The sequence below is a fragment of the Prionailurus viverrinus genome, chromosome B3, assembly GCF_022837055.1.
Source record: "Prionailurus viverrinus isolate Anna chromosome B3, UM_Priviv_1.0, whole genome shotgun sequence".
NCBI lineage: Eukaryota > Metazoa > Chordata > Mammalia > Carnivora > Felidae > Prionailurus > Prionailurus viverrinus.
The window spans coordinates 125,949,656-126,021,744 of record NC_062566.1 but is presented as its reverse complement, the minus strand read 5'-3'; the positions used below and the strand labels follow the sequence as shown (position 1 = coordinate 126,021,744).

Genomic DNA, 72,089 nt, shown 5'->3' with positions numbered 1-72,089 from the left:
CCTTATTTATTGGTCCCTTAATTCTTTAGAAAAATGTACATTGAATATGTGTATGTTAGCCAAAAAAACAAAAAAATGAAAATAAAAGACAGAACCAGAAAAATTAAATAGTTTTTGATTAGTAATTAAAACCCTTGCTTTAGGTGATTTTTTATAATATAATAACAAAATATTCAAATATGGTAGAGGTTTTAAAAATCCTCCTCCTCTTTATAGATGACTTAATTATAGTTCCAGGATTGTGAATCTTATTCAAGATTATACATCTACGTAGCATTAGATATGGGTCAACATTCCAATTATATGACTTGCAAGTCAGTATGTCACTATATTACTTTCCATTTAATTTAACAAGAACCACCAACAGACAAATGATTTCCCCTGCTTATACATGTAATGCTTACTAAAACATTTACTGAAGATTATGCACATTAGTAGCAAATAGATAGTTATAGGCACGTAAGGAAAAATGGCTTATCCATTAAGAAACAGTCCTGGCAAACTTAAAACATTTATAAAACTCCCATGTTGTCTAACCAAAACTTTTTTTCATATATACCATCCTTCACATCTTGATTTCTATCTGCTTATTTTTTAGTTCAATGCATTTTTTCTCATCTCTCACATTACCTCCATGAAGTCAATTTTATTCAACAATAACTGGAGAATATATTATAATCATGGACGACAAATAGCACCATAATGTTTTTAACAAAACCTTTTTGGAAGCACAGTATACACACAAAAATGTGCAGAAATCATAAGCATGTAGCCTGATTAACTTTCACAAAGCAAACACAGTCATGTAAATAGCACCCTGATCCAGACATTGTCATATTTTTACACCTGTAAACATATCCTATTTATATTTAACTTTGTACATTGAATTGCATTTCATGATCACAGCAGAGTGTTCTTGAAAAGGATTGACAAAGCCCTAAATTGTCTGAATAATCAAGCCTGCATTCAGATTTTGATTACTAACTATATTATTCAAGAGCTTTCAGTTGAGCCTGAACAAAGGAAAATGGATTAAACCCAGTTACGAACCTGCTTTTTCCACATTTCCACTTCCTCATTTAATAAACCATATTAGGCAGACAAAATCCTATCAAGTTCCTATCTAGAAACATTTATTTAGTGTCCGAGTATGTGAGGTGCTGTGCTAATCACTATAATTTTCTGGTACACCGTGTACTTCTTGACCTCCTTATTAAGATGTCTTAACTCTGCAGACCTAAGGTAATCAAAATATTGGATATTATCTGAAAGTTATTAGATACTGATTACCTTTTCAGAAGAATCATCACCAAAATTTTTACTATGTCTACCATTTAATTACATTTATTTCAGTAAGTTCACTTTTCTCTGCCTTCTGAACTACCTTAAATTTGCTATTAATCAGTTGATTAATTCCCAACAATGCCAGAGAAAAGATCTTCCGTTGTACCACTCATCACTTGTGTCTATCAAGTAGAAGTTTTGCAAGATTAAGACCACCTTCATGATTCAGAAAGTAGTCGTGGGTAATGGCAATTAATGTCACATGGGACATATGTGGAAGAACTACAGAGGAGCTACACACATACATCTCTAGAACGTCCTGTTTACATACCAAGTGTTACTTTGAGATACAGCAAGTTGATTCGCTTCACAAAGAGGAATTATCACTTTGTTGCAGTGTATTTGTTTATTTATTCATTTGTCACATATGTGTCTGGATTATAGTAGGGGGTTAATTAAGGCTTATTGAATAAAGGCTATGGCAAAAAAAAAAATCAATCTTGCTACCATGCTGCTTTACAGAGAAAGTGAGTCTTGCTTACTTACTCTTACTTGGTAATAGCTCCATATAAAAGTACCAAACGCCCCACGCCCTTCTTGATTGGCATGTTGAACAACAGTGTTCAAACATAACAGAACTGTATTTCTCACAGGCTTTTATTCTATTCTATGCATTATCATGCTGATTATTTTATTTTTCCATGATAAAACCTCAAAGATGAAGGCTAAGGTGGACTTGAAGTACCCAGTGTAAACTTCACTCTGAGTGTGCCAATTCAGATGCTTCCCAGTCCTAGGACGTGGTAGCTATGGGAACATTTCCCTTGAGAATCCATTGTTCCCTTTAACTGAAAAGCCTAAATGCTTTTCTCATACTATTCTTACACCTGTGAAGCCTTGTGAATATCTACATCAATTTTAATTGTTATTTCAATTAAGAAAAAAAATAGAAATATTTAGATACAACCACAGCATATGCTTTTTGAAGGCAGGGATGATATCTTGTTTATGTTCAAGTCTGTGTATAACGTGGTGTCTTCTTTTCTTAATAGGCTTGCTCAGCTCTCAAAGTATCCAAAAGGGCTCCCTTATATCAGTCAATCTCTCTTTCCACAGACCTGATCTCAGTACCTGTCTACTTTATGCTAGCATCCCTATGTGTGTCTATTCCCCTTTACTAGATTTATTCATTTATTTATTTTTTATTTTTTTAACGTTTATTTATTATTAAGAGACAGAGAGAGACAGAGCCTGAGCGCGGGAGGGGCAGAGAGAGGAGGAGACACAGAATCTGAAGGAGGCTCCAGGCTCTGAGCTGTCAGGACAGAGCCCGATGCAGGGCTCGAACTCACAGACCCAGCGAGATCATGACCTGAGCCAAAGTCAGACGCTCAACTGACTGAGCCACCCAGGCACCCCAATCCCCTTTACTAGATTTAAAGCTGTCCGCTGGTAGAGATTTCAGCTGATTCATGATTCTCTGTGATGCACATCTATAATCAACTGGTGTTCTCTCAATCAATGTTGAACTGCATCCACATTTTCACCCTCATACTTTCATTCAAGTCAGGTGGGCAGGTACATATCCTTCACTGAAAACTGTGAATTTACATTAAGAATGGCTCCAGATGAAATGAGAATTGTATAAAACACTATTTTATTTCCAGAACTATATGGATGATGAGGAATAATATTTTAAATTATCAAATGGATCTAAATTTTGACACTGAAATGTAAGACATTATTAATATTCGTGTTTTAATTTATCATGTTAAATAATTGAAAAGAATTTTTTTTTTAATTTTAGAGACAGATCACAGGGAAGGGGCAGAGGGATCGAGAGAGAGACAGAGAGGGAGAATCCTTAAAGTGTCATGCTCAGCATGGAGCCCAAGGCAGGGCTTGATCCCATGATGCTGGGATCATGACCTGAACTGAAATCAAGAGTCTGAGCCACCCAGGTGCCCCAGAAGAAAATTTTAAATGCTCAAGACTGAAAGCCAGTGTATATTGGCCTCAGTATTGATTGAATTAGGGAACAGTTAAAAGGAGAATAGGATTAGAAGATCATCATACCTGATCTACAATATTCAAACCTTACCTCACAATGGTAAGCAAGGTTAGGAGTCAATGCCAGGGATTAAACAGCATGTTTGTTAGGGCATGTAGCACCCATGCCACATTTAAATTCTTCCAAGGAAGACAAATGAATGACAGAGAGTAAAAACCAGCAACAAGTTATTGCCAAAATAGCCTACTATCAAGATAAGGTCAAGTTACTATCTAAAACAACATGTCAGTTTAAAAATTAAAATTGGCATTATTTTGTATGGAATGCCCAGCAAACGAATAAATATAAGGTCAGGAAGCCCTAAGACATTGGAACTGGATCTCCGGCACCATAATTTTAAAGACTTTTTCTTCTTGACTCTTTCCAAAGTGACTTTAAAGTTTTATATTTTATTGCCAAAAGGTATGTTTCTGTCTGTTAGGGGAAAAAAAAAAAAATATATATATATATATATATATATATATGTGTGTGTGTGTGTGTGTGTGTGTGTATATATATTAAGCCCATTTGTTAAATGATATTCATTTTAAAACTAATGATATGCCACTTTGGGAAAAATCATAATAACACATCATCATATCATTAGAGGTCGGATGGCATCAAATCAGATACTAATTCTGTTGCTTTCTTGATAAAATAATCCTGCATAGTCTGTAAAAAAAACAAATCAGGGGCGCCTGGGTGGCGCAGTCCGTTAAGCGTCCGACTTCAGCCAGGTCACGATCTCGCGGTCCGTGAGTTCGAGCCCCACGTCGGGCTCTGGGCTGATGGCTCAGAGCCTGGAGCCTGTTTCCGATTCTGTGTCTCCCTCTCTCTCTGCCCCTCCCCCGTTCATGCTCTGTCTCTCTCTATCCCAAAAATAAATAAACGTTGAAAAAAAATTAAAAAAAGATCAATGTTACAAAATATTTACAGTACATAAAATGTTTTATAAATGAAGTATAAAACAGCACAGTGCACTGAAAAACATCACAATTTCTTTCAAGATCCCTTTCCAGTTGTGAATATTATGTGGATCCCCATTGCCTTCTCCACATTCTGCTGCTGAATATTTCATAAAGGGATATATTTAAAGAAAGAAATGTAGAACTTTAAGTGAGAGTGTGAACTACAACTTTTTCCATATATCATAAAAGTTGTAATTGAAAAAGAATACATTGATTTACCATTGTATCATTTTGGAGGACCTGTTTGCCTGAAGAGTTCCTTTGAGAGGGGTAAAACAAATGTTTTCAGGTCATTTCCCCCTTGTCCCCAGACCTATGAAGTTATATTCCAGTTTGGGATACAAAGCAGGATCTCAAAGTCTGACTTGAGAGGAGAAAGCTTAACAACTAAACAAGGGCAAAGTTTTGCTAATTTATATTGGCAAAAATATGGAGAAAATATATGGGAATATCTTCTGAGGATGCCAGATCAGAAGTAAAGAATCATCTCCAATCAGACGGAACATATCAACAACAATGTGTTTACTAGAGATGGGTCTATGTTCTAGCTCAAACAACTGGTATCGGTTCTTCTTCTTTTTTTTTTTATGTTTATTTTCTAGAGACAGAGACACACACAGAATCCGAAGCAGGCTCCAGGCTCTGAACTGTCAGCACAGAGCCCAATGCAGGGCTCGGACTCACAAATCATGAGATCATGACCTGAGCCAGAGTCAGACGCTCACCTGACTGAGTCACGCAGGCGCCCAACTGGAATTGGTTCTAATTGGTTCCTTGCTCAATTACTGACTTGTGACCTCAAAGGTGTCCTTTGCTTAAACATAAATGAGCAAGAAGTAGTTTTAAGATATTAGAGAAACATGGTGGTTGGAGAGTATTTAACATTGTTATTCACTGAACTATCACAAACAAACCCTTACAGGTCTACTGACATTATCCGACTTGAGCAACATCCATTTTGACCTTTATGTTTAATTGAGGCTTTGATATTTCTGAGTAGTTTTTTTTAAAACATTTTCACTGTATTTTCTAGGGTGGAATGGGTTGGGCAATATATATAAGAGGTAAAGATAACAAGTAAAGATAATTTTCAAAAAGTTTGGCTGTGAACGAGGTTGTGAACAATGACGAGCAGGGAGCTATATGTTTGTGTTCCATACAAACCTTCAAATTCTATACCGTGAAAATATAGATCAGAAATCACATTTGACATTTAGGAAATGCTCAAAGATTTTAGATTAAATAAATGAATGAATTTAACAGAAGTGCCTCTCTTCCTGGTCATAAAGAACCATAATTGCTAAACACAATCTGACTCCTTCATATTAGGCTTAGATGTTTGATTTGGAAAAAAAAAAAGAAAGAAAGAATAACATACTATTCTCCAACCACCTAGATTCCCCTCCAATCCTGGGGTTTTGTTAATTTTATACAAGGCACTCATTTATATTAGTATACCAAACTATATGGAGAGGTCATCTCTCCAAAAAAAAAAAAAAAAAGAGAAAAGAAGAAGAAGAAGAAGAAGAAGAAGAAGAAGAAGGAAAGATTCCTATTCCCTTAAACAAACAAATAACAACAAAAGGGTAACTTCACTTTAACAATGCAAAAAGTCATGAAGTCTTTTCCAACTCAAGGTGAAATATGAGAATGTATGAAATATAATTCCTTCTTCATCCACGAGTTACATTTATTTGAATTCATTATGAATTTCTTGATATGGGTATCATTTAAAAACCTAAGGCTAAACTCCACAGAGCAGTGACTTGACAACAATACTCTTTGTCAGGATTTTAAATTTATACCATCTTGGGTTGGGATTAGTTGCAATGGTTAAAATTCAATTTGTAATACTTAGGCATCAATTTGTTTTCAAAAGCTAAGATGCAAAGTCAAGAGGCTTGGCAGTGGGAATGAATTCATAATGAGTAGTTATAGTCCCATCTGGAAATGGCATAAATAAAAATGAATAAATCAAATGGCCTTTCTTATTTGCATATTTAAAGACTAACAAGAAACAGACTGTTTGAAATTACTTCCATTTTAATAAATTGTATAACCTGAGAAGTTTGCATTTCAGAGCCCTCCATTTTATAAGATCACACCATGAGACTTATTTTATTCAGGCATTGTGTTACTTACTTTTGAGTGAAGCCACAATGTGGGAACTTAGTTATAGGTCAAATGAGCATTAATAGTACCTTTAAGTATATACTTGTAAATTGCCATGTTCATATTTCCTTCAAATAACCACATGCCTGTTATTTGAGAGGTGCACATGAAAAATGTTACCAATAATTATTTTCATATGCAATTGTTTTTTAAGCCAAAACTCCTGAGAAAGGGGAATATGACATTGATACTGTTGTCACTTTATTAGATTGAGCAGAAGTAACCATTTTTTAATGTGGATACGACACAAAAACAACAGTGGATAAAAACTAAACCAGTTCAGTCTTTGAAAATAGGAGGGCAAAATAATGCATTTTACCAAATTTATCAGTGATAATTCTTGGAAGCTGACCTAAGTAGTGAGTCAACACAGTCAATATAGTCATTCTAATAGTCCTACATACAAACGAACAGTATATGCTGGGGCGCCTGGGTGGTTCAGTTCGTTAAGCCTCCAAGTCTTGGTTTAGGCTCATGTCATGATCTCATGGTTCCTGGATTCCAGCCCCGCGCCATTGGGCTCTGGGCTGAGGGTGGAGTCTGCTTGGGATTCTCCTTCTCCCTTTCTCTATGTTCCTCCCCACTCTCTGTTCCTCCCTCCTCGCACATGTGCACGAGTCTCTCTCTCTCTCAAAATAAATAAACTGAAAAGAAAAAAAAACAGTATATGCCACAATTTAAAACAATATAAAACGCAAATGTAAAGATTATCGAGATGTTGCAAAACACACAAAAAAATCTACCGTTAAATCAGCTTATATTAACCAAATAAAACCTGTGAAATTTCTCACAAGCCTCAAAGTTTAGATGCATATTGAACATATTTTATGGAAAATGTCAGGAATTACAAGTTCAACACTCTGACAAAGGACATTTCTGCTTTCTCAAATTGCATTGGAATTACTTCTAAGGCAGAAGTGCGGAGAGAGGATACAGCAGAGGAGAATGAAACCTATAAATGCCACGGAAAAATAGGTGGAGCATGAATTGTGAGTCATTTCTCTAAGAAAGAATGCCCATAGGATTCGTTTAGGGAGAACTCATAGCAAAAAAACCATTACGAAGCAGATACACCAGTGGGTTTCTTCAGAGGTGAGAGTTTTTCTGTCCATTGAGACAACTTTCCAACTCAGCGAGAAGAGGCACAGGAAGCATGATGGGACCACAGGGAATCAACAAAACAATTACAGGCTTTCTATGAAAGGGTGGGTGGTTGTCCCTGATGAAGCTTCAGAGATCTATAAAACACAGGAAGTAAAACAAACAAAACATACAAGCTAACTAACTAGCATGTTAGCCTGGAGTCCAAGAGAGGATAATTGGATCGCTTGCCTGCTCCTATCCCAGAAACTTAAAGCACATTCTGACTCTTCCTGCACTACGATGCTTGCCTACAATGTAATTAATAAGCATATCTTAGAGGGAGATGAATACTCAGTTCCAAATCCACCATCGCTCGTTAGTATAAGTATACTAAGTTTAGTACACTTAATTTATTTTTTTTTAAATTTTTTTTCAACGTTTTTATTTATTTTTGGGACAGAGAGAGACAGAGCATGAACGGGGGAGGGGCAGAGAGAGAGGGAGACACAGAATCAGAAACAGGCTCCAGGCTCCGAGCCATCAGCCCAGAGCCTGACGCAGGGCTCGAACTCACGGACCGGGAGATCGTGACCTGGCTGAAGTCGGACGCTTAACCGACTGCGCCACCCAGGCGCCCCTGTACACTTAATTTAAAAAAACTCCAGCCATAGGTAAATTCAAAGGTGCTTCGGACAACCACAATATTGTTTAAAAAACTGGTAAAGTTTTCACACAGGTAGCCCTAAAAGGATCTTGAAGATATAAGTATCTCCTCTTACATCTTAAATACATACCGGAAATACGGAGTGCCTGGGTGGCTCAGGAGGCTGAGTGCCCCACTTTGGATCATGACCGTGAGGTCATGCTCTCACGGTTTATGGCATCAGGCCCTGCATTAGGCTCCATGTTGACAACACAGAGCCTGCTTGGGATTTTTCTCTCTCCTCCTCTCTCTGCCCCTCTCCAGTTCATTTTCTCTCTCTCTCTCTCTCTCTCTCTCACTTTATCTCTCAAACTTTTGAAAATAAATAAATACCTAAAATAGTTGCATAAATTATAAAGATAATAATTTCAGATATAAATTTGATATTTTTAAATAAAATAGCTATATCATTATCTTATTGGTTGAATATATATATATATAAATCATGTATCAACTATTTAAAAATATGTTAAGTTTTGCTTTTATTATTACAATGTTACAGTTTATCTTCTTGAAAATATTTTTCCATTCCACGTTCCCTGAATAATTTTATAAAGCATAATATATTATATATATTATCCTTAGTGTTTATTTTTTCTAGGAGAGAAAGACTGAGAGTTTGCGTGCGCATGAAAGTAGGGGAGGGGCAAAGGTGGAGTGAGAGAGAGAATCTCAAACAGGTTACACACCCAGCCCAGAGCCTGACATAGAGCTGGATCTTACAACCTTGAGATCATGACCTGAGCCCAAATCAAGAATCAGAGCCACCCAGGCGCCCCTTAGTCTTTTGAGAAATCTGTCATATCTCTGTATACTGAACTTTGTTCATTTTAATTTCCCCTAACAATAACACTATTTATTTAATCTTTAGGGTTGAATTACCTTTTAATATATGTGCACTTAATTAAAAAAAAAACTAAGTGTATTACAACTTATGATAAAATAATTTGAAATATAACAAGCAAATTTAAAATCCTCCTTCTGTTTCACATGGAGGCTTTCATATCCTCGGACAATTTACTATAGTAAACTTCAGGATGATGGTGTGGTAGGGTCCCCTCCCTACGGAGAGAAAACAACAACAATAACAACAACAAAAAAACAACCCTCAGGTCAACTTGTAACATGAGACCACTTAATCAGACCTCATGTTTGTGTGTTACCATATATGGAAGACAAAGAAACAGAAAATGTATAAAAAAACTAAGCCACATGGTGTTCGGGGCTCAGTTCTTCAGGCACAAACCCAACTGAGCAGTGCCAGCAGGAATAAAGTTGCTTCCTGGAAAGTAAAACCTCAGTGTCAGGACCCTCTGTGCGAGAATCCTGCTACAGTGGTAGATGTGACTTTCTTCCTTAAAAGGCAGAAAAAAGGCTTTTAAAGGAAAGGGGTAAAAGGGGGCCTGGGTGGCTCAGTCCATTAAGCATCCAACTTCAGCTCAGGTCATGATCTTATGGTTCCTGGGTTCGTGATTTCGAGCCCTGCATCAGGCTCTCTGCTGTCAGTGTAGACCCTGTTTTGGATCCTCTGTCTCCCCTCTCACACTTGCCCTTTTCCAGCTCTCGATCTCTCTCTGTCTGTCAAAAATAAATACAAATTTAAAAAATGTCTGTCAAAAATAAATATAAATTAAAAAAAAAAGAAAGGAGGCACAGGAGCATGTCATCATTCAGTGCAGGCCCATTCTCCATCAGATCCATTTTGGAAAAGCATGTGTCAGTTAACTAGAATATGCTTCCCACCATTGTATATACCTCATGGGATGTCCTCATGCACTCACAGTGCAGAAACACTGAAGTTTGAAGTCCACTAGTTTAATCACAATTAGAGGCATTCTTTTATTACCAATGTGATGTGTATACACACACACACACACACACACATATATATATATATATATATAATCACACACAGAGTTGGTTATATGTATATAGATGATACAGATATAGATAGATATAGATATAGATATAGATATAGATATAGGCTTATATACCCAACAATTTTAATATTATGTATCAACTTAGGAGATTCTTAAAAATTCATGGCAAGAATTCTAGCAACATTGTGTTCAAGAATGAAAGCTCATACGGGCAAGTGACTTACATTTATATAGAATACTCTGCACTTGTTACAAACTGAGGAAAAGCTACATGGTTAATTGAATAATTATAAAGTTAACCTTAATGGAGAAATTATAGTTACACAAAGTTCTGACATTTATCCTCACAGCAGCTGAATGAGAAATTTGCTAATATTTACAGGTATTTCAATGTTAAGTAACTTTCTCTAGTTCACATAGTCGGTTAAGTAAAAAAGGTCAGGATTTGAAACCAGCATTCTGACTCTGGAGCCAGACACAGAGCCATTCAATAGACTCCAATGACATAGAAAGATATAACTGATACACTATTAAAGAGGAAAATAAATAATTTTACAAAACAATTAAAATAGTATGAATTCACTCTCACAAAACAGAATTAAGAAGAGTAGTTAGGTATATGCATACCTGTGTGGTTAAGGTGAATGATGAAAGAACTAAATGTTAAATTTCATTTACTTTTAATTACATTAAATTTAAATTGCTACATGTGACTACTGGCTACCACAGGGCAGAATACAGATCTCGAGAGTAACAACAAGACAATTTTATGTCATGAATCAATTAAAGTTGTGTTCAGAAAAAAAAAAAAATCATGACCTGAAATGCATATATTACTAAGTAAGAAAAAGTGAAAGTAAATGAATGAAGTACTATATTTAACTCAGTGCTAGGGACAAAAAAATAAAATGAAAACAATACATTAATTTATGGAAAATATTTGCTAAAAAAACAACAGTTATTACAATGGAAAATCCAATAATACTAGAATGAAGAAATAATGCTAAGTATTATTTACCTGATTTAAGAGAAAAGTAGAAAAAAAATATAGGAACTCAAAAATCTATCCATGAAAAACAGAAAAACCATAAAAAATTGCTAATAAGAATAAAAATATATTAATGCAAGGTATTACCAAAGAAATAAAAGAGTATTTTATCCAGCTTTGGGCAGATTTATTAGGAATGCTAGATGAAATAGCTGACTTACAAAGAAAATACAAATTATTATTTTTGACACAGAGACATTTAACAGATCTAAATATATAATAGACCTTAGAAGACTCTAAGAAAGTGTCAAACCCTCCCCCTTCCCTTCTTCTCTCCCATTTATATGAAAGAATAGGTTCAGATTTCACAGATAAATGAAGCTATCAATGAAATAGAAGTTCAGTTAAACTAAGAAAATAACAAAAGCTTCTAAATACACTTTATAAGAATACCATATATAACAATTGATTTGGAAGTAAATTGATTTATTCAAATAAAATCATCCTAAGTCTCTACACGCATCAATATCGTGTCTTATCAATATGACAGGTTAATATTCACGTTGTTTATATTAGACATAGTGGTTTGACCACTGCATATTTCTCTACTGTAAAGATACTTATAGTTGATTTAGTTTTTGCCCTAAATGATATAATTTTTAAAAATAGTTATTCCTCTTGGAAACTGTGGTGAAAGTTGTCAAAACTGGAGAAGAAATAAGATTATATCATATTTCTGTGGAAGAGGAAATGACCAGTTCACACTGGAAAGTAGTTTGTAAGCAAAATCTCCATGCTTTGACACCACAGGAGAGTCTGTATATCACATTAAGCCTCAGCCCTGAGCAGGGTCTGAGTTTATGGAGCTTTCCTTTTATATAATTGAAGAAGCAACGTAGTGTATCACGTGAGTCATTGAAGTGTTACAAGTAGCAATAGAAAGTATTTCTTGGTTAGATTAAGAGAAGAGAATATAGTTGGCTGTGTAGCTTCCTGGAAAATTTTGTGGTTAGCAGACCAGTTTTTCAATCAGCTTGGTTAGCAAGTTTGAAATACTTGTATTTTTTTTTTACTATAATAACAGGGAAATATAATATTTGAAATGTATTACAAATAGTAATGTCAGCTAAAATGACATTTCCCAACAGGAATGGTGATAAGATCCTGTTCTTTTTGAATTATTTTGTAAAGAATATCTTGCATTTCTCCATGAAGTAAATAGGAACTACAGAAATAAAAGACATATTTTTATTCTATTGGAGAATATTTGTATTCCTATTTTAAATATGTTATTGAGAAAAACGTATGGATTTTATAAAATGCACTTCTAACATATGCGATTATTTCATTCACATTAACTGTAATTTTATTTTTCTTTTCCTTTTTTTTAACTCATGGAAAAGTTTATGGTATCAATAGACTTGTTTAAATTTTTTTTTTACATTTATGCATTTTTTTTGAGAGACAGAGAGGGACAGAGCACAGGTCGGGGAGGGGCAGAGAAAGAAGGAGACACAGAATCGGAAGCAGGCTCCAGGCTCCGAGCTGTCAGCACAGAGCCCGACACGGGGCTCGAACCCAAAAACTGTGAGATCATGACCTAGGCTGAAGTCCAACACTTAACTGATTGAGCCAACTAGGCACTCAAATAGACTATTACATTGAATTAATTCTTGAATACCCAGGTTATTATAATGAACCTCCAAGACTGATAGACCAATCATTTAGACCATCCTTAAACAGACACCCCATTGGTTAAGAGTGGTTTCTGGCTTTGTATTTCTTAGGCTGTTATTCTTCCCTTACTTGCCATATAAATTTAATCAAGTTGCTTGTCCTTATAACGTCACAATTTATCTATTAAATTGGATACAATAATAGGATCCGACATGTTTGTTGTAAAGATTTCAAATGAAGTCTATATACACTTAAAGAGATGCTTGAAATAGAGTAAGTTCTCAAAATTAATCCATTAGCTTTACATCTATTTTCATAAATTACAGGTGGGCTCTTAAACTATTCAAGGTAGGTAGACAGGATTATGTTTTTCATTTTCAACAGCTTGAGCCTGATTTCTGTCGAATATTATTGGCATATAAAATAAATTCTAAACCAGATTTGTAGAACTTAATTTTCATGAGAGGTCAAGGCATATACCTTCGGTTCAAAGACGGTGAGCTAAGCAAGGTGGAACAGGTGGGAGTGATGATGCCTTACACAGTCTTCTTGCTCAGCCCTTAAGAATCCCAAGGTAATGGAGATACAGCAATTCATTAAGTGATAATAAAAAGGACTTCACAGTAAGGGAGCCAATGATGCAGTAGGTCCCCCTTTGAGTAAAGGTAGTGTCTTCAAAATCCACATGTGCACACCCATACAGGTATGCAAGCACACAATGGTGCCCTCAGGCACACATGCAAAGACGGTGTTGCAAACATTCGCTTTCACAAGCAATGACGCACATATGGAAACCCTAGGCTCCAATAAGATGGTTTTAGGGTGTGGGGTCTTCGGGAGAAAATTAAATTCATTGAAAGTGGAGCCCCCAGGGTGGAATTAGTATCTTCAGGAGAGGAAAACACATAGGCCTTTCCCGCTTCACCATACAAGAGGGCAGCTGTCTATATTGGCCCCCTGATCTTAAGCTTCCAGCCTTCACAAATGTGAGAAAATAAATGTTTGTTGTTGAAACCACCCAGCCTATGATAATTTCTTATACCACATCAAACTTTCTAAGGTAGACTGGCAGAGTTTGTTTTCTGATTTGAGCAAGAATCAACAGAAGAAAAAATAAGCAAGGGGGTATGGGTAAAGGCAGAAGCATAGGTGAACCTAAACATTTAGTCAGATAATTAGAGAATTCTTGGAAAGGACTGACAGCAGAGGGGAATTTTCACAATCAAAACCATAGTTGCGCTTTCATTGTCATAGTGATTTTTAGCTGACTTTTATTCATGAAATTTCAGTTGACTGAGGAAAAAATGAATTCTATTCACACTTATAAGATGTACATATGTGTGTAAAAGTACTCGTATGCTTATCCTGAACTGAACTAATTGTTCACTGGCATGGTGCCCCTGACAGCAAATACAGGCCAGCTTCAGAGCTAATGGTGTAATTGACAATTAAGCTGTGCTTGGTCTATCATTCAGGGTTCAAGGACTACCTGTATTTTTGCCTACTGACTTTGATTTGGTTTGTCCCAAAGCAAAGACTTACTGCAACATGGATTAATGTCTCTAGAGCCTTTCATTCGAAAAGGGTAGAGGCGCAGATGAAACCCATCATTCGCTACCACCGTGATGGATCGGAAAACTCAAGGAGTCTTCTGTAACTTTATTTTAAAAAAGTTGTACAGATGCTCACTGTGACCTACTGTTTTAATCACAGGCACTATCAGAAAACATCGTATTGATTGTCTCCTGAATTTCTAGGTAAGGAGAAAAATGCACATATACCTGCACACATACCTACATACACACAAACATATACGTATCATATTGGAATTAAACTTACTCTTTGCTAGTACTTTCTGATAGTACCTAGCAAAGACACTGGACTATTGCAGGCATTTGGTAGACAACTATAAAGTGTTTAACATGCAAAACACCAGGGAAGGCACACACCAGGACCCAACAAAACCCACCACCCACCCTACATTCTCGAATGATTATAACTCTGTAAAAACACCAGTGCCATTTTTTATTTTCCAAAATAGAGAACATGAGAAAGAAATCTTCCACTTTCAGCACAGTGGCAATAAAATATAAAATAATCAATGGATTTGCCACAGGGCCTAGAATATGAATCAACTGGACCACTATCATTTTTTCCATTACAGAACACAAAATAATTTTCTTGGTTAAAGGCAGTTGTTACCCTATCGCCTGCTCAAATCAATATCAGCTGTATGGTTGAGAATCCTCTGGCTAAAATTATATATCAAAGATGCTTAAAGCAAGGGAGAATCATTTTTATTGTGTTTCCTTGACTTCTCTACTCTCTTTTACTTTATAAATAACAGCCAAGACACTGGGATTTTCCTCAAAGCTTCATCCCTGAGACAATTGTTAAGTGTGGTTCATGATCTCATATTATTGTTAAAAAATATTGGCCTTTAAAAAAAGATCATCATTTCTGTACAACTCAGTCACCTATTCTGAGACGAAAATACAAAAGAGAAATATACAATTTAAGTGAATTTTTCTTGGTTAGTGAAATAAAATTTCATGAAAGTTATTAAGTTACTCCAGGTTTACTTACTTGAAAATTATTTGATCAATAGTAAATATGATATCTATGGAGTTACATTTATATTTCTGATTTATAAATATTTTAAAAATACAAAGGAGATCACTACTTCTCAAAAATAAGTAATTCTAATTTAAAAGAAAATTAAGTTGATAGAGCTGGAGTGACACCAAATATTGTTAGGTCATTCCCTCAGGATGAAAGAACAAAAAGCTAAAAGACATATGCAGATTTATTTCTACTACTCATCAGTAGGGATCATTAAGAACATGTGTAGATGACATTAATTACCTCAAATAAATAGGAGAAAGAAGAAATCTTACCGACTAGTTTACAAAACTCTTTTTCCAGAACTTTCAAATGTGGAGAACATCATCAGAGACATGAACATATCAATTCTTTTATTGCATTTTATTTCCACAACAAAGGAAGTGGTTTTACCAGTGCTAAACATTAGTCAGGAATTTTTCATTTGCTTATAAATAGCTCTAAATCATAATGTGCTAATGCGTATATTGTTTTTACAAGTGTTTGTTAGCCAGATACACGTCACACACCAGTATCTATGATATCTACAGGTTACATTAGACAGCCAAGAGCCAATACAAACCTTTCCAGGATGAACATACTCCTGATTTATATGTCTTTATTTCTCTCACTAAATTTTGGTGACTTTGATTGTATATATGAACAACTGAGAGAGAGAGAGAGAGAGAGAAACAGGGAGCAAGAGAGACAGAGGGAGAGATAATAAGGGAGGTAGGGTTGATAGAGAAAGAATGTATATGGTTTGAGTCTATGGGAGGTAGAAAATTTCTTCTCACCAATTCTTAACCCAACTTAAGTGGTGGAATAATTAATAAATTAAAAAATAAAAAGTAAATAAAATTCTAATATTAGCTCAGGCAAATATTATGTCTTCAATAATGTAATCAAATAATATTTATGTGAGGTTTACCAGGTAACATGATGGAATGAGTTGGCATGCTCTGACTAACTCTATCCCAACTCTACCACAAACACTTACTAGCACAGATAAAATAAAATAAACCAATAATAATTGAGATAAAATAGAAGAAAAAAGAGGAGTTGGAAGAGAAGTAGAAAGAGAAGAACAAAAAGGAAGAGATAGAGAATATCTAATGCTTAAAATGAAAAAAAATAAATAAATGAAACCTGGATTCATCAGTAAATACTTCTGTTTTGGTCTTACTAAAGGCACTAGCCGGGGCTGGATTTTAGCACCCTTAGTGACATAAAAATGAAGAGATTGAGCTCTCAGGGAGTTAGGAAGTTGGAATTCAACTTATATCATACATCCAGATTATGCATGTAGTTCCAATAAGATGCAAGAACGTACATCTAAAAATACCACTAGAGGATCAGAGAGTTTGCCAACTAACTGAATATCTGTGTGAAATTGTGTACCAGGTTGAGGGAGGAGGGTATGTGTTAGTTGTTTCATGAGATTGAAAAACTAAGCACACATGCCTGTCAATGGTGTCTGAATTTATATAGTCTGTGTGGGCAGGACTTAAACAAAAATGAATGGGGCACCTGGGTGGCTCAGTCAGTTAAGTGTCTGATTCTTGGTTTTGGTTGAGGTCATGGTTTCATGGTTTGGGAGTTGAAGCCCTGCATCAGGCTCTGCACTGATAGGGTGTAGCCTGCTTGGGATTCTCTCTCTCCCTGTCTCTCTCTATGGCCCTACTCTGCTTGTGCTTTCTCTCTCTCTCTCTCAAAATAAATAAATAAACTTTAATAAATAAATAAATAAATTAATTAATTAATTAAAGAGAAAGAAATAAAGCCAGAACAAAACTTTTGATATTCTTTTGATCTAGGAAGAAGCAATATACATTGTCTAAGATCATGGAAGGTAGATGACAAGATGACATTACACGGGTAGATGTAACCACCATGAAAGAAAGCAAACTGGGCAGAAGATGAGCCTACAATTAAAGAAAGACAGACAGAAAGGCAGAGAGAAAGGCAGAAAGAAAGAAAGAAAGAAAGAAAGAAAGAAAGAAAGAAGAAAGAAAGAAAAGAAAGAAAGAAAAGAAAGAAAGAAAGGAATGAAGGAAGGAAGAAGAAAGGAAGGAAGGAAGGAAGGTAAGAAGAAAGAAGGAAAGGAAGGAAGGAAGGAAGAGAGAGAAAAAGGAAGAAAGAGAGAAAGAAAAATTTTAAATGAGGATCATCAGAAGATTAAATAGAAAAATCTGTTCCCCAAGGACTATAAATAAAAGTCATAAAATTTGAAATATATGTTACAGTAGTATGTTTTAAATTATTATGAACAAATAGTATACGTATGAAAAGAAATGAAATGTAATTTCTATAAAGTCTTTATTATTAAAAATTCAATGAATGGTTAAAATACCATATCACGTACAAATCTGAAGACAAAATTAGTTAACTAGAGCTATATTTGTGTAAATATTTGTATGGACAGCACAGTTAAAAACAGATGTACTATATGAGAAAATGTTTCAAAAATAGACTTGAAAGATACATTGCATGATGCAAAATATGTCTTATAGGAATATCAAAATGATAAAGAAAATGGCAATGAATCAGTAGTCAAAGCAATGTACAAAGATGATATTTTAAGAGATGATGAATCTCACAACCTGAGATTAAATCAAAATACCAATTCAAGGACTACCTCAAAAGCAAATCTACGTCTGAACACTTTGGAATAGAATTAAAAAATACAACTAAAAAGAAAATCATAAATCACACCAAAGAGAAAAGTAGATGATAACTAAACTACACCAGTTGTTTTTCAGAAAAAAAAAAATTGAGTTCAAGAGTTTAGTTATTTTAAACCTAACTAAAATTTAGTTTTGCTATTATAATTCATAGTTAAAAAGTGTCCTAAACTCTCGACCTCAGAAAGAGGGAAATAAATCCAGAAGGAAGGAAAGAATCTGAAAAGCAGTTAAAATTAGTAAACAGTAATAAACATAAGTAACTATCGACAGTGATGTGCATAATAAAAATGATGATTAATTTTGGGCGGATAAATACTAAAAAGCAACTAAAATACTAAACAATGATGAAATGGATGATGTTAAGGAGTGATAATATTTAAAATATTCTTTAAAAAATAAAATATTCTTAAAAACTCCTTTCTAGATAAACTTAATCATGAAATTGTTTTTATCTTTTTTCAAGTGATTTTGTTAAAGATTTAATTGTAACCAATAGAATAAAAATAGCATATGTAACACATAACTCTTTAGATATAAAATTTTAATAAAGAAAATGTGAAAAATGTGAGTAGTCAATTGACTTAAAGAAATGTCAGTAATAAAAAAAAAAAAAAGAAAATTGAAAATACTTGGTCCAAAAATCAAAAAAACAAAAATATATAGGTAGAACGACATTGAATGATTAAAATAATTTTTAATGGCATAAGACTCCAATTTTATTACTTTTTTAAACTTTTAAGAAATAATTTTCTTGGTATTTACCAAGTAAGTACCTCACACAGGTAAAAAGAATGAAGACTTTCAGCTCATTTTAACCCCACTTTTGGTATTACTGGATTCAATTTGCTAATATTTTAATTAGATTTGTGAAATAATACCTATTAGAGAAATTGATCTATAGTTTTTTCTTTTAATATCCTTGATAGGGTTTGATATAAAGATTATCCTCACTTCAAAAAAAAGGATCTAAGAATGATTTTATCTTTATTAAATAGAAGATTTTGTATTTTTCCCTTTCTTAAATATTTTGAAAGATTTGCTAGTGGAATCATCTAAATCGGGAGATTATTGTGAGATTATTAAAATAATGAATGTAATGTTCTGAAAAGAAAAAAAATGCTATTGAGATTTGTCTATTTCTCCTTTTAGTACTGTTAAGTTATATTTTCCTGAAATTGCATCATCTAAATTGTCAGATTAATATACAGTTTCAATTTTATTTATTTATTTATTTATTTATTTGTTTGTTTGTTTATTTATTTTCACCAATAGGATTTTTTATCTGTCACCATTAAATGTCTGAATTTCCCACAGATTCTTGGGCTTGTGGCTCAGACCCATCAGCTTGTTCAGTTTTAGCACTGGTCTCATCTCTAGTCGCTTTTCCAGAACTACTACCTCTACCAGAAAGGTCCATAAGCTTTCCCAGTTCAAACCTGGGCTTCTTCAGCATTTTTACTTTTCTAGCAAAGATATCATGGAGTGGATAAGTAGATTTATAAGCTTTTCCTATGTCTCTTTTTGATGCTGTCGGATGCTGATTGACTTTTTTTTAAGTCATTTGAACCTCTCAGGTCATGATATGCATTATCTTTTTTTCGAAATTTGGTGGACCAGTTGGAACTGAGCATAAGAAGTCTTCCAAATCTGATTGTTGCATTTTTTTAGTAAAATCAACACAAAATACACAAGGCAAATAACCATCGGTAGTCTTAACATCAACATGAGCTTTAATCATGGTCTACCATTTTTGACCATGGAACACATTTTGTCAGGGTTAAAACGCATGCCATGAAAATTAGTCAGACAGTTTTTGCTCTGTTCATCCTCAGCAATTTGCTTGATTTTTCTAAGTGTAACTTCAGCATTCTGCAGATCAGCAAGGCTCACCTCCAAAACATTACCATTGAGGCCATCAGATGCCATTTTGCTTCCTTGAGCTCTCACGACTTGTGTTTTTCCAATATTTCTTACATTGAACATAGCTGGTGCTTTCACATCATGCCAATCTTTCTTAGAAAATGGGTCAACTACTCTCTTCTGGGCTCCCTTTTGCCACCTTTCATTAGGCCCTTGCTCTGGTGGAACATATATTCTTTACATTTCTAATGTCTTTAACATCTGAATATCTTTAAGCTCTATCTTTAATATCTAATATATTTTTAAAGTTTATTTATTTATTTTGACAGAGATAAAGAGACAAAGAGCACATGCACAAGCAGGGGAGAGGCAGAGAGAGGAGAGAGAGAATCCCAAGCAGGCTCCACACTGTCAGTGCAGAGCCAGACATGGGGCTTGATTCCATGACCTGAGTCGCAATGAAGAATCATATGCTTAACCAACTATGCCAGCCAAGCATAATATCTTTCTCATATCTTTCTGATAGTATAGATTTATCACTTTTCCCCCTTAATTAGTCTTACTAAATTATTATTTATTTTGTTATGTTTTCCAAAAATTAAATCTTACTTTATTGGTTTCCTTTACAAATAGAGGGAAAGATGCTTACTTTATAATTTAATACATTTTCTTTTATATTTACTTTTTCTTTCTATTTTCTTTGACCATCTTAACTTCAAGCTGGTGCAGTCTGCCTTTCACCCTCTCTTCCAAATACTTCACAAAAATAAGTGTTGTCAAATTTAGCAAGACCACCACATTCCTATCTCCATATGAATTTTTTTTAAGAATGTTGGAAATAGGTTGTTGATCATCATGTTGCAATTAAATATATAATATAGTGACTTAGAATATAGCCTCTGGAGGCAAAATTTCTGGGGTTGAATTCTTGCTCTGCTGTATGACCTTACGTAAATTGCTTTACCTCTCTGTGTATAGTTTTCTTTATCATTAAAATAAATATTCCAAACGTAATATGGGATTGAGTTGATACATGTAAAATTCTTAAAACAAGCCTGGCACATATTTAAATTCTTAATGTATGTTTGCTATCATTATTATATCCTCATGTTTGTTTTCATCTAAGCAGTTGTGAAAATTACAGTGCATATCCATTTCCAAAACTTGGTCACTCTCAATAGGTGGTTTTCAAACTTTCATTTATGTCTGAATCATCTGGGTTTATTTCTAATATGTTTTGGGTCCTAAACAAAATATTTTAATTTAATAACTCTGGGTAAGATTCAAAAATCATTTTTCCAATAATTACTCCAAAGTTCTCGTGTAGGTGGTTTACAGAGTACATTTTAAAATCCTTGCTGATGATGATTATCTCCTTGACCAAAACGTAGTCAGATTTTTTTCAACTATGCCTCCATCTTGGCCTATAAAGACGTGAACAAACATTACTATAGTTTGTAACAGCTCAAGTCAGTACCCTTAGGATGTCTCTAGACCCTCTTCAAGTACCTGCTTGAGCAAACTCAAGGCTGCCAAAAGAATTTACTCTGTTGCTGCCAATGTCTGAGGATAGGGCCCCTGTTTCCCAGTCTCTGCAAAGGGAGAGGCTTACATTTGGTAAGTGCCAGTTAGAAAACCCAGATGGGTTTCACTTGGACCACCTCCCTCTGCTTTTTGTGAGTTTTCACTTCCCTGACTGCTGGAGCCCCTGAAATTTCCACTCCCTCCTCTCTATTCTCTTTTCAAACATCCCATCACCTCTGAACAAAGAATGGAGCTCAGCACTTGCCCCTACAATCCGTAGTTATTGAATAAAATCTGTTCTCCTTGAAATTAACATATGGTGGTGTTTATCTTTGACACTGTCCTACAATTAGCACTACTTTAATGTAATTTTGAAATAAATCGAATGATGTAAGACTCTCAAATTTTATGCTTTTCTTTTTGTTTGGTCCTGCTACTAGGTAACTATGTGCTTTATAAACCTCCCTGGTGGGGCGCCTGGGTGGCTCAGTAGGTTTAACGTGGGACTCTTGATTTTGGCTCAGATCATGATCTCGGTTTTGTGAGTTGAAGCCATGCGTTAGGCTCTACATTGACAGCATGGAGCCTGCTTGGGATTCTCTCCCTCTCTCCCTCTATGGCTACCCCTCCCCCCACTCACTCTCTGTCTCTCTTAAAATAAATAAATAAACCTAAAGAATAAAATAAACCAACCAGGTGATTGTTACTGGACAAAAATTTTAAACCCATAAAATCTAACTGTGGCCTTGTTCTTTTTTACCATTAATGTGAAGAGTTTAATTTTGAACTCATTTTTGTTCAATTTATCTATAAGCCCATCCTTATACCAGGACCATGCTGCCTTGCTTCGTGTAGATTTATAGCAAGTTTTGAAATTGGAAAATGTTAAGTGTTTGACATTATTCTCCCGTCAAGTAGTTTTGGCTACTCTCGGTCCCTTGCATTTCCCTATAAACATTAAAATATTTTTTAAAGTTTTTATTTATTTTTGAGACAGAGAGAGACAGAGCATGAGCAGGGGAGGGGCAGAGAGAGAGGGAGACACAGAATCTGAAGCAGGCTCCAGGCTCTGAGCTGTCAGCACAGAGCCTGACTCAGGGCTCGAACTCACACTGTGAGATCATGACCTGAGCCAAAGGCAGACACTCAACCGACTGAGCCACCCAGGCACCCCTCCCTATAAACTTTAAAAACAACTTGGCAATTTCCACCAACAAAAAGGCCTGCTGGGGTTTTGAAAGTGACTTAATTATATCTATAGATCAATTCGTGACAAATTGCCATCTTAAGACATTTAGTCTTCTGATTCATGGACATGGAATGCCTCTCCATTTATTTAAATCTTCCTTCTCGCAGAGGCATTTTGTAATTTTCAGAACACAAGTCTTGTACTGCTTTTGTTAACGTTACTTCTAAATATTTTATTCATTTTTCATGCAATTGTGAATGGAATTGTTTGTCTTATTTCATTTGCAAATGTTCACTGCTAGTACAGAAATTTAATTAATGTTTCTATATTGGTGTTAAATCCTGTGATCCTGATACTGACATTATTTTAAAGCTTTAGTCGTTTTTTGTGATTTATTTGGATTTTCTACATACAGAATCAGGTCATCTGCAAATAAAAAAATCTTATCTCTTTCTTTCCAATTTAGATACCATTTATTTATTTATCATTTTCTTCTGTTTTTCTGTTTTATTTCACTACCTATACACCTTCAACACATGCAGTGTTGAATAAAAGTGTTGAGAGCAGGCATCCTTGCTTTTTTTCCTGATCTTAAGAGGGAAGCATTTGGTATTTTACCATTTTAAACTAAAATTTTCACTGTAGCAGTGAAACACCAAATGCTTCCCTCTAAAATCAGGAAAAAGCTATAGCTTTTTTAGCTATAAGACTTTTATAGATATTCTTTATCAGTTTTAGGAAGTTCTCTTCTATTCCTAACTTGTTGAAAATCACCATCCATGGATAAAAGATTTTTCAAAATGTATTTGTGCATTTATCAATATGATCATGAGGTTTGGTACTTTAGTTTATTAATATGGTGCATTACATTAGTTGATTTTGGGATATTTATACCAACCTTCCATTCCTGAGATAAACCTCATGTGGGCATGGCGTGCATACCATCATTTTTGTGTGTGTGGCTGGATTTATTTGCTAATGTGTTCCTGAGGATTTTTACATCCATATTCATGAGATCTATTGGCTAGTACTTTTTTCCCCTATTGATGTCTTTTGATTTTCCTCTCTGGTAGGATTACGTATGCAGTTGCCTCACAAAATGAATTAGGAAAGTATTCCCTCCCTCCTGCTCTGCTTTTTCTAAAGAAAATTTTCCATTTCTGTTACTTCTTTTTCTGGATGAGTTCAGGAGGCATGGTTATTACTTGCTTCATATAATGATTGATTAAATCACCAGTGTAGACATGGGAGCCTGGTCTTTGTGAGAAGATTTTTACTCACTAATTTAATTTCTTCATTTGTTACACATCTATTCACATATTCTTTTCTTATTGTTTTTCTTGTTGTTGTTCAGATTTATCCACATTGTCCAATTTGTTGGCAAAATGTTATTCATAATATTCCCTCTGATCTTTTTAATTTCTGTAAAATCAGTAGTGATAGCCACCCTTTTATTCCTAGTTTTGTTAATTTGTCTATTGTCTTATTTTCTTGCCAACTCTAAAAACTGTTTGACAAGTTTGTTGATTTCTTTCAATAAAATTTTGGGGATTCACTTTTATGTTATTTTTTTGTATTTGGTATCATTTATTTCTTTTCTAATCTTATTTCCTTCTTTTTGTTTGTGTTGGGCTTAATTTGTTCTTTTATTTTCTAGCTTTGTAAAATGAACTCACAGGTTATTGCTCTGAAATATTCCTTTTCTAATGTAGGCATCTCTGTTATAAACTTTTATGTAAGCCCTGTTTTAGATACATGCCGTTAATGTTTATATGTTGTGTTTTCATTTTGTTCAACTCAAAATATCTTCTGATTTCCTTTGTGATTTATTCTTGAATTCATTGTTTGTTTAGAAGTATGCTAGTTAAATTCCAAATATTTTTAAATTTCTCAAGTTCTCCTTTTTTTGATTTCTAATGTAATTCCATGGGGATCAAAGAACATATGTTGTAGGAATCCAATTATTCTAAATTTATTGAGAATTCCTATGACCCAGAACTTAGCCTTTCCTGGAGAATGTTCCATGTACTTTTTTTTCTGCTGCTATTGGATAGTGTGTTCTATAAATGTCCATTTGCTCATCTTCATCAGTAATGTCTTTTATGGTCTTATGTCTCGAGTCCTTAAGAGTCTTGCTGATTTTCACTCTAGCTGAGCAGGCTATTGTTGGGAGTAGGGCATTGAATTCTCCAAATAATTTTGTTAAATTTCTTATTTCTCCTATACATTGTGTAAATCTGCTTCATGTATTTTTTAATCTTTTGCCAGGTGCGTGTGTGTTTGTAATTAACATACCTCCCAAGTGAATTGATGTTTTATAATTAGAAAGTGTCCATATTATATCTAAAAACAAATTTTTCCTAATGTCTTTTTTTTTAATATTTATTCATGTTTGAGAGGCAGAGAGAGGCAGAGTGTGAGTGGAGGAGGGGCAAAGAGAAAGAGAGACAGAATCTGAAGCAAGCTCTGGGCTCTGAGCTGTCAGCACAGAGCTCGATGTGGGGATCCAACTCACCGATGGTAAGATTATGACCTGAGCTGAAGTCCGACAGTTAACTGACTGAGCCTCCCAGATGCCCCTGATTAGTTTTTAATCCATACATGCTTGCTACCATTATTGACATGGCCGGATTTATATTTACTATTTTGCTATTTGTTTCCTGTATGCTTCATCTTCTCTCCATCTCTCTCTCTCTCTCTCTCTCTCTTTCTCCCTCTCTCTTTCTGTCTCTTTTACTTCCTTTCTTGGTGTTATGTAGATAATTAATGTTCCATTTAAATTCTTTTCTCAAATTATTTTCTGTATTTTTTTTTCTTAGCTGTTGCTCTAGGAGTTACAGTATACTTCTTAATGGGTCAAAAATTCTAGTTTCTTTACATATCTCATCCTGTGTTGTTAGCAGCTGGACTTAAAAAAAAATTTTTTTAGTGTTTATTTATTTTTGAGGGGGGGGGAGGGGCAGAGAGAGAGGGAGATACAGAATCTGAAACAGGTTCCAGGCTCTGAGCTGTCAGCACAGAGCCCAACCAGGGCTCGAACTCATGGACCATGAGATGATGACCTGATCCAAATTCAGACGCTCAACCGACTGAGCCACCCAGGAACCCCAAAAGCTGGACTTGTAGAATTACACTGCAGTAATATTGCAATAACTCTAGACTCTGAGTCCCATGTTTGTTTATTTGGACTAATTTGTGGCCATGTCTCTGCTCAGTTACTTGTTTCTGTTTTTGTCTTCTTTAATTCTTGTTTTTATTTTTAAGGTCAGCTTCTTTGATGTAGCTTTTGGGTCAACATAGCTTAGTTTTCATCCAGTGGTTGTTCAGAGTTTATGCTCACACACTTTGAAAGAGTAGAACTCTCACATTTTGCCCATAGATCTCTTAAAATTCAGTAGCTCATTAGGGCTCCTCTGCTCTTTTCTAAGTTTGCACACAGTGTTGTGCATGCAGCCTTTCTGGCAGTGAGCCTCCTAGTCCTGAGGCCATGGCTTGCACTCCTAGGTAGAATGTCTGGATGACAGAGCTGGGATGGGTAAGAAAAACGCCGCCCCGGACTAAACTCCCACAATCCCTCAAGGTGTTTATGGATGTTCAGTTGAGATCCTTAAAGTCATGTTTCTCATTTGTTGTATGCTTTTGGTCAATTTCCAGAGCCCTTAAATGGTTATTTTTGACAATTTGTCCAGTTTTTATCATTGCTTTTTGGAGAGATATTTTGTCATTTTCTTCAATTTGCTGTTCCAGAAGCCTCACGTTGTTCTTTTAAAGCTACTTTAGATTAAGTTTGGGATTATTTTTCCTCCGATTTTTTTCTTGGAATGAAATACAAGTATTTAAACTTTCTCAATTATATTTGAATCCCAATTGTTATCTACATTGAGGATGACAACGGTGTTTTTTCTTATAATAAAATATATTTAATTTAATCGAATAAAAATATATTTATGGTTTTTTTCTCCTCAAGTACCTTATGTATAGAAACATATCTAAACCCCTTTGACCTAATTTCAAGATGTCTTTACAAATTTATATTTTTCTGTAAAGGTTCATTTTCCTCTGATAAAAAATGTACAGAGGTGTTTTATATAAACAATATATACAAGAAAATGTCATACTATTTGAAATATTCTCAAAATTGGAATATTAAGACAGATCGCACAATTCTTAGATGAAAACTGGAAAACATTCACCAGGCTTTTTAATTTTCTGGTGAAATTTCTATCTTAGAAAAATGCCATATGGAGCTGGGGAAAAGTGTGCCTTTAATAATCAAATGCATTAATCAAACATTAATTTTTGCTAACGTGGGTAGAGAGATCGTATTATGATTCTATGTCATATGTTTGATTATACAAACAGGAGTGCAGCACAGTTCTGTCTGAAACTCTATGATTTGTTGACTAAAAGAGAAATTCTCATCATAAAAATCTCAGGAAGTCTTGTAGCTACTTAATAAAGATTGATGTCACCTTGATGTGGGTGGTGTCACTAAAGCTGATTTATACTATCAATTCTTTCTCAACTTTATTTTTTCTTAAGTAGATTCCTGTACTGTTGTTAGCATATGTAACATTCAGTCTTGTAAGAATTAGAAGCTGGAATGGTTTCAATAAATGGCTAAGAATTTTACAACTAATAATACTGTTCAAGTTCACTTTTCAAGTTCAATTATGAAGTTATTCAGTCACCCAGTTATTCAGCCATCCAGTTCTTCATGCCATTATTTGATTATGTATAACTTTAAAAAGGATAAATTGAATAAAATTTTATATTTAAATTTAAATATTGAAATACCTGGTACATTTCAAGGCACATAAAATAGGCTGAATCATTCTGGAAGACATTTTGTCCCTAAATCTCTGTAAGCCTTTTGAGCTTTTCAGAGACCAGCTTCTTCCTCACCTCCTTTAGCCATGCTTATCCTAAGACTGTCTTTCCGTATTGAAACATGCCAGCTTTTATATCATCTCCAGCAGACTTCCTTTTATTTATTAATGTATTTATGTATATCTTTATTTATGCATTTATTTATTTAAAGTTCATTTATTTCGAGAGAGAGAGAGACAGAGAGAGAGAGACAGAGAGAATCCCAAGCAGGCTCAGTGCTTTCAGCTCAGTGCCTGACACAGGCTCAATCTCAGAAATGGTAAGATCATGACCTGAGCCTAAATCAAGTGTCAGACGCTTAGCTGACTAAGCCACCTAGCCACTCTTCCAGTAGATATCTTTTTTTTTTTAATTTTTAATGTTTGTTTATTTTTAAGAGAGAGACAGAGTGCGAGCAGGGGAGGGGCAGAGAGAGAGGGAGACACAGAATCCGAAGCAGACTCCAGGCTTTGAGCTGTCAGCACAGAGCCCAATGCGGGGCTCAAATTCAGGAACCACGAGACCATGACCTGAGCCAAAGTCGGATGCTTAACCAAATGAGCCACCCACGTGCCCCCCTTCCAGTAGACTTCTTAACTAACCTGTCAGTATTGTGAATAACAGTTCACAGTTGTTTTAGAAATGAGAATTTCAGCCTCAAAATTTATTTATTCAAGGATGAAACTGGTTAATGGGACTTCTTATGTAAAGTATAATTTTAGATTCTTTCACATATTAGGTTCATTTTTTCTCATCTCCTTCCCTGAAACAGATTCTCTACTCTTAGTGCAGAAACTGAGAGACAAGAAGTAAGCTATCCGAGGTCTGATAAATTTTCTAATTCATGCTTATCTGATTGCCAAACTCACATTCTCCCTAAGTTCATGTTGCATAATAAGTATTAGCTGAGTACTTATTACGCCCAAGTTTGTATACCAGGTTTTTTAGGTTTCTTTGTAGAGATTTCTTACTCAAATCTCTTATTCAGTAAGAAACAAAAGTTCAGATAAAAAATGATTTGAACCTGTTTTTCTGCTTATTCCAACATCACACATTTATAAAACATTCTCTGGAGCCTTATTGCTTCCCAGAAAAATACATACCAAATACTGACCTATCATTACTCAGAAAAAATGAATCCAGCTTGTTTCCCTTAAGTACTGAGTGTGGGCAGTGACGTACCAGCTTCACGAGATTTTATTCTAACACTTAGATTACAACGATGGTAACAATTTTTTCATAGTTTTTCTGTATATGGGTAGAACTCTGGGCATTCGTCCTGGATTTAAAATTTACTAGCATTTCTATTTTTATGCTTAGTAAAAAAATCACCTTAAAATAAATCCGCTTCCATTTTGAATAACAAAGCCAAAGACTTATATTCCAGCTTTACAATAAAATGTGGATTTCCCTTTAACATCTTGCATTTCAAAAAGCTGAACAAGATGACACTTAGAAAGACATTCCAGCCAGCTAATTAGTTCATGGGGGAAAGTTCAACACTAGAACACTCTTTGGATGTACTGTATTTTTATTTGATTATGACCAGGATTCATTTTCATTTAATTTGCCAATATGCCTCTCAGTGTTTTATTCTTAGGTAAACAAGTGACTGTAGACATGTTGAGTCAATTACTCCTATTTTGTTCCTAAATTGGCATTAATATAGTAGCCGGATGGAAATGGTCTCATGGTTGCTGACACATTATTAATGACCAGTGAGGCAAAAAATGTTGCCATAGCTGTATTTATTTGTTTCTACGCTTGAGAGCGATGGGCTTGATCAGTCTCATGTTGCATGTTGTTTTTCCTTTTTGGAACCCACTGTCAGCATCCTTTTACTGATAGCAAAGTCAGCTTCACATCTCCCAGCTCTTTGGAGGCAGAGTCAGGGCACAGGTAAAACACTTTTTAATGCCTTTGCTCCCGTTTCGGATTTCCACTAACAATGCTTCATAGTTTGGGACAACATTCTAACTACAGCACACTGTAACTTTTTTTTTTTTTTGATGGGATATATTCCATCAACAGGCCATATCACATCTTCATGAAACTTAATGGTCAAGTACCTGATGATTACCTAAAATAGCCTTAAATGCTTAAGACTAAAATTTCAGTATTGAAGTTAAGACTCAAGCTCTATGGCTATAAGATCTGAGATTTAGTCACAACTGTTCCACTTCATCAATGAGTTAACTTGGGCACATTACTGAATTAATTAGGCACATTGCTTAAACTTTATCTAAGATTTTTCATCTCTAAAATGAGGGTGGTTGAGTACCAAATGAGATGTCAGTCTATATCATCAAATCAAGCTGCATGTTCCCTCTACTTGAACCTAATCCTTTGCTTACAGTAATCAGAATCTTATCTGGTTCTCAGCTTCAAGCTCTTACTACAACAAATCGCCCCTTCACTCAAGTAGCATTTGGAGTCTATGCCTCATTTTCACATATTTTCCTCCTGGGAGTGTGATCCTATGTTGCCTCCCCTGTATTACTAAAGATTCCAGTTCTGGGTGCTGTTCCTAAGAGTGTTGCATGCAAATCAGTGTTGCTGAGTGTGCTACCTAGGGCAGTCCCACCTCTGTTTAGATCCTCCCAAGTCTTTCACAACCACCATCTACCTATTCATGTATATTATCATCTATATTTATTACTGGCTTTATGGATCCTTAAAAGCAGAATGTACATTTCAAGACACTTACCAATTAAAGCATCTATTGTCAATCCTTTCTTTTTTTTATATTAAATATAATTTATTGTCAAATTGGTTTCCATACAACACCCAGTGCTCATCCCAACGGGTGCCCTCCTCGATGCCCATCACCCACTTTCCCCTCTCCCCCACCCTCCATAAACCCTCAGTTTGTTCTCAGTATTTAAGAGTCACTTATGGTTTGCCTCCCTCCTTCTCTGTAACTTTTTTTTCCCCTTTCCCCTCCCCCATGGTCTTCTGTTAAGTTTCTCAGGATCCACATATGAGTGAAAACATATATCTGTCTTTCTCTGACTGACTTATTTCTCTCAGCATAATACCCTCCAGTTCCATCCACGTTGCTACAAATGGCCAGATTTCATTCTCATTGCCAAGTAGTATTCCCTTGTATATATAAACCACATCTTTATCCATTTGTCAGCTGAGGGACATTTAGGCTCTTTCCATAATTTGGCTATTGTTGAAAGCGCTGCTATAAACATTGGGGTACAAGTGCCCCTGTGCCTCAGCACTCCTGTATCCCTTGGATAAATTCCTAGCAGTGCTATTGTTGGGTCAATCATTTCTAATACATGTTCAGGCTTAAAACCCCAGCATTATTTTAAATGACTTATAAAGGTATTGTCTCATGTGACTCTGTGAAGTGTCCCCATTTTTATTTATTATCCCCATTTTTCAGATAGGAACGCTTAATCACAGTAGGTAGAGGAGCCAGGATTTAGAATTTAAAACTCTGACTCCTGAGGTCATACTCTTCACCATTCTGTGTCCCTGTGGCCATGAAACTGCCTCCAACTCAGGACTCCTGCAGACCTCCCATTTCCAGACTCCTTGAGTGTTTCCCAGATCTCCGGTTGAAATACTCTCTGAAGTATAATTAATACTTTTGTGCTTCTTTGCAGAATCTGACTGAGGCTGATGCTCTGTGTCACTTGGCTTCTTCCTCTTCACTATCCTGATTCTGAACTCTTGTGGGTCTCTCCCAGAGCATTTCCTTAGTAAATCACTTGCACGCAATCCTCATCTCAGGCTCTGCTTATGATAAACACAAACTTAGCACAAATAATTAATAATTAGAGAGGACTTTTGAGGGAAAATAGAGAAAATGATTTATGAAGAAGACACCAAACAATCATATGATTTCGACACCAAATATGTCATGATAAAGGTATTCCATTTTCCTTGTTGTATCTAAGAGAAATTAACAATAATTCATTAATAATATCAAAAACCCATTTAGTGTTCAAATTTCCACTGTCTCATTATGTTTATTCATTTTTATGTGTTTGAATCAGAGCCCACATAAAATTCGAATAATGTAATTTGTTGATGTTTCTTTAAGTTTCTTTTGTAAGTTCTGCCCAACTTATTTATCCTTGTGATTTATTTGCTGGAGATAAGGTTGTTTGTCCTGTTACATTCCCCACAGTCTGCACTGTGTTGATTATATTTCCATGGCACAGATTAATATATTCCTCTGTAAATTGCTAACTGTTTATAGAGGTCTGATCTGATTCGTTTTTGTTTCTTCTGGCAAGGCTGCTTCGCTGGTAGGTGGTACGTCCTTCTATCGGAAAACACATAATGTCTACTTTTTTGTGTGTTCACAATTGTTGATGATCAGTACCTAGATTCATTTATTCAAACAGAAGTTTCAAAGTGATAATTCTATTTTTTATAATGCCTTCTTTATCAGATTAAAATCTCTATAAAGGGGAAAAACCCTTCATCTACCTGGTTTACTAGTTTTCTACTTATTATCAAAAAGGTCATAGAAATGCCTGATCTTTCATTTACCAGTTTGAAAATAATGAGTTTGGGTTTTTATACAATCTCCCAGTGATGACCAGTGTGTTTTCTTTGTTCATTTTGTGTTTGTTATGAATTTATGTATTTAATCATTCTTAATGTATTTCATCCATAGCATTTGTTATTCTTAGCAATGTTCAAATTGTCTTATCTTTGACCAGTGAGATTGTCTTCAAATCGACTCTCAGGTACTTTTGGATAACATGCTTAATTTCTGATAATACAAGATGTTCCAGGTACATTTCCTGCCCCAGACTTGTAATCACCTATTTCTCTAAGACACCCTGTCTCTTTTCCAGGTACATGTAACTTAAACCCTTTCATGAGTTGCTCCCATTCTCCTAAAAATGAAAAATCTCCTCTTAAAGGTAATGGATGACCCTACAGTTTTAATCCAGTGGCTCTCCCTTAGCCATTCTCTAGGATTTCCTTTAGAATTTTCTCCTTTGGAACTTTTTAATGTTGACACTCCACTTTTTTTTTCTCTATTTCTTAATTATACTCCGTTACGCTATTTTTTGTTAATCTCTTTCTCTTTTCGTTCACTAAGCATAAGTGAATTATACACATACACATATGTGACATGTATTTATATATCCCCTAAAGGAGGTAAATAGGAATTGCTGGTATCTCTGGGTATTGAAGGGAGGGCTCAGTTCTTTTCACAAGTATGCAATAGGCATTGAGAACATACTATATATCAGCAATAAATCCATGAATAAAACAGAGGTTGTGTTTGAGTGTCAGAAGACAGAGAATTAAGCAAAAGAAATATACGTATATACAGTTGGTGATTGCCATACAGAAAATTATAGTTTTAGAAATAGACTTCAAGTACCCAGGTGGACAGTAAGCTCAGAAGTCCTCTCTGAAATGTTGAAATATAACCTGAGTCCTGAGGAGGTGCTGGAGCATGCATATACCTATGTAGAGGAGAGCATGCTGGGGAGAGGAAATAGCAAGTGCAAAGGCCCTGAGGAAGATGTGTGCCTTGCACGTTGGAGATGCAGTGAGAAGTCACCTGTGGCTTGAGATAAATGAACTCAGGAAGAGTGGGATTTAAGATCAGAACAGCAAGGAGTGGGGGAAGCAGAACATATAGCACCTGCCCTATAAACCATGAGAACTTTGGCTTCTACTGAGTGAGTGAGAACTCTCTGAGGTCATTGAGCAGACAAGTGATGTAATGTAACTTAACAAATCGAAGGGATCTCTTGGGCTGACATGTGGCAAGTAGACTGTAAAGGAGCAAAAGGAGTAGCAGGGGGACTTGTTAGCAGTTATTGCAATAATCTCGGCCAAAGAGCAGAGCATTAGCAGTGCTGGTGGTTAAGAAGTAGAGAGATTTGCCTAATTGAGAACTCATTCCCTGCCAACACCAGAACCTGGCATGTTGCCCTGATGTGCCAGTGGGAGCCAATTACACTGTGTCCAGGAGGCACTACATTTTATTCTTTCCAATTAACCCATTCTTGTGTCCTCACACAAGCTGTATTCTGATGAATACAGACATGCCCACCTTAGTCAGAGAGTTTTGACCACAACTCTGTAATCACCATTTGGATGCACCAGAATACAACACATCTCATGCCATAAGCAAGCTGCAGTCTATAGACATAATTCTTTCGGCTGCAGTTGCTAATGACCTACCTGATGGCCACCCAGCTCACCTTGTCCTTCAGATGTACATTCGAGATTCTCTCTTCCTCATTCCTCCTGCAATCCCTCAACAATTAGGAACTTCTACATCTTATTCCTCATCTTTGATACTTTCAATCTGTTCGTTCAGAAATTCAGAACATTGAACTTTGCATTAGAAACTGCCAGATTACTCTTTATCATCTCATTCTGGACTGCAGAGAAAATGGTTCAAAATTACTTTTTTTTTAATATATGAAATTTATTGTCAAATTGGTTTCCACCAATTTGGTTTCCACCACAACACCCAGTGCTCATCCCCAAAAATGCCCTCTTCAATACCCATGACCTACCCTTCCACCCCCCATCAACCCTGAGTTTGTTCTCAGTTTTTAAGAGTCTCTTATGCTTTGGCTCTCTCCCACTCTAACCTCTTTTTTTTCCTTCCCCTCCCCCATGGATTTCTGTTAAGTTTCTCAGGATCCACATAAGAGTGAAACCATATGGTATCTGTCTTTCTCTGTATGGCTTATTTCACTTAGCATCACACTCTCCAGTCCCATCCACGTTGCTACAAAGGGCCATATTTCATTCTTTCTCATTGCCATGTAGTACTCCATTGTGTATATAAACCACAATTTCTTTATCCATTCATCAGTTGATGGACATTTAGGCTCTTTCCACAATTTGGCTATTGTTGAGAGTGCTGCTATAAACATTGGGGTACAAGTGCCCCTATGCATCAGTACTCCTGTATCCCTTGGGTAAATTCCTAGCGGTGCTACTGCTGGGTCATAGGGTAGGTCTATTTTTAATTTTTTGAGGAACCTCCACACTGTTTTCCAGAGCGGCTGCACCAGTTTGCATTCCCACCAACAGTGCAAGAGGGTTCACATTTCTCCACATCCTCTCCAGCATCTATAGTCGAAAATGTTTCAAAATTAGACTAAAGTTTATGAGTAAAGTACAAGTTATGTCATGAATACCAGGGTCATATGATGACTTTTATTATTCTATCTCCTCAACCTTGGCTTAAGAGTCCTTAAATTGGACCAATTGGGCAGGAATTCTAGAAAATAATTTCCCAGGAGAAATAGCAAACTAATAAACAAAGGTGGTTTGCCTTCAGATAATTACTAAAAAAGGCACAAATCACCTATTATCACCCTGAAATGAAACCCACCAATTCAAAATAATAATAATAATAATATAATAAGAAAAAGACTGACATAAAGAGTTGTCAAGAATACTTTTTATCTGAAGTGAGTAGTTCTCAGACATCTTAAATAAGTCCATAAAACTGATAATAAAACAAAACATACACACACACACACACACACACACTCACATACATTCAGGTAAATGATATAAAATACTGTTATTGAAAAGCATGTATGAGGGCTGCCTCAGTGGCTCAGCTTGTATTTGTTGACTCTTGGTTTTGGCTCAGGTCATGATCTCGCAGTTTCATGGGTTCAAGCCCCACATTGGGGTCCATGCTGACAGCAGGGAGCCTGCTTATGATTCTCTCTCTCCCTTTATCTCTGCCCCTCCCCTACTCACACTGTCTCTATCTCTCAAAGAAGAAAAGCATGTACTCAGTAGTTTTGGTGATTCAACCACCATAAGCTCATTCTACCTCTAATGCAGATGGAAGGAAAGCAGGGACCCACATATACCCTTGTCTACCTTGAACTCTGAAGTCATAGATCTTAAAAGGTGATGTATTCTGGTTCAGAAAATCCCAGATCCTGACTCATTTTATTTTTCCATATTCCTGACTACATGTATAGGGCAGGAAAGAATGTTAACTCTTGTGATAACCAAGCCTGGGTCAGAGAAGAGAGGGGAACAGAGTAAAGATTATTGATAGAGAGTTGTGTAGGATAATAAAGCAGCCAACTCTATGGAAGTGTGGGAAGTCAATCATCTTGACCTAGTATTATTCAGTCTGCCTTTTGTCTTATTGGCCTGTATGTTCTTTGAATGAAGTGGGCATCTAATGTAGTCTGAGAACTACTCCCTGCTTCTGCCATACAAAGTGTTTTTGCAGTTTGGACAGCTAACCATGGTCCTGAGAATGCAGGTGCAACAGAACAGTGGTGCCACACAATTTGGATTAAATCCCCTGATTAGTGAGGCTTTCACAGTGATCCTTGTGTTTCCCAATATTAGATCATGACCTGAACAGCCCTTTGGTGAGGCTGCAATGGCCAGTCCACTTTGCTGCACTTTTGATCCAGGCAACTCTTCGGTACCATACGGTATAATTAACACATGTTTGGGCAAAGTAACAGCTATTCAATTCAAACTAGCTTACTCAAAAAGGAGGAATGTACTAAGGAGATTCTTGAATTCAGAAACCAATGAAAGGAAAGTATTGGGGCTTCAGAAATTAAGGGATCCGAGGATTCCAACAATGTTAGGACTTTTTCTCTATTTTTCTCTGCTTCTTTCCAAGCATCTCTTTTCTCAGCCCCTTTCATTTGTAGAATATCTTTCCCCATTTAAGTTCATGAAGCAGAAAACATGGCTGTGGGTGGTTTCTTTATTGCACATATTGTGATTCAAACATCCGAGGAATTAATACTCCAGCTTCTTCGGCTCAAGTGCAGAAATCTTGATGAAGTGTCTCACAAGTTCAGCTTATGGTTGGTTCCCAACCACTGAAACAACCATCTGGGGTGGCTCAGTGGTGCTGGTGGCCTGGGTGTTCCTACTACCAGCCAATTTTGAAGCCTGTGTCTTACTAGAAGATCAATTAACTCTGTCCAAGAAAAGAAGACATGGTGTGATATGGCTACTCCTGCTTCAATAATGAAATTGGGGAGAAAAATTAAATTCCTAGAAAAAAAAGGTGCTGCAGGAAAACTAAAATAACTGTATATTCTGTTTGCTCCCCTATGTACATGTTCTTCCCCCCTTTGTATATTACATACTATACCTTCCCAGTATGTCTTCTTAAATGCAGAATTGTCGCTCTTACCCACCCCCACCCCCACCCCCTGCACATACACGCTTAGGCATGCTGTAATGTGCATAATTGTGAATCTTCATGTCCAGAAAATTTTGGAATGACTTGATGTCATTGTAATACAACATACTCTTTATTTTTCCTACATATAAAAAGAAATAAGCATACTGCAAAAAAGAAATGTAGCAACTGTTTGTAATGATTAAGAAGAAATAATTCTTAACTTAATAGTATTGGTTTAGGAAAAGAGCCAAACAATAGATAAATAGGATACCTCTTCAGAAAAATAATTAAAACAAGGACCGTAAAGATTAATTTCCCATTTTTATTATGTGTAGATATACTAAAATGTATGTTCATACTCTTTAGCATATCTGTATTGGCTGAACATCTCTTTCCATTAAAATTAGTTTTCCAAGGACATGCACTACATTATTGAAAGTTGCCTTTTTGATATAGATTCTTCTCCAAAATAATTTTATAGTTGCTAAGTAGTCAATTGCCAACTGCATACTAAAATATACATAATGTAAATGGAGGCAAGAAACAGGAGTAGGCAAACGTGAGGAAGAAACACAATCATTTCTATTCAGTCGGAAAAGGAATGAGTGGCTGGCAAGGTAAGAGCACAGCAAAGTTATGCCACCACCAGCCTGGTATTGTTGCAAAACTTCTTTCTTCTCAATAACAGAACTCTTGTCATGCAATCTTGGGACAGCTTTTAGCAGCAACATATTTGGTCTTCACCCTGACTACCATCACATTTATGATGATCTTATTCGGGCCAACGACTGGCCCAGGTGTGTTATTTTCAGGCTGGGATGTTTCCACGTGTACCACTACATTTACAGCATAAAGGAACACCCAATATTCCTATTAAGATGTAGATGATACAAGTTCATTGCAGGTGAGGCATAAAATTATGCAAAACTCTCTGTCTAGAGTTGGTGACCACATACCATTTTGGGGCTGATCCTTATTCCTTCCAATGATCACTAATAACAGATTGCTTCCTGCTGGTCCCCTTAATTGTGGAGGTCTAGGGCTAGCTGGCATCAATTGCTTTGAGGAAGGGTGAAATGAAGCATTTCATGACATGAACAGGACAGATCGAATCGAATCCCCTTTGGTTGACAGAACAGGACCCTAGGAAGGAGGCACATCCATTTGTATGAGTGAGAAAATGACAGAATAAAAACTGGAAACCACAGTGGGAAGAGAGGAGTCCTGACTGGTGATTCAGGGTCAGACCAGGGCCTGTAGGCTCTTAGAAGAGACTGGATATGACCCTGTATGTGGCTTATGGTGAAACCCTTCTGGAGAGAGACCCTCTATACCATGGTTGAGTTTGTGGTTTTGTGGATAACATGTATGTATTGATATATGCACCTTAGTTGAAGGAGTACATCAGGGAATTTGAATATGCATATAAGAAACTTTTAAAAATACTGTTGACCCTTGAACAAAATGGGTTTGAATTATACAAGTCTACTTATGGATGCATGCATATGTATCCATTGATTCTTAGTTTTCAAATAATCAGAATTTATTGAGAAAAACACACACTTTGGAGTGAAGGATTAAGATTTAAACACCAATTTTACAAACTCCAGGCAATTAGACAAATTACGTGAACTTTCTGCCTTAATCTAACCCACAAGTTTATTGTGAGGATCAGATGTGCTGTTATAGAATCACACATGCATGTAAGTTAAAGTAATACACTGGACTGTGAATTTTTATCTGTCTCTAGCGGCCAACTTTGTATGAATAAGGTTTTATCAGATTTGTTTTGGAGTTCCAATGTGCAGTAGTCTCTCACTATTGTTTACTGAGTAAATAAAATTGGCTTCTCAATAGAAAAAAAGCAGGACTCACCCTTAATACACAATTTTCATTAAATCAAGATCCATTTATTAGTTGGTAGTTAGAAATATCCTTGTCACTAATGCTGAGCCTCAGGACATTATAACAAATATTCACCATTTCTTTATTATTGATTCTTGGTTGCATCAGATAACAAGAGTTCCACTGGAAAGAATGAATGATAAAGTAAATTTCATAATTTATTCTACAAAGGGAACGGGCATTCATTTTTCTGGTTTGAGAGAAACATGAATATTTTGTATCATAGAAGAAAGACTTGCACCAGGCAAAGATGCTTTCAGTGTCATGCCTAAAGCCTCAGCAATAATTAATGGTAGATTTGGAATACGAAATGTATTATGTCATGTCTTATGCTGTGTAAGAGGTTGAGATACTGGATTGAAGGTGTCTTGACATAAAGATCAAAACAAAGACTAGGCGTGAATGGGTGTTTGTGTGTTACTCGAGAGCAATATCCAGCTGTTGGTGGTCATTACTGTTACTGCAGCCCTTATCACTCTGCCCCCTCTCTAATCCAGTGGGTCAGTACATGTGCACAATGGATGCTCTGGTTCATCAATCAGTCCACATTCTTCAGTCTATGCTTCTCCCCTAGTCCGTCTGCTCCTGCTGATCATTCTCCCTGGCATCTACTTCTTCTGGTCCACCGAACACAAGCAGAGGTAAAATTTAATTAATATGTTAATTGCCTTTAATTAATATATCAATATGCTAATTTACACTGAAATTTTTTTTTAGTACTTATTTTGAGAGAGAGAGAGAACGAGAGAGGATGAACAGTGGAGGGGCAGAGAGGCAGGGAGGGAGAGAAAGAATCCCAAGCAGGAGATGCACTGTCTCTGCAGAGCCCGATGGGGGAGCTCAATCTCACCAACTGCAAGATTGTGAGCTAAGCCTAAATCAAGAGTCAGATGCTCAGACACCCAGGCACCCGGTTAGCTGATATTTTAACTAATATCAATTTAACAGTTTGAATCAAGGATATCTGCTTGGTTAAAAACTTTTTCCTGGTCCCATAACTAGCACACATGTACTTATTTATCAGAATCCAATGTGACTGATAAAAGGCCGGAGCACACACATATGTAACAAAATGCAGAAACTAAAATCTCAGAATAAAAGAAGGCATGCATTGATGTATGGGTATGGTTTTCCCACTTTTTTTTTCCTATCTACCTCCTACTCATTATTCAGTTAAGTATCTGTTCTGCCCTTAAGCCTTCCTAACTCACTTAAACTAGGTCATATCATCAGGTAAATATTCATTGAACATGTTAACATGCCATGACACTGATCATACTTTATTGAGTTTATTTATTTAATGTCCATCTTTGCAGCTAAACTTTACTTTTTACAGACACAGAACGTATTTGCTCTCTTAGCCCAATTTTCTGTACACAGTAAGTGCTCATTAGGAGTTGGTGAATGAATGGAGAGCTGGCTACAAGAAAACACTACTTCCTCTCTTCTCCCAATTCACCACACCGGCACGAAACACGTGCATGTGCGCACGTGTGCACACGCGCACACACATGCACACATGGATGCACATACACACACCATGATGCAAATGCAATTCATTAAAGGCCGAAGTTTGCCTTTGGTGACATGTAAGGATTAATACTCTTTTATACCCAAGCTATTCTTGTTCATTGTATATTTAAAATAGGAAAGTGTAGTGTAAAAAAAAAATTCAACTGAGTAAAATTTAAAGATCTCCCTGGCTTTATTCAAGGATTCATGAATCAGGCAGCATCCCATATGGCAAAGAGAAAAGAGCTCTGAAGAGCTGTACAACATGAAAGATTTTTATAAGCAGAAGGAGGTGGGGCAAGAAAGTTATACTAGCAAAGAACTGATTGTGGCAAGGTCACTTTCCTTTAGAGGACCACAGGGTCCATCAAACAGATTACCTCACTAGTGCTGACCAGGTAATTCTAAATGGGCTGGTTTAAGATTCCATTTCTGTAATTGAGTTAAGGAGTAAGTCTCAAATTAGTGATGTGGGGTTTAGCACAAGTGACTCCATTTAGAGTATATTGTCTCTTTTTTAACAGTAGCAAGTTTTGACACAATTATGGTTGAATAATAGGGGTGCTCTTTATGCCAAATGCACTTAAAACATCAATATCACAGAATCTCTCTAGCATTATTTCTTATGGATGTACTGCAGAGAGTTGGGAAATACAATGCAGAAGAATTTATAATCTAAGACTTTCCTAAGAAAATCACCCATGCTTATTGGTATGGCATTACATTTACTGTAATTGCCTAATATAAGCTTAAATATACTTAATTGACTTTTCTACCCTCCTTCCACTGACAAAATTGTGGCATTATTGTAAAATACCAAACATGGACAGCGAGAGAAAAAAGTTTGCTTAAGAAAGAATGCCCTGTTTTATTTGTAAAATGACACATTTATTCGTTTTACTTATTCTGCACTTTAGTTATAATATATGCATACTGAATAGCAAGTTTAGAGAATAAAAGAAAATGCTCCTTTCACATAGGGTAGTGTGGTATAAGAAATATATTTGGTCTCTGTCCCAGCTTCCTGGCACAAAGCTCCTAAAAATGCTTGTAATTTCCTGAGTGGTAGGAGCGTCTTTTGTTATTCATAATGAGTTCCTTTCAATTACACCTTAGCTCATGATGATTAGGTGATTTAGGACAGGACCACTAAATAGCCTTAGTGGGTTGGTCACCGGAAAGACTAAATGATTAGAGACCTGGAACTTTCAACCCTGCCCACTGACCTCTGGGAAAGGGGGATGGGGTGGAGATTAAAGATCTATAAAATCTCTTGAACAAGGAGAAAAGATGAGCTTCAAGTTGGTGGATGCGTCTGGAGCATTGTGCACTGTGGTTCCAGGAGAGGGGGAAGTTGTAGGACTCTCGACCCTCTGAACCTTGCCCTATGTATATCTTCATCCAACTATCCGTATCCCTTATCACATCCTTTATACTAAATGTAAGTGAATGTTTCTCTGAGTCCTTGAGCCACTTTAGCAAATTAATTGGACCCAAAGAAGGGGCGTGTGGGAACTTCCCATTTATAGCAGTTTATAGACACCTGGACTTGGAATTGGTGTCTGAAGTGGGAGCAGTGCTGTGAGACCGAGCACTTAACCTGTAGGACTGCATTAAATTCATAGGACACCTTGGCAGTGTCCGCTGAGAATTTGAGAATTGCCTGGTGGTGTTGAAAAACACACAATAGAAATGACTATGCCATACTGGATTCTCAAGATTTTGTTCAGGTCACTGATGGACTCACTTAACACTCATGCTTACTGTACCACGAAGCAAAATAAGGTTTATCATACATTGTGCATTTTTCGATGAACGAAGCACATTTGAGCAATTCAAGCTCACCCTGAAACTCTAAGCTGCACAGCTTAGCACATAAATGAGCTCTGTACAGACACAGGTCCATCAAACTTCAGCGTCCATGCTCTGGACCATTGTCCCATTAGGGACCGTCTACTACACACATGCGTGGTTCCCTACAGTTTGCCTTTTCTCCTATTCTAGCTCTTATAAAACTATTTCTCTGGAATTAAGTTAAATCTAAATTTTTTTTCCAACTAAGTGAGAACTAAAGGGAATCAGGAGAGTCCCTTCTTGTTCTTATATAGTAAGAAAAGTGAATTCCCTAATCCTGACATCTAGTATCTCTATAGCCTGACCATGTTCACTGTGACAGAGGATTTTAAAAGCTCACTGAATATCCAACAGGTTTCCTACACTTCCCAGTCTCTTGTGGATGTTCTGAGTTACGTGTCTGGCTCTGGCTAATGGACTAAATGAAAGTCACCATCGTTTTGCAGCAGTAGAAAGTTTTAGGTAGTGCCCTATCTCTCTCTTTTTCTCATTCAGTAACCCTGGAAATCATGTGTTGAGATTGCAGGACCTTAAGATGTTAAAAATAAAGAATCCCTAAGTCAATATGATGAGTTTACCTGGAAATCCACTGAAATGTGGCAAAATTTACGTGGATGGAAATAAACTTTGGCTTATTCAGCTCAATCTGATTAACACAAACGCGATCCAAAATCTTGAAGTTAAAGATATTAGCATGCTTTCAGTTTGAGGTATCAGAAAATCTTACTACAAATGACTTCAACAATAGGAAATGTATTATCTCATGAGAAAATATAATCAGGAGGTGAACTATTCTACCATAGTAGCTCAGTAATGTGCTCATAATATGACTGCAAGCCCCAAACATCACATTATGAACTTTAATATCCAAGGTTAGGAAGAAATGTGTTCTATTTTCATGTCTCAGTTTTAAGGGAAGGAGAATTTTCCTATTATTTCCCCTTTCCAAAATAACCCCTCCCTTCTTTATAAGTAAGTGTTGAACTCTCCTGCTTTAACCAATAGCTATAATTGAGTTGGCTTTACTGGGATTGGTTCCCTAGTCTAATCAACATTCATTACCCAGGGTTAAGAGATTCCATAAAAACAAAACAAAACAAAACAAAACAAAACAAAACAAAACAAAAAAACAGTCACCCAATTCCTAAATAAACACAGGGTTCTGCTACTGAGTAATGTCCTTTTAACATTATGCACCCAAATACAAATGCAATTTTAAGGTCAAAATGTGGCTGATATTACTTTCTCTTCAAATCTTCTATTTTTTCCAGCTAATTAATATTTTATAGCAGCTCCAAACATGTAATCATTGTTTGTTAACCTAACACAGGAGTAGAAAAGCTTCTAATGGGAGCAAAAAAATCTCATCAATGTTCAATTATTAATTTACTTTCCTTTTAAATCACAAACTGACCCAATTTCAGGGTGCTGGCTTTAAAGTATTATGTGTATTTTTTCTATTTAATTTTAAGCTATTTGTGTTGGTGTCAGGTAGAAAATACCACATTTGGGAATATTCACTTTTGAATATTAGAGCATATGGATATTTTGAGACAAGGACCAATTTACAGTTAAAAATGGATTCTCCTTGTTCTCTGATAGGCTGCCACATTAAGCCAACTTGCCTGAAGAAGATCTTTTGTATTTAAGGAAAATAATGTTTGTTTAATGTAAACTCAAGTTCAATTCCATATTATGAGCACAAAAAGAGAAGCTCACCCAAGGAAACATTACTGTAATCGTGAAGGTTGGTCAGGACCTATAAACTATTCTGTTTTCTGGCTTGAAATTTTATCACTTTCTGAGGTGATTTCTAAGAGAATCCACTATAAAAGTCCCCAGTGTGTATGTTTTTTAGGAATTCGTATTAAGTCTCCACCTCTCCAAAGTATGCATTTAAATGATTGGCGCTAATGTGCACACAGGATCAGGTGGGTTATTGGCTCTTCAGGATCACTGGAGCGAGGAGGTGAATGATGTGTGAAATGAAAAACCTGACCCAAAGCTCAGAGGGAGTCTAGGGGACTGTTCTGTCATCCTGGAAGCGCCGGGTTAGCGTGATGATGAGAATCACACAGGTGGATCATAAAAGCTCCCTGAATCTCAGAGAGGGGAGGGCGGACGAGGATGCTTTAATGAGCTATTTTACGTCCATCCTTTCCTCAGTACATCTTTCTTATCTCTCAACTACTCAGAGTTGTAACAATTAATAGTCTCTATCTCCAAGTGAAGTATTAAGGTGAGTAAATTATCTGGACCACTTGAGCTGAATGACTCAACTTTACCTCCATTTTCAAGAGATATTAAGGGAAGAGGGAGGAGGAAAAAAAGGGGGGGTAAGAAAGAAGCTACTAGGGGTAGAAGTTTGTCTTTAGAAATACTAACATACTTTACCTGAGTTTTCTGTGGAGACCTAAGGCTTAGACTTAGAAATATCACATCCTGATTTTCATTAGCCTGTGCAAAATTAATATAATATAATATAATATTGAATAAGCACACATGCACACATTATGCATAACATTAATATAATAAAATACACAGCACATATGCACAAGAAATGAGATAGGAAAATCTATTGAAGTGTCTGAGCTGTCTGTAAAATGTTAAGCTCTCGGATAACCTTGTCATGAGTATCAGGTGAAAAGCTTTCCAGGATTGGACTAACTGTAGAGGGATTAGGGATTGAGGAGAACCAACAAGCAACCATAGTAGACAAGCAAAACGAAATAACTGAAATCAGTGTGACTTTTCTTACTGGCAGAACCTCCTGACTTGTAGCAGCAATGGTGGTAATTAACATGTGTTAGTTTCGGGGCGCCTGGGTGGCGCAGTCGGTTAAGCGTCCGACTTCAGCCAGGTCACGATCTCGCGGCCCGTGAGTTCGAGCCCCGCGTCAGGCTCTGGGCTGATGGCTCAGAGCCTGGAGCCTGTTTCCGATTCTGTGTCTCCCTCTCTCTCTGCCCCTCCCCCGTTCATGCTCTGTCTCTCTCTGTCCCAAAAATAAATAAATGTTGAAAAAAAAAAAAAAAAAATTAAAAAAAAAAAAAAAAACATGTGTTAGTTTCAACGTTTCCTGAAAATGGACCATACACTATCACAACACAATATTTGGGTTTTTTAGTGATGATCTCATTTTTAATTTGATAGTTGCAAATTTGTTTTTGCCTGTATTTGGGAAAAACATAACTCAGGTGCCAGCACGTCATTGCTTGCACATTACTCCTTACGAGACGATCAAGTAGGAGGCATACCATATAATAACATATGTGGAAACAGGATCTAAGTGACACGTTTAAGGAGCACTAAGATACAGCGATGGGAAGGGCTTACAGGGTTTTCAGGAGAGAAAGAAGTATCACAATTTTCTTTATGATTTTGTAAGACTCAATGACTCATTTGTCATTTGGTTCAAAATGTCCCCGTCTCTAACCTGTACATTGCAACCAAGTCATTCCACTGCTAACCCCGACTCTATGTCATATTATTTATTACTATTGTCATCATAACAGCCACCATTTTTCAAGTGTTCATCATGTGCAAGGCACCAGAATAAATGCTTTAGGCGCAGTGTTTCGATGAATTCTTAAAATAGTAGACACTATAATTATCCCCATTTTCCAGACAGCGATGCTGATAGTTAGAGATGCTACCATTTTAATCTGACTCTTCTTACCAGGCTATTTTGTTTTCTAAAATTTCCCTCTCTATATCTCTTATACTCCCTACCTATATATCTTATATATTAATAATACAAAAAAGCATCTCCTCATAACAGCAAACATTTATTGACCATACACTGCTTAGAGCATGGGGTTAAGTGGTTACCGAGATTGTCTTATTCAATATGCATTCACAAAATCCCTATAGTAGGCATTGATATTATCTTCACTTTATAGGTGAGGACATGGAAGTGGAGAGAGGTAAAACAACTTGCCCAGTGTCACATAGCTATGGAGCAGACTACATCTCTACCCCACCTCCCAACCCATTCTCAGGGAACAGCATTTGCACTGGCCTTCAGTCTCAGACTCTAGTAGCAGGCTGAATCAGTTACCCTTCCCACTGGACTCATGTTTGTAAGGCTGAGACAGACTTGGTAAGCTCTGGGATCTCTATTTCTGTTCCACCAGTCTATTCCATGTACTAGAATTACTTGCAGGTAAGATGGAAGAAGACAACAGCAGAGACAGAGAGAAGGAAAGGAAAAGGGACAAGAGAATTGTAGCAGAGGAAGTTAAATTGATGTTCCCCTCTACTTATGCTTCAAGTCTGCAACATATCTGCATACTTAAAAATTAAAAGTTTCAAAGAACTCCTTGGCTCAGTTGACCTCAGTGTTCTGCGAAATTCTAAAGTAATGATAGGCTCTGTCACATAAGCTTTAAAGACAAATCTGCTTAATGAATTGAACTTTTCAATTACAAATTAGCTAAAGGCCAAATTATGTTCACATTGTCCTTTAAAAAACCTCCATTCTCAAATCCACCAGTGAGTTTAATCCCTTGAATGTAAACAAGAATTGGCAAGATTAAACCCTCTTAAATTAATTTTATTAATATAGTTCCAAAGGCATATAGGTTTATTGTAAAGTGTTTTCCAAAGTCTTCTTTGTCCAAATTACTTAATATTTTATCCTTTATGTTTTTATATTATTTACTTATGGTAAGAGGATTCAAGATATTCCTAAATTGTGTAATGAATTTAACATGATACACTAATTAATATCTAGTTAAAACCATTCAGAGATTAAAGATGGCAAACTAAGTCATTTGCAGGTGCATTCTTCACTTAGTTACTGGGGAGCAATTCCATACTTTGCTTTCGTTACCAGTTCAAAAAAAAGACACACACTCTTCCATGCAATCCCTAGTTATCAGTAATAAATCTATAAATAAACACATACCTACATACATAAATAATAAATAAATACAATTATCAACTCAACTTTTTCAGCTGGGCTATTTCTATATTCCATGAAAAATAAGCCTTAAGTGCTGACCTTTAAAATTATTATTATTGTTGTTGTTGTTGGGGAGACAGAGTATGAGCAGGGGAGGGGCAGAGGGAGAGGGGGGGAGAGGGATAGAGAGAATCTTCAGCAGGCTCCATGCAAAGCATGAGCCTGACTCAGGGCTCAATCTCATGAATTGTGAGACCATGACTTGAGCCAAAATCAAGAATAGAACACTTAATCTACTGAGCCTCCTAGGTGCCCCTAAAATTATGAAATACACAAAAATATCATGATAACCACTGATAGGACTTATTCAAAGTAAATTATACCTGCTGTTGGTCTGTGTGAAATGGCATTATCAGTTGACAAAACAAAGTACAACCTCTTTCATCTAAGGCGTGAGGAAGCTTGGCTGGGGTTTATCTTAGGTTGAGTGGAAATTGCTCTTCTAGAAAATCTGGGTCAATCCAATTGCTTAACGTGGATACACTGCATAGAGAAGTCCAAAGGAATAGATGATATATTTAATTTAGCAAACAGACATTAACTAAACTTCTAGGAAACTGATGATTTTGAGGAACACGAAAATAAATGAGGCACTACACCAGTTATAGCAAGAAGGAAGGTAAGAGTAATAGTTAACAGAAAGGAAGCTAACCACTGCCTTACCCATACTTCTCTTGACTTAAAGTTCACAACAAGTTAAAGAGGAAGATGGAATTAATAACCCCATTTTAAAGGTGAGAAATATGAGGCTGGGAGAGTTTTTAGCCAATGTTTTCCAGCTAACTGTTTGAGTCAGGATTCCAAACCAGGTCTGTCTGTTGCCAGGACCTGTTCTCTGAACCATTATTCTTGCTTTTCTAGCAGTACTATGGTGGACCTGGTAAGGGTGCAGACAGTGAAAAATAAGATCCTGTACTGACTCTGCGTCAATGATAGCCAAGCATGAATACACATATGGAAAACACAAGACAGTATAATAATTTGTTCTTAACTAGGCATGAAAATGACAATGAACAAAAGGAATATGGTGGTTAAGATTAATGAGAATATCTGAGTCCATAGTGTTCCCTTGCTCTCAGTCTGGGAGAGGGCATTTAGATATATGGAGGGTAGGGGGAATCATTACTAGCCACAGAAAGGGTCTAAAACAATATATAAAATAAAATGTACATTTACATAGTCCTTTTCTGAGTCAAAAAAAACCCTCTATGTTCAACACTTCATTTAATTTTCACTCCATTCCTGGTGGGTAGATTAGATTACCATTCTAACTTTAACTTTTTGAGGCTCAGTGAGGCCCAATAAGTGGAGAATTCTGAATGAAAACTCAACTTTCCTGCTGACCAATGGTCTTTCTAGTAAATTATCACAAAAAGTGGTAGAATAAGTATGTTCTGTAGTGGCTTGGAGATGGGGACGAGTGGGTAAAGGAAACAGATCAACTGCAGTTTGTTGGATGGGAATAGAGGGAGAGTTATGTGCGTTTATGAATGTATTCCAATAGGACACATTTATGAGCTCAAACGTGATTGAGGTGGTAACAGGAGAACAGTGTGGTTTGTGGAAGATAGTGGACAGTATTCCACCCTGAGCTTTAGAGTTGGCAAACCCAGGGTAAATACGGCAGGCTATTTAACTTCTCTAGCTCTGAGTTTCTTTATCTTTAAAGTGGAAGTATTAATCTCTCCATCACCAGAGTTTTATGGTGATAATAAAGGATAAATGTGAAAATATATGTGAGATGCACACAGCAAGCTCTCCATTAGTGCAGTGGTTGTGATTATAATTCTGAAGAGAGTGAAAGAGAAATTGTATTTCAAGTTGGTTACTCTGGAAGCAATGTAAGAAAGAAGAGAATCGTGAGACCTTGGGTCAAGGAAAAAAATAATGTGGCATCATTTTAACAATATAAAATTTTACTCTCCTCCATAATATCTTTTCCTGGTTCTCCATTATATTTTTGTTAAAGTAATCAAACAAGGAGGCATTACACTGAGGTGGCTGTAACACCTTGGTCACCTACATAAGTAAACTAGAACCTAAGCCAGAGACAATTCCTAAAAATAACTCAAGGTTAAGAAGAAAACCAATCACTAACAATGAACTTCACTTTCCCAAATAATGCAAGTACTTAAGCTATAGTCACATAAATGATTTCCTTGCTTTGCTCCCATCTTCTCTATAAAAACCTTGTCCCTTGGGGCCCCTGGGTGGCTCAGTTGGGTAAGCTTCTGACTTCGGCTCAAGTCATGATCTCAGGGTTCATGAGTTCAAACCCTACTTTGGGCTCTGTGCTGACAGCTCAGAGCCTGGAGCCTGCTTCAGATTCTTTGTCTCCTGCTCTCTCTCTGCCCCTCCCCTGCTCACCCTCTGTCTCTTTCTCTCAAAAATGAATAAACTTAAAAAAAATTAAAAAAAAAAACTTGCCCCCTAGCTTCTGTGGGTAAAGCTCTCCTACCTACTGTTTGGTCTTGCCTGATTGGAGTCAATGCTTGCTCAAATAAAATCCCTCCAAATTTTAATGTGTTTCATTTATCTTTTAATACTTGGAATGAAATTCAAATTTTAGGTAGTAAGTCCTACAAACACCTGTATAATGTGGCTTCTTTGTTCTCTTCCAGATTATGTCTCCAAGATTCCCTGTTGGTTTATAATCATCAGCTATCCTGGGATTCCTGGATTTACTTCCTGCTCTTCAGCCTTGCTAAAATGTGCTTTCTACAACCGCTCAGCTGGTCTTAAGTATTTGCTTCTTCAGATAAGACTTCCCTGACCTTTTGTTGTCCTCATTAATTAATTATTAAAATTTGTAATTACATGCATATTTGTATGTTTGTGTTCAAGTAATTGAATTATTTACAAGGATATAGAGAAACATCAATTAATGTGACTCAAGCCTCTCAGAAGCTCTGAGTGCTCAAAGTATGGAGACCTGCCGAGGGAAATGAACCATTTATATAACACTTCATGGTATCAATACTCGAGATGCCAGACATGGTAATGAGTGATTAATTGCCAAATGAAGGGAAAGAAGAAAAAATCTGTAAGTGTTAGAGTTGGGATGGCAGGAGGCTCTTGGCTCGTCTAAGAAACTATTGAAGAAATCGTCAAAGGATTTACCACTTACAAACTTTAATAGCCATCTAAAGATGGCTACCATTTTTCTCGAAGCTAAAATAAGAAACTATGGTTTAAAATCTTCAAACCTGTGGATCAGTGGTGCGTGTGCATGCCTGGTTGTGTGCCTTTCCTGTTCTTTTTATGCGTATTTTTCTTTCTGTGTTTTGCTTTGCTTTTGTGTGTGTGTGTGAGATTGGTAGGGGTATGTGACAACAGACACTGTTTTGAAAGCAATGGGAAATGTGCCATTTGGTGTCATTTTGCTGCACTTGGCTTCTGCCTTCTCTTTCAAGTTTTCTTCATGGCAACATCACTAAATTAGACTGTCAAAAGTTGCTCTGTCCAAAAAAGGACGTCTCTTGAAAATAATCCATTTGTTGGAGAAGACAATTGTATTAAACACAAAATAAACAAGAAAATGCTTACTAACAAGATCAAATAATTTTCTATTCCATTTGATATACCAGGAACATTTTTTCTAAAGCTTGAGACATTGTGGTTTGCTTCATCAATTTCAACAGCTTTAGTTTTTTGGTGTTTGTTTGTTGGTTGGTTGATGAGAAGTACAAATGTAGAAGACAAGTATCCCACTGTGCCCATGGGTCTGGCAAATCACTGAAAAATAGCAAATATGTCACCAATTAACTAGTGGAAAGGCAAAACAAAAATGCATCTAGGAAATGTCAAGACAGATTTCAAGCCTGAAATCTGACAGCATCCGGAAGATCCATGAAATAAGGAGTAAGTATAATCTTGAAATTCCATCTTCTGAGGAATTCTTTCTTAATCAGCCACAGCATTGTTTTGGGGAGATTACCAAAGTAGGTATGGATTTGGGACTAGGAAGTCCAAGTCATGATCAGGCAGACAAAGAGAAGTTTCTAGGCACTGTTGTCCAGGTCAGGAATTTCATTATTACTTCTCTAGATAGATCCTTCCCAACCACCATTTATGGTTCAGAAACACCATTTACCATCAGTTATGTACACCATAGTATATTGGTCCTTCCATTATTTATTCTGTTCTGAAGTCTTACTGTTAATACGTTTATTGATTTGTCATTGATTGCTTCCCTCTTTTCCCCCAGCATGGACACTGTGAAGCCATGAACCTTGTTGATCTTGTTCCCTGTGTATCCCTAACTCATAAAACAGTACCTGACATATATTGGGGTCCAAGTCAATATTTACAGTAAATGACATGAAAGTAACATAAGGAACAGAAAGAGAGAGAATGGCTATGGCATAGTAATGTGTTAATTATCTGCTCAGGATTTGTTTGATTTTCTTTTTAATTTTGTTCCTGTAGCTTAAAACATTTGTAATAACTATAGTAAAAGATACAGTAATTATGAAACACTGAAAGTCAAAAAGTGCTGCATTTCATTTGTTAAAAGAGTGTTGATTATTTTTTGTCATAATTACAGCACCATTTCTTCAAAGCAGAATTAGATGGAGTAACTAAATGCCACAATGATTTTATCCGTGAAGAGAGAATAATCTCTTTATTTTTTTTATTACCACTCATTTATACTGTTATTCAATCATTCATTCATTCATTCCTGTTTTAACACTTCTTGAGTGGTTAGTGTCTGTCATTGTCCTACGAAGTGCTAATAACAGACATAGGTGCTTTTCCTTCTAGGGAATCCGAATCTGGTAGACAGAGAGGTAAGGAAACCAATATGTACCAATGTGATATGTCAGTAGGGTTGTGTGCAGTGAACTGTGAGACCACAGTCATCGCTTGGCATAAGGAGTCCACAAAGACCTAGCAGAGAAAGTTGCACAGCAGAAAGTAGAGGTTAGGACAGGCTGCAGAAATCATCTAAATGGCAAATAGGAAAATTCAACTAGTTGTAATAACTGAGCAGGATATATTCAGGAAAGAGGCTGGAGGGGTGGGCTGGGCAATAGTCATCACAGGAGGACTTTTATGCCATGTACCCTACAGATAGTGTAGATTTAAAAGCCACCTGTCCCCCAATAATTATGAAACAGCAAGGATAGCCCAGTTACACCACACGAAGTAAGAGCCTACAGGAAGAGCTGCTGGCAGTGTGAGAAGCAGGGCTCTCAGGCTCACAGTGCCTTCTGGTGGTAAAAGCGCCACCAGTGTCCTTAGCTTTATAGATCAGACACTCAATTTGTTTAGTTCATCCAGAGTACTGGTTAGTTTAGGCTGCCAAAATTCACAGAAGACCAATAATATTCGGTCCAAGTGTAAAAGGACACTTAGGTTGACTCATCAGTCCATCTCATCCTGGGCAGGAGCCTCCAAACAGAAGAAGTGGAAAACCTTATTGATAAAGATATTTGCGTAAGTTGCCATGATGAATCCATTCATCTACTGGGGGGCAAACAAAATATAAAGCTAATTCTGTGCACGGTCAGAGTCAATTCATTCAGATGACCAAAAATAAATGCATGTGTGTCACTCTTCGAATCTTCTTCTGTAAGTTTTTAAATTGCGTTTCTTTTCTTAATAGATTCTTTAGATTGGAGTAAACTTGATTGAACTTTGAGTACTTAAGTTTCTATAAGGATATATTTTTCTAAAATAAAAATGTTATTCACATCATAAATGTAGCATATAAACCTTCTCAAATATTTACTAGTTGTAAAAATATCAAGGTGAGGTCACCTTTTAGTCAAACACTTAAATATAAACTATTGCAATTGCATTGAAAATCCTTGCACCTTTTTATATGATAATGTGTACATATACATTTATTTCCTTGTAAGTCTCTTTTTGATTAGATGATAGATCGTTAACATCTAGTGACATTGATTGATGTCTTATGTTTTGTGTACAGCAATGTCCATATTGATATATTCCAATCCTTGTGAGAGTAATATAGGTTATAGGTACATTAATTTCCTTTAAATATTAAAGGATATTAAATATCATATCCTTGAATATGTATATATGCCCTCTTATTTTTATCATAAATTCCTAGAAGTGTAATTTATATCAAAGGTATGCATATGTTAAAGATTTTGCATTAGATATGACTATTATTGCTTCCCAGAAAGTACATTTTAAGCAGTAATTTTGCTAATTTTCATCAAAATTATATTAGTATTTTTGTCAATGGTATTTTGATAGGCAGAAAATAGGTTTTCTTTACGTATATATAAAAAAGACAGGTATCTTTGATTATTAATGTGGCTGAATACCTATTCTTACTAATCCCCTGCTTTTTTTTTCTAACTGTATCCTTTATTACTTTTCCATATTTATATTGAGATGCCAGTTTTTGTTATTTTATTATGGATTTGTTGGATTCTATTAATATGACTGATACTGAGTAACGCTTGTGTGCCACTCTTTTGGCATCTAAGCTATAGGAGTGAGCAGAGAAAAACAAAACAGTGACAACAAAAATAAATAGACAACTAATTAATTTATTAAATATCTTTTTTTCCAGCCACTGAGGGACAAACACATGCTATTTTTCCCCAACCTTTCCCATAACATTTACAAACCACTGCTTAAACTAAATGCCTCTGCAATATGTCAATGCATACATGATGATCTGATTCCTATTATTTTTCCTTTTCAAAGAGTGATCTCACCTCCTAATTCTGGGTCTTTCCATTGGATCAAGATTAGTTGGTATGAGGTACTGGAATGCAGAAGAAACAACCAACCCTCTTTTAAAGATTCCCACATATCCACAGGGTACCTTTCAGGAAAGCCTGGATCCTGAGATGTCCCTTACCAAACCCCAGGTGTGCCTTTATTTTCATTATAATAAGGAGTGAGTGGAGCACTCTGGGCAAGGAAGGGAGTATCAGCAGTTTGAGGAGGGCAGGATGAGTCAGGAAGAGGAGAGAATTTGCTTATCTTTGCTCTGTAGGTTCTGTACTGTTTAAATCTCACTTGTGAAAACAGGAATTTGTTTACGAATGAACAAGAGAAAAAGAGTTTTAGCTCTGATGATCCACCTAGAGACTTGAGAAACAGGAGAGCCTGACTCGACAAGAATCTTCGCCAACCTTATCACACGTGCACCTTGCAGCCCGACCCGATAAATGGATAAATGGTTTTGCTACAGTGAGAGCTAACCAGAATTTCCATCAAGTCACTCTTCAGAACTTCGCCACAAATTTAATTTGAATCTTTTATGCTCATAAAATTTCAATATTTACTCTTCCCAGCCCACATTCTTATTTTACTTTTGATTGCCTCTGCCCTTGCTCTTTCAAACAAGATCTAAATGGGAAGTGTCAGAATATTGTATCAAAAACGACTCAGATTGTTTCTGAGCAGAGTGCAGATAAGCATCCAAACTTTTGAGTGCCGGTTCTAGCTGATTATGTCTTTCCGCGTGACTTCAAGAAGCAGTTCCTGGGCTGTGACAAGTATTTCCCATCACTGTAACTCACAAATGAGTCTGAACACTGAGAGGTGTAGGGTAATTGACAACTTTAGGGATAAACCAAGTAAACCGTCATCACCAAGGCTGATATTTGGTGGCTGCCGTGTCCCCTCCCCTGTTGAGTGATGTGCTACATCAGTTTAAGGCATGCATCATTTCATGAGAAAGAAAGCCTTTGGATTTTAATCTCACAGCAGATTCAGTTTTTCCTGTGTGTAGATTTTAATCATCAACTCTTCAAAAACACTTAAAAAAAAGACATTTTTTAAGTGATTATTTAAAAATAACTGAAACTTAAAAATCCTGTCTAGGATTAGTGTTTGCAATTTCTATTCAAATGAGGTAAATGGACAGCCTCTCTTGTGCCTAATTCAAGCTATCTTTTTTTTTATGGGTTATTTACATATATTGACTTCCTTGTGGGCAATTTTCATATTTACATAGTACTTCAGGGAGCTTCGGGTATTTTGCAAATATTAAATCATCTAAAGGTCACTAATCCTAATGGTCCTAAGAAAAAGGTAAGAATTTTTTAAAGCATTTGAGAACTACTCATGATCAAATCATTTTCATCATTTCTGGGAACAAATGTCCATGATTGCACAGTGTGGAGCAGAGTTTTCTATCAGCTGGACCATGGATGCAGGAATCTATGGGATCTGTGTCATTACTAACAGGGCAAAGACCTGATGTGGTGTTTAGCCATGAATGTACCCACTCTTTGTGCTGAGAAAATTGGTTTAAACTAGATGTTACTAGAAAATTTTAGCTCCCATACAGGTCAACATATTAATGACCCCCACCATTTAGATAAACTACAAGAAGTCCCTCCCTAGTGCTTATTGAAGCCAGGGTTACTGTGAATTGTCTCTGAGGAAGGACGCCAAATAATCATCAAATGAAACAAATCATCCTCAAATCAAGTGATAACATTTAGCTCTGTGCCTTTGAGACCATTCAAGTATTTTCAAAACAAAAATATGAGCCTTCTGTGTTTTCCTGCAAAGATTTAAAGCATTAAAAAAATCTATATGAAAAAGTGAAAGTAACAGTAAATTTTGCCTTGGTTGAAAGGTGATTTAATTATTTTTAAGTCTTCATTCATTCATGCATTCATCATTTCTTTATTCATTCATTGAGCACTAGAGCCAGGAGCTGTTAGAGTTCTAAGAATGCCAAGAAGCATATAAAATCTTCCCCCGTGAGAGTTGACAGTCTAATCTTACTAGAGAAACAGGAGAGAAACTAGCTACAATGCAAGTTGATATTTGTTGCAAAGTTTAAAGAAGTAGCACGTAGAATATAAAGGCTCTGACTTTAATTCCAGTGTCCTTGGGCAAGTCACTTAATCTCTTATAAGCTTCACATCTCTGAATGAATGGAAATAATGAGTATGTCAACCTCACCATGTGGTTGTCAGAATTAAATGAAATAATATCTATAATGCAATTAAGCTGACATTAGGAAATGCTCAATAAATCTTAGCTATCTTCATCGTTGTTATTTTTGGTTTTTTTAATGGCTGTTTATTTTGGAGAGTGAGAGAGAACGTGGGTGGGGAGGGGCAGGGAGAGAGGGAGAGAGAGAGAGAATCCAAGCAGGCTCCACACTGTCAGCACAGAGCCTGGCTTGGGGCTAGAACTCACGAACCATGAGATTATGACCTGAGCCAAAATCAAGAGTCAGTTGCTTAACCTGCTGAGCCACCCAGTCACCCTCATTGCTGTTATTTTTGTGGGAATAAAGTATTCTTCACATATAGAACATGTAGCTACTATGTCTCTCTGAGGGAATAGAAAAGCATCCAAAGAATAGTGTAACTTGCTATGAAATCCATCTGCTTACTTGTGTTTTGCGTATGCAAGAATAGTTTTAAAAAGTCTTACTAGTGAATTAAACCATTTGTGGGCTTTACCCAATGAAATTTAGAAAAGGGAGCAATTGTTTTTGGTTAAAGCAAGACCTCACTCAATTCTAAGTACAAAATCACCACGAGGAAAATTTTTCCCTATCTTTTTCTCTGACAAATTCTAATGGGACATTTAATCATTGAGTGTATTTACATTTGAAAATGAAGTGTATGTTTCAATCTCTTTCAGAAAAGAACAAATGGAAACATATGCATGGAGTCATCACATTGTCATCGGGGCGAGTTAATCCCTTTGAATCGAAGCTTCTAGACATTAAAGTCCAGCTGCTAGTGGAAACAGGTCTCCTTTAGTCAGATGATTATAAGCCGGAAGTTTGCCAGGCTATCCACAACTCAACGCCCAGAAACATGACTTGAGAACACAGTGGCTACTCCTATTTGTGGCATATTTATAATAATGATTGAAGATGTTTATGGCTGCCACAGAGTCATGTATTGGGAATGACTGAATCACATGGTAATTTTTTTAATGCTTATTTTTGAAAGAGAGAGAAGAGATTGTGAACAGAGGAGGGGTAGAGGGAGAGGGGAGACAGAGAATCCGAAGCAGGCTTCAGGCTCTGAGCTGTCAGCAGGGAGCCTGATGCGGGGGCTCAAATTCAGGAACCACAAGATCATGACCTGAGCCCAAGTCAGACGATTAACTGGCAGAGCAACCCAGGCACCCCTGAATCATTTTTAAATGGGAATTATGGTTCCATATTTATATGTAGGACTGTTGAAAGATAGCAGTTTCTGTTAGACTCAAATTCTTTTGTACCAGGATCAGGTACAACTTTTAACCGGCAGACCTAAGAGAATACTTGTGTTACAATCTGAAGTGTCTTTGTACATGTCACAGTATTCCTGAGGTAAGATGCACCCCTTTTGCTTCAGAGCCCTGTCTCCCTCTGCAGCCATTCAATGCATTGGCTGCAAGTATTCACTCTTAATTGTTTGTGGAAAGCCGTGTATCTCTCCAATGTCTGCCAAACTCTGAAATTACCTGGGAAGTTATTAAACGGACTCTATATTAACTCTATATTTATAACCAAAGATATTTAGTTCACTCTAGGCTATCTGCGGGATTAATAGTTGTAAATGTTGGGAAGGCATCAGATCTGTTTAAATCTTTTCTTGGTGGCAAAGAAAGAAGACCTTTCTTAGTGTAGAACTTTGTGTGTGTGTGTGTGTGTGTGTGTGTGTGTGAAAATAGATCCTTTTTTTTTTTTTTTTTTTGTAAATTACTGCCAGAGTGTGAGCAGGGAAAGGGCAGAGGATGAGGGGGAGAGAGAAAATCTTTTTAAAATTTATTTTATTTTATTTTGTTAATGTTTATTTATTTTTGAGTGAGAGAGCAAGCTGGGGAGGGGCGAGAGAGAGGGAGGCAGAGGATCCAAAGCAGGATCTACTCTGTCAGCACAGAGCCCCAGGCAGGGCACGAACTCATGAACTATGAGATCATGACCTGAGCTGAAGTGAGACGTATAACTGACTGAGCCACCCAGGTACCCAGAGAAAATCTTTTTTTTTTAAATGTTTATTTATTTGTTTATTTATTTAGTTATTTATTTATTTAGAATAAGTGGGGGAGGGGCAGAAGAAGAAAGAGAATCCCAAAGAAGGCTCCACACTCAGTGCAGATTGCAATGCAGCGCTTGATCTCAAAACTGTGAGATCATGAGCTGAGCTGAAATCAAGAGTGGAACACTCAACTGACTGAGCCAGCCAGATGCCCCGGATCCCTAATTTTTGTACAAACATGAATGCCATGATAAACCCCAAGCAATGCCATCACATATCCCCATTATAGCAAGCTAATCATAAATTCTCAATGAGCTCATCGAACCACAGACTTCAGTCACAATGTTTTTGAGATGTCTGCATCTGAAATAATAATACATTATCTTACATTGTTTAGGAACTGATTCTGAAGATGCTTTGCAAAAAGAGGGATTTCCCCAATGATCTGATAATTGGAGAACCTCCCAGGAAACTCTGTATGAGAACACAGGTGAAAACATCACTCATCCAGCAGATTATTTTCAACATCAGTCACATTACTTTGTATTTACACTTTGTGTAGTGAATGAGGCATTTGATAAATGTTCCTTTGATTGGGTAAATGAATATTAAATGAGAAGCCATAATCCCAACTCAATGGCATGCACAACCCAAGCATGACACTGTGTACTTCCCTCCTAAAGAGAGTAGATTCTTCCTGCTTTTGCAGTGGACTATCTAGGAATTTTTCTCAAGCCTTGCCTTTGATAAACCTCTCGTGTCAGACTCTGGATGGCTAGAATTACCTTCCTGTAGGCCGATTCCCAATCATGTGGTCTTATTTCATTATAATTATCATTATAGCCCTGGCTGGAGGGTTCTGCTTAGTTTTCCAGAGTTACAATTCCCTCTTGACTATGATTAAACTGTCTTTGGATTCATGGGCCTGGAAAATTTGAACAGTCCAATTTAATGAAAAACAATTTTCATAGCCATCTGGCAATGGTCTGAATATTTCTAGAAGTTAACTTTTTGCATATTAAACTTTGAAAAGAAATAATTAAATCAGCTTTCATAATAGCCCACGTGGAGTCTGTATGTTCCCACCAGCCCACTGATTTGTGTATCTATTGTACTTTCTCCGTACTTTTGCAGAGAAACAGATCATTTATATAAATTATAATCAATGGGGGTCTGAGTGCTGAGCATTTTGGAGTAGCCTCTTGGGTAAGTTAGATAGTTAGAGACTAAGAAATTAATCTTATCTGCTTGGATTCTTTCATCAAGGCAAGATTTAAATCAATTAATTATAATTTAGGAAATTTTCAAAGCTAAAAAGCTTTCAGAGTGAAAATTGTGTTTGGGTAATTATGAAGAAAGTTCTTCCTATTCAAAAAGATAGCCTCACAAAATGCCATTTTACAGGTTCTTAAAGTTGTTTGTAAACTTTCCATTTTGTTTTTATTTTCTAAAGAACAATGCCAAAATTGTGAAAAGAATTAATCATTTATTGATTATAGCATTTGCGCTTTCTAGGAGTAATAACTCAGAGTTTCTCACAGACAAAGTAGACAGTTTTGGATCCTTCAAGCCTGAGTATAGTTTGTAAAACTATTAAGTAACACTTATGCTTGCCTGGAGAAATTTTGAAAAGCAGAACAGAACAAAACAAAAACCTCTATGAGCTTAAAACATGATTTTTATTTAAATTCCTGCTGGGCAGAGCTGGTAAAATATGTCCCCTTATCTATTTAGTTGGATCTTCTATGAAAGTCTAGACAAATAAAAATTCTGAAAAATGGTAGCTACCAAAACCTCCTTATTGGCAAACACTCGGTAGGTAGCAAAGTCAGGTGGGAATGGTATTTGTTTGACAGTCAACCTTGATCCTCACCCCTGCTTTTCCTATTTCTGCCATTTTTGGTATAAGACTGTGAGCCACACCCCACTCACTCAGGGTACTCACTTTATATACTTGAAAATGGAGAATAATATCGGAAGAAATTTGTGGGTCAAGTCATAGCATGAATATTTAAGTACAAGTACAGGTGCAGATCCTTTGCACATAATGCTTTGAATATCATTCCGTGGAATTAAAGGCCCTGGGAGAATCTTCATTCAGAAGTTTTCAGGGCTTATGAAAATGACAAAAAAAATCATTTGCTTTATCACTCAAGTCTTGATAACTTTAGTGGAAATGAGTATATTCTGTGAAGGCCAAATTTATTTTATCGCTGTTCTAAAGTCCTAAAGTCAGAGGTGCTTGCAAAGGTAAACATTCACAGGTAGCCAATATCCACAATAATGATACTGATAAATCTAAACCACAAGGTACATTTGGAATCTTAATTTAAAGCAATACTAATAAAATATGTGATTGACCTGACAAAACATGCCCTGTTTAAGTAAGTAATTAAGCTGATGCAATCAACAAAAAACTGTTTGAAGAGTTAATTGGCTTTCACAGAAGAGACAAATCTATAGTTTTATGCTATTTTATAATATTCTGTATGAACCTTTTTCTCCCCCCTCTTGGCTTTTGCTGTTACCAAGCTGGTAATCCTTGAGAAGTAGAAGAAGGCCTTATTCTGTGCCTGCTGTTTATCACTTTCCTGAAATCATAATCCTCTCTATGTCTCCATAATCATCTCCACAGGAATTAATTGTGATGTCACAGAAGATTATGACATGAAGTGAGAAAAAATCGGCAGGACACTGAGCTCTGTTAAGAGCAAAGATCTTTTTCTCATAAAAATATATGCTGTACCTATATCATGCATTTGTTTAAGAATAGGATCTAATTAAACGAGAGTGAATAAATGGCTAAGCCAGGTTTCTTTAAGTTGAATTTTTCAGAGGCTCTGAGGGTCAAATTTAATGATTCCTTAATTAAAGTCAAATTTTTTTCAGCAATTATACCAGAAGTGTAATATATGCTCTTTCCACTCTCATGTTCGGGTACGTGTCATGTACTTAATTGTGTCACAAATAAAATGGCACATCCATCAGTGATTCTTAACCTTAGCTGCACCTTGGAATCACCTGACATACTGGAAGCTTGACAATCTCCTGGTGCCCTTGCTCTGCCTCCCTCTCCCCCAGAGCATCCGATTTAATTGGGATGAGGTCTGAGATCAGGAGTTTTCAAAGCTCCCAGATGATTTTCATGGGCAGTGAGGGCTGAGGACCAGTGTTCTGTATCATCGTACTTGCGGCAGGAAATTGCCATGGGAAACATTTATTTCATCTCTCATGGATAGAATTTTTAGAGAGAACCATATTTTCCAAGTGTGGTTTTATCATCTGAGCATATCTCCCGATCATGTCTCAGAATTTAATTTAAAAAAGCACAGCATTTTATGGAGAATTTAGTGTGAGAACATGCTGATGTGTGATCTTGGGACATGAAAGTAAAAGCTTGCTAATTACCCAGGAATAGTGGCGGAACAGCAAAATGTAAGATGCCGTAATGCTTCTGGGAAAAGGTTTTTCCCAAAGAGTGGCTTTCAACCCAACAACTACAGCATCTAGTGGGCTTTTTGATGGGCATCTGTGGCACACTTACCGGGAACTTCCAAAAATATGTGGGATGCAGGAGGTGTTGGAGGAGACTTATGAGGTAAGAAGTTCATCCTTTTAGTTATTATATGTAATTTTATCATCTTCAGTGTCTATTGTATAGCAGGTATTTGAAAATATGGGAAACCCATAGGAGTATAAGAAATATTTCCAGTATTGGGGCATCTGGGTGGCTTAGTCTGTTAAGCGTCCGACTCTTGATTTCAGCTCACGTCATGATCTCATGATTTGTGTGTTCAAGCCCGGGATCAGGCTCTTCTCTGACAGTGGAGAGCCTGCTTGGGCTCTCCCTCTCTCTCTCTGCCCATCCCCTGCTCACACACACAGTCTCTCTCGAAACAAATAAATAAACATGAAAAAAATAAACATTTCCAGTGCCATCCCTCAATTAAAAGTAAACAAGCACAAGAGACAAGTTACACACTCCACCAGATAGCACATATGGGTACATAACAGGCAAAACATTCGGGGCCACAGATAAGCTATAGAGGTGACTATGTAAATGAGAAAAGTTCCCTTCCCAGGGACCCTGTAGCTTCACTGTACCACAGGCTCATGGTTTGAAGTCTAAGTCACTCTCTAGGCTAGGTGACCACACAGTTCACAAGTCTGACCTCTGGGTGCAGACCTAGTAATTAAATAATCACAGAGCTCCTAACAGGGGAAGAGAGCTACTTTTGACACCCTTAGGAACTCTGCCCAAGTCTATGTCACTATCCCAGATATTGCTGAGTGGCATTCACAAAGCCCACTCTGGAAGGTGTGTGAAGGTGCGTGATTCTGGAACAGCTAATCCAATCACTCTCCCTTGGAGCCACATTTCTTGCAGATTGTTTGAGTTGCCAGGAAAAGGGACCAACTAAGTTAGGCTACTTGTGTAGAAATGGAGTAATTTTACCAGGGATGCAGATCAAGCCCGTCGTATCACCGAATGCTAGACTCAGAATAAATACATTTATTTTTCTAAGTGTAGCAGTGAAAACTTTTGTTATTTTATTTATCTTATTTATTTATTTATTTATTTAGAATGAGAGAGAAAGAGAGACAGTTGGGGAAAGAGGCAGAGAGAGAGAGAGAGAGAGAGAGAGAGAGAGAGAGAGAGAGAATCCCAAGCAGGCTCCCTGCTCTCAGAGCAAGGCATGACGTAGGCCTTGAGATCATGACCTGAACCCTGAGATCATGACCTGAGCTGAAACCAAGAATCCGATGGCTTAACCGACTGAGTCACCCACGCACACTGGCTTTATGTTATTTTTTATTATTATTATTTTTAAAAAAGTTCTTTTTAATGTTTATTTAAGTTTGAGAGAGAGAGAGAGAGGCTGCATGTGAGCAGGGGAGGGAGAAAGTAAGAGAGAGACACAGATGAGCAGGAGAGGGGCGGAAAGAGAAGGGGACACAGAATCCGAAGCAAGCTCCAAGTTCTGAGCTGTCAGTACAGAGCCCGACATGGGGCTCGAACTCACGGACCGCGAGATCATAATCTGAGCTGAAGTCAGACATTCAACCCACTGAGCCACTCAGGCACCCCTAGCTTTGTGTTATTTTTTTAAGCTAATTTACAATACAGCAGTTCATCAGGACATGTATCTGTAAATTATTATTGTAGATAGAGAGCTGAATTGTTCTGCACAAAAATTTCAAGGACTTCTGAATTTCTGGACACACATCAAGACCAAAGATATGAGTTGAGTCAGAAATGAGAAGATCAGGGATAACAAATGCAAAGAGGCAAAACAGCCAGGAGAAGAGCAGCACGGTGGGGAGGGACAGTAAAACATGCTTAAGCAGGAATGGACAAGGATTTTAAAAGCGGGAATATTTTAAATTACATGGACCCATGTTGCTGTAATGTACCACTAAGGTAACTTCATTATTATCCTCAAAATAGGATGACAAGTAGATTGAAAGCAGTTGTCTTTGTAAATCATGTTTTAGGGAAATGAAAGCAAAAAAAAAATTGATTTTTGAACGCTTGCAGGACGGAAAAATTAGATAGTTAAAATGTTAAGGAAAAAGAGTTTGAGAAATCAACAAAAGAATGAAACGAGTTGGCTGTGACTATAATACACTCCACAGGATTGCCCTCTGAGAAGACAATAGACTCTACCTAAAGCCCTTGACACAACGCTTTGCATATAAAAAGCATAGGGGCACCTGGGTGGCTCAGTCAGTTGAGCATCAGATTCTTGGTTTTGGCTCAGGTCATGATCTCACCTTTGGGAGTTCAAGCCCCATGTTGGGCTCTGCTTAGAATTCTCTCTCTCCTCTCTCTCTGCCTCTCTCTCTCAAAAAAAAAAAAAAAATTGCAATAAAGAATAGCAAACATCACCAATCATCATTTTGTTAGTGTTAGAGTCAATAGATGTTGATGGTTATATATAATCTCCTGCATTATGGAGACTCGTTTGAAGGGATATGCTATTCCAATTTAGATCGTGAAAGAACACTTAACTTCCATTTATACTTCAGTTTCTACTCTCTGATTAAACTCTTCCTTTCAGCTTATACCTATAACTCAGGCAAAAGACCCTGCAGGCAATGCGTCCCCAGATGGGAACCCAAACTACCCCCTCCAGCAATAACAACTGCCCTGAGGCCAGCAAGTGATTGACCCCAAGCCAGTGATCAATCTGACCTTCACTGCCCACCTGTGTGTATCTCCCGACTTTGTCCCACATTTTCCTTATATAAACCTGGGGGTATTTTTAGAACTCTGAGCATCAGTCCATGGTCTTCCCGGTGTCCACCTCCCTGAAATAAATCCCTTTCTTGTTTCGCCACTGCTTGTCTCTCTGCGTCTGGAGTTTGTCAGTGGTGAATATCCGAACCCGGTCTGTTTGGGATCCCTGAAGCCAGGACTTCTCGCACCCTATGTCCTGGTTACAATAACGGTAATTTATGGTATGGTCTGACATTCTGGAATATCATGGCTTAATTGGAAGTATATGTAGTATCTCAGAGTTTTTGATTCCAAAAGTATTCAAAAAGAAAGTCCTACTGATTTGTTTTGTTCAGTCACTGCTTCTCTCCATTAGCCAAGAAAAATAAAGTTGGTCTTCCCCTGAGTGGTGTTACACTTGATAAAAACAAGACATACAGAAGACACTTGGTATAGAAATATAGATTTCTGTACACACGTGTATTTTCCAATTTCAATGTTTTTGCTTACAAGGAATGAAAAAGACAAGTAAATAAGAGATCTGACGGTGTGGATGGGGGTGGGTCCATGATGCTAATTGAGTTTCCTGAGAAATTATCTCTCCTAGGACACACGTTCCTCTTTGTACTTTTCTGTAGGTTCCTTTTTATTAAACAACTTTTTAAAAGCCTACTCTTTTGATATATTAAAACAATAGGGGTAAATCTACATTTACTACAAAGATAAATTACCCCCAAATCTAATCTAGAGAAAATGCATTTTTGCTTTCCTAGTAATACTAGAAAAAGAACTAGTGATCAGATTTCCTATTAGCGAAAATAAGCACTTTAATAAACTGCTCGGTATCTCCCAGGTACTGTAAATGGCAGCTGCTATTAGACCTGGTCTCAATAATGTAATAGATAGCCATATAAACCCACATACCTAATGGAGCATAAAGTAAGCACAGTCTTTGGATGGCTTTGCCATGTAATTGCAGTTTTTTGAAGAATGTTTTAATTTTTTGTTTAATGGTCTTGCCAGTTTTCTACAATCAAGGATAGTAAACTGCATCCCTCCTGACCCCTGTAAGTTACACTGTGATGGGGTTCAGGGCAAGCCCCCCAAAATATGGCACTTTGGCATATCATTCATTCTGAATTAAAATTACATAAAAAATAGGCTATGCAAGAAAAACACTCTCACCATCTTTTGTGCCCCCCGTCCCTGCCCTCCGATAACGGGAAATAAATCTCCAGGTGATAAAAGTTACCCTCCAGGTACCCGGAGGGAAGGCTATATCCTTATCACCAAAGATAGAAAATCCAAGGCTGAGAAGTTTGTATAAACAAATCTCCTTACTTCTTTACTAATTTACTAGCCTGAGAGCTCAAACTTCTTTGTCTTGTCAATTCTTCACAGATCTATTGTTTCTTCATTTAAAATGTATAAAAGCTGCCTGCTTTGGTTACTTCTGTGAGCCTCATATTCCTATGAGTTTCCATATGTACAAATTAAATTTGTTTTTTTTTTGTTACTCTATCTTATGGCACTTTAATTATTAGACCAGCCAAAAAACCTAGAAGGGAAGAAAGAAAAAGTTGTCCACCCCTAAAACTATAGCCCATGAACTTCTCCACTTTAATTCTATTACTTTTAAGACAAAAACTCTTGGTCCCAAATTCCTTTTTAAGGAATAGCATCTATGACAGTATGCAAATAAAACATAAATTTTAATTCAGGTTGCGTAATCTTTTGTTTCTATCTTTGGAGAAAAATACATTTAGATGTATGTGCATGTAAATATACATATGTGTGTGTGCTTTTGTGTTCCAACATTGAACTACTAACATTTAAAGTATCCTGATTAAGACACCATTGGTAATATATTTGAAACATAAATAAAACAAATCAGAGAATGATCATTAATAGTTTGAATGGTGTCTAATTTCCCTATTCTAATTATTATGCTAATATTTCCATGTAGCTCCTTATAATTATTTTATTATTAATATCCATTTCTTTTATAAATGATTAGAATATATATGTGCTTATAATTATATTTACCCATCGGAACCTCATAATAATTAACTACTCTATAGTCAGATATTTATCACAAGAAATGTCACAAGCATAGTCAAAAATTGTACTTCCTGTATGGATAGCATAAAAGCTTTTCAATCAAAACAATTTGTCATGTAACAGTGATTATTAGGGAAGCAAATTTAGAGAATCAATCTCTAAATTATTGACCAACAAAATCTGAAATGTTGGCTTGCAAAACAAAGCATGGTTTCTGTAATTGCAATTTAGTTATGTACTCAATTTCTAAATAATCTGGGTGTATGATTAAAACAACACTAACTTGGAGCTCACTAAACTACTGAATCAGATTAAGGGAAACACTTTATAACTGGATGCTGCTGTCTCTAAACAGCTGGGGGAAATGACATCTCCTAGTGTTATGTTAAGAAGGGAATGTGTTGGGTGCCTGGGTGGCTCAGTGGGTTAAGCATCTGACTTCAGCTGAGTTCATGATCTGATAGCTCACGACTTCCAGCCCCGCGTCGGGCTCTGTGCTGACAGCTCAGAGCCTGGAGCCTGCTTTGGATTCTGTGTCTCCCTCTCTCTCTGCCCCTTCCCTGCTCGTGCTCTATCTCTCTTTCTCTCTCAAAAATAAATAAACATTATTATTTTTTTTTAAAGAAGAGAATGTCTAAGAGGAGATTTTCTTCTAGGCTACCAGTTTGTTAGCTAAAATGTTGACTAGTTTGTTAGCTGAAATATTGACTGGGGTTGTATTTTTGGTTTGGCGTGTTATAATCTAGCTTCTCCAATGTGTTTACAACTATTTTGCTACAGTTAATCTTCTGTTTCTTCCTGCATATGCTGACTCATGCAGACACATCAAGCTAGAATCCGTTAGTCTTCATGGTCAAATATGAATATTATAGTAACAATAATATATGCATATTCATAACTAATTCATTGAACAGGAATTATTAAACTCATTTCCTAATTTAGAAAGCTGGAAATGGGCCATCTTTCCATATTTGTTCTTAATAGTCTGTGGTTATCAAATGCGGTGACCTGATTTTCCTTATACCGTGACTGGCAGAGTCATGTAGTTCTGTCCCCCCTTCCCTGTGACTTCACCTGTGACCTTCCCAAAATAGTTTACTTGGCTTAAGATAATGATCTTCTCAAAGCAAAAATGTCAACTTTGAGATTATTCATGGTGACTTTGTAATTCAACAAATGTTTAAATTTTAAACACAAATGTACACTTACGAACATAGAAAAAGAGTAGCAGATCAGCAGTAGCACTGTATTTAATTACACATTTCCTAAGAGAGAGGGACAGAGAAAGAGGGGAATGCTATAAACATACATGAAAATTATCAGATACAACATTTCTTCTCCATTTACTCTGGAATCTCCTATAGTCACCACTACTATAGCTGGCTTCCCTTGTCCAGGTCATCTGTCATCCCACAGACCACTCTGTGAACCCAACCAAGTGATAAAGTTTATGAGTCTTGGATTCTTACTCTGAAAAGCCCGTGTCTCTCCAGGTGGTCCTTTCCAACTCCAAACTCCTATGAGTTGGCTGTAGAACCAACACTAGGAAATCCCAGGGTTGTGATATTTCTACCTTGCCAGCAAGCTTTTCAATTCCAGAGGTCACATTACTTTTCAATTCTGCTAAATCTATTAGCTTTATGGGAGTATTGCCTGACGTGGTGCTGAATGTTCTGCCTTTGGCGTTCCAGGAACAGAGAAGGGAAATTAGCTTCTGCTTTAGCTGAATTCCACTTCAGTGCAGCTAGGAAACCATGGCTCACATTAGAGGCAAAATGGATATTTAATTTAGACTATAATATAGTCCTAAATTCCCTGTGATGCTTTCCATTTCCATTCTTTCCCCTTCGGATGAACTGACATAAGTTTCATTTTTAGAATGAAAAGCAAAGAACATATTCAGTTTAGGCTGTCATAGCATAGAGACAAAAATATAATTCAGAATTATCTTCCTTTAGAATAAGCCTTTGAATTGACAGTGTAGTATTGTATGCTACATAATACAAGCTTTTTATGTAGCATTAATATACTACCTTACAACCTTGACAATTTACGCTGACATTTTGCATTAACATTGCAGTTAACTATTTGATGATACCACACTGCCGGAATAAGAGAGTATTTTAGTGGCTGATTTTTTTCCCCCTGCAGTACTAATACAAAAAGCAATAATTTGCCTGCCATGCCATTTATTATATTTCACAATCTTTTCCTAAACACCCCAAAGCATGATTGTATTAGAGTCCACATTTGGCGAACAAGTACTGCTATATAGATTCATTTTTCTCTTTGACACCCAAAATGCCGCATGGGTACATTTATTAATCAAATATTTAAGCATGCTAAGAAAGCTTTTTTGTGGATTTGTCTAAGCTCTACACTTTTCTTATTTTTACCTTGAATAGGAAATTTGCTTTTGATTGACAATAAGTGACAGTGAAATTTTATTTTGAATTTGATATTATGTCTAGAAAGTCATATTTTATGTACACAACATGATACAAAAAAAAAAAAAAAACCCACAAAAATGGCAGGTAAGTCAGCCAGCAACTCCAGGCCATCAATGTCTTTGACTTGATTTAAGATGATGACTTTTCTCAAAGCAAAAATGCCAGTTTTGATCTCTTGTATTGGGTTATTCATGCTGACTGTGTTTCAACAAAACTTGTAATTTCACACAAAAATTTATGTTTATGAACATAAAGTGTAGCAGCAGAAGATGACTGGTAATGTGTATTTAATTATACATTTCCCAAGAGAAAGGAAGGAATCTGATGAACTATCAAAATGCTTTAAGAAGTAGAAACATTCATAGCAACCAAACTAAACCAAACCAAAAAATATTTATGCCTGTATATATATATGTGTATATATATATATATATGTATGTATACACACACACCTATATATATATATATATATGCCTATTATATATATTATGCCTATATATATATATATATATATATATATAAAATCAATGCTCAATAACATGTGTGTGTGTGTGTGTACATATATATATGCCAAACTTTGTTATTGAGCATTGATTTTCTAAAGCAGCCATGCCTTAATCACATATGGGTTTACTTCTTCAATAGAAGAGTTACTAATATTTCCACTCTTCTTTCAGTCGCCTCCAGATGATTTTGCAATTGTTTCCAATTAAAAAAAAATGTTCATTCCATTTTTATGCCAGAGGATATTGGTCACAGAAGCACTTCCCATTTTAGCTTTAAAACAACAATTTTTTATTATTTGTTCAGACGTCCATGGTTCAAAATTGGCATTTTTGTTGTTGTTGCTGTTCTATTCAACCCTTACAGGCATTTTGTCTTTTGAAAGTTCTTTAAAAAGCTCACTACAGGTTGCAAGCTGGAAGTCCAGTAGCTTCCTCAGTGGTTACTAACAAGCTGCTATTGAAAGACCCCTTTGCCCTCTGTTTGTGTGCCTCAACACTTGTTACTGGATATCTGATTTTCGGCAATACCGTGACACTTGAATGAAATTCCTAGACAGACCTCATATATATTGCAGGTGGGCGGTTGGAGAATTGCAATCAAACCAACGTGAGTTTGCTCTTTGGTGAGTCACTGATAGAAACTACACCAGGTGAGCTGCTGCACAAAGGAAACTTTATTTGCAGCAAATAAGGAAATCATGGGGAATAACTTCCAAAGCCATGACTCCCAAGAAAAGGCAAATGGATTCCTTTTATTTAGGGACAGGATGAATATTTGTCAGGAAGCCTTGTCATCCTATGTAGATTTGGGCATATGGTCATGCAGGTGCCTTAAGGAAACATTTGCCTTGTATGAGACTTGTGCTACAACTAGGGCATAGATGTTAATATTATCAAGAGGTAAAGGTAATTGCCAGTCATTCCAGAGGTCACTCTATGGTCCATCTGCATAGGCATCAGGCAAGGGTTTAGCTCAAACTTGTCTGTGTGGTCTGAACCACCACAGCTCTTCCCCCAGGCACTACTATTGATTGAGGGGTAGTTTTGATTTCCACCATGGGATGTTATGTCCACAGGTTTCTTGACCTTAGTTAAAAGATGAGCTAGAAAGAAGAGCTTAAGGACAAATGTGAGACAAATTTCAGTGGGTGGGTGAGCAGTAAAGGTCAGGTTTGGGGGTCTAGCTGATGACAGAATGAAGGGCAAAATTCTCAGAATGCAAAACTATAGAGAGATAAGCAGCATCATTGGTTGTTTTCAGACACAACCATAGGAGAGAGAAAGAAGAGATAGAGAGAGAGAGAAGAGGAAGAATAAGGCAATAACAAGAAGGAGGAGAAGGGTGGGAGGAGGAGACAAAGAAGGAAAGCAGACAGGAAGGAGAAGGGAGGGAGGTACTTTGCATGAAGCAGTGAAAAACCCTATTTTTGATTAAAAAGGTTTTTTAAATATTTATTTATTTTTGAAAGAGAGAGAAACAGAGTGCATGAGGAGAGGGTAGAGAGAAAGGGAGACAGAATCCAAACCAGGCTCCAGCACAGAGCCCGATGCAGGGCTTGAACTCACAAACCAAGAGATCATGACCTGAGCCGACACCAGATGCTCAACCGACTGAGCCATCCAGACGTCCCCTTACCCTATTTTTGATCCAGAATTTTGTTTGTTTACTTGTTTTCAGCCTGAAAATAATGCACTCACTTTCCAGAAAATTATTACTTTCTTATGAAAACATTGGATGAAACTTCATTTCCCACAAACCTTTCAAAGTTGATATACTCCAATTTAGAAAGAATTATTTAAAAACACTAGACTCTGATTTACATTATCTTCTTGTAAAAGACATAGATCTGCCATTCATAGAAGCTCAAGAAGTATTCTACTTAATCAACTACCTGAAGGGTGTGCACCTGCAGGAGGAGGTACAGATACAGCAATTTGGTTTGCGCTTAAATGTTGTGGTACTTTTAAATGTTTGATGTATCAGAATAGAACTTCCTCTGTTACCAGAAACCCCCCACAGGTAATTGTGACTACAAAGTTCGCCTTTGTACCCTTTTCCTGCCTTAATGATTTTTCACTTGAAGACCATACAGCAGTCTTCAAAATATTTTGCTTCCATTCTCCCTCAAAGAATGGTTTCCAATTACAAATATTTCATCATAATTACAGAAGTTTATTTTTGGTTATATTGAATATTTTGTAAGATGAAATGAATATTTACTGTAATTGGTATAAATACTTTTCATACTTTTATAAAATGGGTTTTAAATATCTATTGAATAATACACACTCAATCTTAAAGAACCACGTACACATTTTTATCCTTGGATTTTATTTAGTATATCTTGAGAAAATTGGTCATCTTAGACAAAAATTCAGTTAGGTTTAAGAGAATCAAGTTCAGTTACCCTTAACGCAGAGACTTTTTATGTTTGTTTGTTTGTTTGTTTTTGTTAGTTTGTTTTGTTTTAGAGAGACAGAGAGAGGGGAAGGACCAGATGGGGACAAAGAGAGGGGGGGGATCGAGAGAGAGAGAGAGAGAGAGAGAGAGAGAGAGAGAGATTCGTAAGTAGGGTCCATGCCTAGTGAGAACCCCAGCATCCCAGGACTGTGACATCATAACCTGATTGGAAATTAAGAGTCAGATGCTTAATCGACTCAGTCACCCAGGCACCCCAGACCTTCCCAATACCTTTAGATTTCAGAATGTACAAGGAAAAATAGGAAGACCAATAAGTTTAAATCATATCCATGCATCATTAAAGCAGTTTCTAGAAAACTAACAGATTTAATCTCTTTGTTTCACAACTAAGATTAGGGATATGCCTTACTTTGCTGAAGTGAAGGAAGGACTAATGGGATCATGATCTAAATCTCTTAGGCAGCTTTACAAATAGACTATGTGGAAATTAAGGACCTAGAATTTGAGGGTCTCAAAATGGATTCCCGTAGAACAGTGTTGGGTACCACTAGGAAAGTCTTTGTGTACTTATCACTCTTCCTG

General features: G+C 36.6%; 1 protein-coding gene and 2 long non-coding RNA genes across 3 annotated transcripts; all 3 read right to left on the bottom strand.

The window, feature by feature from the left end:
* Positions 1 to 19,384: 19,384 nt before the first annotated feature.
* On the bottom strand, positions 19,385 to 27,584 carry LOC125168143 (40S ribosomal protein S3a-like). Its single transcript, XM_047863063.1, is given in 3 exon segments — positions 19,385 to 19,697; positions 19,949 to 20,171; positions 27,572 to 27,584. Coding segments are annotated over 3 exon segments (549 nt in total).
* A 6,154-nt stretch (positions 27,585 to 33,738) lies between these two features.
* On the bottom strand, positions 33,739 to 60,409 carry LOC125168769 (uncharacterized). The gene is made up of 3 exons (XR_007153290.1): positions 60,344 to 60,409; positions 47,235 to 47,394; positions 33,739 to 33,839 (listed from the first exon to the last, which is right to left on the bottom strand). It is a non-coding gene; the product is annotated as an uncharacterized LOC125168769 (long non-coding RNA).
* LOC125168770 (uncharacterized) lies at positions 36,269 to 38,700 on the bottom strand. The gene is made up of 3 exons (XR_007153291.1): positions 38,553 to 38,700; positions 37,634 to 37,820; positions 36,269 to 36,467 (listed from the first exon to the last, which is right to left on the bottom strand). It is a non-coding gene; the product is annotated as an uncharacterized LOC125168770 (long non-coding RNA).
* Positions 60,410 to 72,089: the final 11,680 nt, after the last annotated feature.